This window comes from Poecilia mexicana, unplaced genomic scaffold (genome assembly GCF_051168715.1).
Source record: "Poecilia mexicana isolate PSO_F unplaced genomic scaffold, ASM5116871v1 scaffold_14, whole genome shotgun sequence".
Lineage (NCBI taxonomy): Eukaryota > Metazoa > Chordata > Actinopteri > Cyprinodontiformes > Poeciliidae > Poecilia > Poecilia mexicana.
Genome location: NW_028263383.1, coordinates 24,523,204 through 24,584,081, shown reverse-complemented (window position 1 = coordinate 24,584,081; position 60,878 = coordinate 24,523,204). Strand labels below are relative to the sequence as shown.

Below are 60,878 nucleotides of genomic sequence, written 5' to 3'. Positions count from 1 at the left end.
GGAGTAGCTTCACATCAGATAAACAATTTCCCCTGATGGATTAATTATGCATATTCTATTCTATTCTATCTTCAGCTATTTCTGCTCCACTCTCACTACATCTTGATTCCAAACCTTCTTTTTTATCACTAGCTTTATACCCATTTGGCTTGGATATTAGTTACGCTTCCATCTTTATCTACATTATGTTTGGTGTGTTCAACTTTTAAAACAAAAAAAAAGCTACGATGTTCAAACATCGTATCAGTATGGCTAAAACTGTCTGTTAGAAGTGAAGCATGATGCCCACTTTAATGAGCAGATGATTAATTACGAAATCCTCCGAGCTTCAAATCAATGGTTCAAAGTTATAATAGTCCTTAGTTTTTATTTGATATTGCCAATATTTCCTTAATTCCAAGGGCTCTTCATTTATGGCTGACGATCATCCCAAGTTCAGCAGATTCTTCTGTACTTACATTGGTTGGGCAGTAGGAGGCACTTTATGACGTGACACCATAGACTCCACTTAAATGAATCTTTCTCAAATCATTTATTGTCATTTTTAAAATCATTGTTTCTCTGTTTATAGAATCTCATGGCCTTAAGTCTCAATGTTAGAGACAAACTCTTCTTGCAACATGCTGGTTACCCTTTGGGCTCTAAATGTAGCAGAAACTCAGAGAAAAAGAAATGTCAGTTTCTGTAATATTTTCACATTTGTTTTTTGTGTTTTTTAATGCACTGAGACATATCAGCTCTTTTTATCATGTTTTGCTTTCTCCTTGCCAGACAACAATTTAACATGAAGTTTGAATAGCTCTACAGTAATACAATAAGAAAATATAACAGTGCAATTTATGCATACAGTAAAGCTGTTTAAATAACTCAATATCAAAGTTATAATCCTAATTCCATCACACCTAAAATTGTGATACATGATGCAATGTCAGAAATCAACTTTATGTAACACTTTACAGATCAAACAACAAATGTAAGTTAGAGTTAATGCCAGATATATATATATATATATATATATATATATATATATATATATATATATATATATATATATATATATATATATATATATATATATATAGCTGACTGTATGTATAGCTCAATGGGTAAGTCACCAGTCTTCCACCCGGGTTCGAAACCAGGCTGGGGCAAACAGTTACAACAGTGAAATTGAGCTATGCAGTGTGGGTCCTTAGGCAAGACCCTTGGAGCTATATAGCCTACCTCATACCATGAGAGACATTGATATGCATAACATGCCGGCTCAGACGTCACCCGGTCAAACAAGGTCTGCATCAGGTGCTGGGGAACCAGAGCACCTTGATGACAAATGGGCTACTGGAACAAGACGGAAATGGGCGAGAGATGAAAACATGGATCTGTTGGAATGCTACTACTCAAGTAACCCTAGTCAGAGGGGCTACATGCAAAGACTGAGGGTGGAATGGTTACTTCGACATCCCCAGTCAACACTAACTGCCAAACAACTAGTAGCTCAGTGTTCCAACATCCACAAACGGCAACTGCAGTCACAACTTGAGATTGACGAGGTACAACACAAAGGGGAGGAGCCAGGACGCCAGGTCAGAAGGGAGTTAACTACAACTACCCGCCCAGAGACTGGGTATGTAGCCCCAGTAATGAACGAACCATCTGAGCTGAACGAGGCAGCAACTGACCTGAGAGAGAGAATCATGGCCCGAATGAACACCAGACAACCCCGATGCCAATTACAATGGCTGAGTGAAGTACCATCATAAAGTCTCATTGAAGATGTGAATGCAGCACTGAGAACGATCCCTACCAACACCATAACAGAAACCAATGAACTGATATACAACTCAGCATCAGTGATCCTTGAGATGCTTGGCTATAAGAGCAACCATTCTTGAGTCCACAGCCCCATCAAGTTTGCAATGAAGGCTCTTAGAGTTCTATTGATGTTGTACATCTCTAAGCATTCAATGATCCAAGTGTGTGGCATCGAGTCATAGGCTTTCTTGTAATCAATCCAAGCGGTGCACAGGTTGGTGTGTCGGGTTTTGCAGTCTCGGGCGACTGTGTGGTCTACAAGGGGTTGGTGTTTGGCTCCTCTGCTATTTAAGCCGATGCCCTTCTGTGCCGTGCTCATGTATTTATCCATGTGCCCGCTTAAGAAATCATTACTGTTTAAACTTTACCTTTAATAACATAAAGTTACCTAATTTTTAAAGTGCAATCAGTAATACTTTTATAACAAATTTATATCAGTAATGATGTTTTGGTTAATGTCAAGTTGTCATAACAAAGACATTTTGAATAATGTCAACTTTGTATTAAAAGTGTCATAATTTACCGAATGACGCTTTATGACAACAGTCATAAATATTCATGAAGGCTTATTCATGTTCATGACAGGAGTTATGTCATGTTTATGACAGATGTTTATGACAGTGTCATGTCAGTCTTATTCAACCCCCTTCAAATACAGTGTTACCAAAGGATGTTATCTGTAAGACGTCAACAATTCAACAGGTACTTTAACAAGTTTCAATGATTCTCTGAAGGTATATATTTTTTCAATTATATGTTTTTAAAAAAAGTATATTGTCAATTATATTTTAGGCTGAAAAGATACTGCATTTGTCTTTGTGACCAGGGGGCCAGGTTGTTCTCAGCTCTGCAGAACTGGACTGGCGGGTTTTTCAACTGCATCAGCTGCGGGTTCTGGTGTGCAGACCTTTGTGTTTTCAAGCTGCTCAGACGATGTGAATCTTTTGTCAGCTGAAACATGAAGCTGGCTGTTTTTCAAAATCTGTTGCTCCACAGGAACATACCGCCTGCTGAAGTGTCTCCACAGCTGCTTCCAAACAATGTAAAGGAGTTCTGACAAGTTGAGAGCGATACACAAGATGGAGGTGCAGGCCATGATGTAGAGGAAGATCTTCTTCTCCATGGCTCGGGCTATGTAGCAGTCCACAGTGTTGGGGCAGGGTTCCTCTGTGCACCGCATCAGGATGGGCACCCCAAAACCATTGTACAAGTAGTAAAAAGCCAGCAAGAACCCCACTTCAAAGCCCGTCTTAAAGATCAAGCTGATGACATAGGTGCAGAAAAGACCACCATCAATGCTGCCTTTGTCCTTGTAGAACTTTCTCTTGTGCTTGGCCTCCCGGTGCTCCCTGTAGCCCACATGAAGGGCCACCATTAGGGATGGTGTAGACACCATGATGAGCTGTAGAGCCCAAAGACGGATCTGAGATATGGGGAAGAAGTGGTCGAAGCAGGCATTCTTGCACCCGGGCTGCAGTGTGTTGCACACAAAGTCCTTTTGCTCGTCCTTCCAGACCTGCTCAGCCGCGGCCACATATACCAGAATCCTGAACAGGAAGACCACAGAGAGCCAAATCCGACCAATCGAAGTGGAGTACTTGTTCACTCCACTCAGAATCTTCTCCAAAAATCCCCAATTCATTGTTCACTTGTCTCCTGTCAGGACATAAACAATCGAGTTAGAGTCTAAATAACACAAAGCAGCCATAAAGTATTAATATTGTTGAATCATAAATGCAATCATGATAAAAGTAGTACACCCTTTTAAATTTTTGGATTTCATGAATCAGGACTTAAAAAAAACAAAACAAAGATTAACCTAAAAATGAACCTGTACTGCTAGTCACATTCAATGATCAGTTGATTACATATTCTAGAATAGTGGGAGCATCTTGGGGTAGCTTGCAATAAAATTTTTTGGCCAAGGCATTGGATATTTGATCTGTTATTTCCTCTGGTTTTGGATGCTGTCCAGTCAAAAATTATGTTTTTTGTCTCACTTTGTTACTTTTGCACAGTTATCATGATGCACAACCATGACAATAAGGTACTTTTACAACTGGAAGCACCTGATTAGTAACTAAAAAATTCAAATAATAGCATGATGCCTTTGAAAAGGAGGCATCATGAATTAGCGCAGGACCAAGGAGCAAAGGCTCAAATCCCCTACTCCAACATCTCTCTTTAGCTCTCTACAACCAGACAGAGATTCGAAGTGGAGCAGCAAAAGTAAACCAGGTGGATTAGCAGTGCTAACAACTGATGGTGGACATGTCAGTGTAAAATATTGTCTCCACTGCTTGACAACTGAGCTGTTAGCATCCCATCACTGTCATAAAACTGTTAGGCAGGAAAAGTCTTCACTTAGATGCTTTTTCAGAACTATTAAAAATATGGGCAAATATTTTTGCCCATATTTTTTCATATGGGCAAAAATATGAAAATGTTTGCAAGACAAACTATGAAAAATACAGCAGGACTAGTGAGGTACAGCAATCATCATTTCATGTCTATACCAATACAAGATGTGTTTGTTGTGTGGCAAAATTCCTTCTTCTAAGGAAGTTTAATATTTGAAAACAGAACAAATCTGTTAAACCCTTTAGAAAGGGGGATGTTTACGTCTCATTTCCTCATAACAATGTTGTGACCGTGAAGAGTTCACCTCAATGCCTCTCGTTTTGGTTAAATCATGTCATCTTGATTTGTGATTCACAAAAGAATCAGAAGAGGAGCTTGTCTTTCTGGGTGCAAATGTATGCAGATCTTTATGAATTGAAGCAGATTAGAGAGATGATAGAGATAGTTTTATCTTGCTGGATGAGGGTATACATTGTTTTTACCTCATCAAAAAAAGGTTAAAAAAAATTTAAAAAAAAAAGCTTATCAACCGTAAGCTCCAGGTGATAAAATCTCCACACCTAGACATCCCTCTTGCTATTCTCTTGGTCTTCTGTTCCACACAGAAAATTATGAACATATTTTTTAATTAACAGTTTGATGTTGATCACCCACTGAAACTTTGAGTCGTGAAACATCCAAAGTCTGAGTCTTTGAAAAAACATAATCATGAATTGATAACCAAACTGGTGGATTTCACAATTATAGGTAAGGTAATTTTATTTATATAGCACATTTTCAGCAACAAAGCAATTCAAAGTGCTTTACATGAATAAAAAGGAAATACAAAGAAAATGACAAACCAAGGGCAAGAAAAAGAGGAAAGAGAGCAAAAGAAAACTAATCTAATGTTGATCTAAAGCAGTGGTCCCCAAACTTTTTCCTGCGAGGGCCACATAACTTTTCCCTTCTCTGGTGGGGGGCCGGAAAATGTTGACGGTGGGGGGGAGGGGGCACTGTTTACAGGACACACTTCCTGCTAAAGAGCCCCCTGGTGGTTGAAGAAAAATCCACATATAAACTGGAAAATAAAATAAATGAAAAAAAATCTGAATGCTCTCTGGAATTGTTCAGGGGGCCGGACCACATGTGGAGGCGGGCCGGATCCGGCCCGCGGGCCGTAGTTTGGGGACCCCTGATCTAAAGTACGTAAACTAAGTGCTCCTGTTCAGGGTTACTAAGGGTGCGTTCACACTGCAGCCTGAAGTGACCCAATTCCGATTTTTTGACATAATGTGACCTGTATCCGATCTTTTCATGGCAGTGTGAACAGCACAGGTCGGATTCTTTTTCGAATCTGACCCATATCCGATACATATCCGATTCAAATGCGACCTAACGTCCAGGTCTCATTCATCCGAACTGATCGTCACTGATTCTCAACAAATCTCACTTTTTTGTGTCCTGATACGCGCAAGGGGGGAGAAAAACAACAACCATGATGGATTATATAAGGATTAAGTTGTTAATATGCTGCTCTGGCCAGACAACTTCAAATATGTAAGCTATGCTCCACCGTTAGCCTCCATGTTTACTTCCGCAAACACTGAGCACTTCTTCTTTTTATGGCGGTTGGCAGAACACTGAGAACGCTGACGCTATTGTGCCCTCTAGTGGGCATGCAGGACACTTTCAGGTCGTTTGCCCGTTTACACTGCAGAACACATACAGGTCGCATTTACTGGCAGTGTGAACGGCCCCGGCAAAAAAAAATCTGAATTGCCCAAAAAAATCGGAATTGGGTCACTTCAGGCTGCAGTGTGAACGCACCGTAAGGATTCTCTGGTCTAATTCCATTTCTAGGTAAGCTGAGCAGTAGAATCATGCAGTTGTTCTTGTCATGTGTGCAGCACTGTTTCAATGGAAATTATGTAAGTTTCCGGGATCCATATCATTTCAAAGAATAATCAACCATTTATTTTAGCTCCCAAACACCGTCCAATGAATGCAGCTCTTTCAGTCTCTTATTGTGCTGTTGCCTTTTCAAAGGTAAAAGGTCATTTGTGCTCCACCCATCAGGCTGAACAATATAAATGAAAGAATTCAAAAATAAAAAAAAGGCAAATGAAAGCAGCCTGACATTAGAAGAAATAAAACACAGTATATTGTTTAGAACTTTGCTTCCAGTCTCAACATGTTTAGTTTCAATTTATTTAGTTTTGAACATAAATATAAATAAATTGGGGTCCTCTCTTAACTCCACTGAAAACTACCTGATCTCATTGAACAGAGTAAAGCCTATGTATTTATGTTATTTAGTTTTTACTCCAACTTAGTGACTACATCATACATAAGTTATGTGAGTTTGGGGAAACTGATCTCTGTGGAATTAAATTTGCAAATAATCAAATGGTTTGACTTGCTGATCTGGTTATTCAGCCTAAGGCCAGATTTCAAGCACACAGGTCACACAGATACAGACAGAAAAACAACTTTATTCAGTCAAGAGATGCCCAGTGAGAAAAACTATAAAGTTACAGAAATTAAAATGTTTGGGAAGTAATTTTGCTACGTCACATGATTTTCTGGTGCGTTGGAATTTCAGAATATTCTACAAAATTAAAAACAAACCAGATTTCTTGTTGCTATTTCTGCATCAATCTAAAAGTCTAGAGCCATGTTATAAAGCAGAGAGAGACTAAATCTTACCAGTTATGTCCAAAGAGAGAGGTTTATCCTTGGACCCAGATGGTTTGGGTTTCTTCTGCGAGTCACACTTGATCCGATCAGACTCCTGCATGCAGCAGCTTTATATCAGACTCACATCAGTCTGCTTCTTGTTCTGTTTTCTTTACAGCACTCTGCCTTTCCTGTAACATGTGGCCAGCAGTCGCCTCGGAGCACATCACCTGCTGGAAACTCAGTGGGTGTGAACAAAGACAACATCAGTAATGCAAATAAAATTCATTCATGGCCACACCAGACCAGGTGGGCTGTGCTTTCATTCCTCCTTCACCTGCCTGCTACTGGTTGATGACACAGGGATTGTGTTACTCTGCCAATGAGTAAATAATACATGTCACCTCCTCAGGTCAGAGTCGTCAAGTTGCTCATCTGTTGGAGTTTGGCTGGTAGCCAATAAAAATTATGGACATCACATCTGATGCAATAATGCACTGGCCATGGGTCCTCTATGGGGCTGTTTTGTTTTTTATTTTGCTTCTTTTAACGGAGCTATGTGTGCTGTGTATTGTATAGTAAGGTGTTGTGTTTTTGGCCATTGCTAAAGAAGATGGCTGTAAAAGGGACAATACTTAATAAAATATACCTTTTTGAGCTTCAAATCATCCTATAATGTTATTCCCACCTCACAGAGCACTCTACCCCTGTAACTCCTTCACTCGGCTCCTTCAGACTAGCCAGCCACAATTAGAAAACACCTGGTGGTGTATACTTCTCAGTGTAATGCTGGTAAAAACTTTGTTAAAGGGTTAATAGAGCAGGGATGTTGTAATGACTTCATTAGGGGAGAGTTCCAGAAAGAGCAGGAGATTTTAAACAGATAGAGGCCCAATTTCAAACATTAATTTACAAAGTCAAAATTTTTAAAAGTCATTTCTGATATATGCAGCATTTTATAATAATCGGTGGAAACATAGTTACTTGATTATGCTCTAAAATGGCACTACATGCCTGGAAAATATGTAATACTTCCCCTAATAAAACTGTTACGACTGAATTGCACATCATTTATTTTTCCATTCAAGTCTTTTATTTGGCAGGAGATATTTCTCCCTATCCTGAAAAAAAAGAAAATGTGAAATATGTTTTCTTGTTCAGTTTTTCAACATTAAGCTAAATCTGATTTAGTTCCTTCCTCTGAGCACCTGCAGTTTTACTCCCCTCATTTCTAGATTCTGGTTGTATGCTTTATGAATGTTTAGCCCACTTTTCTATTTCAGCTCAATTTATCTTTTGCGTGCTTCCCTCCTTTAGTTTGGCTTTTGTTGGCAGAAGTATATTAAATCCTCCAGGTGTTGGAGGATTACCCTTTTTTGCCTTTTTTTTGACACTATTGAATCTTGAATCTTGAAAACCCATATTTAGACCCGAGAGCAGTTGAGAGTGTTCTCGAGTTTAAAAGCAAACCTTTTAAGGCAGGTGTTTAAGTTCTGTTACTAACACTGTTTATACAAAAATGACTTCATGCAAAATAAATAAATAAATAAATAAATAAATAAAAACAGCTCCAAGAAACAGTCCTATTTGGTCTCGATGTGAAATGGAGATGAATCACCTACGCCCTCTTGTGGCATGAGTCCATAAAATGGTAAATATGAAAATCTAATTAAAAAACATCCAAAAAGCTCCAAAATATTCTCTTTAGGTTGTCATTAAGATACTCAGACAGCATATCTTGCTCAAAAATCTCTGCTGGACCATCACAGAAATGAAAATTAACTTTGCAGAAGACATTGCTAACACCATCAATAATCATTGATGGCCTTGTTGCCTCTTTCCCTTCCAGCTTCAGTTTTGTTGAGAGATGCTGGATACTCAGTCATTTGACCACATCTATGTCCATCTGTCATGCCTCAGAGCCTAAAGAATTGGACAGTGGTCAGCATTTGGCTTCTTGTTTGCACACAAAGACTTGAAGCAGCAAGATTCTCATAGAAATTCTTGATCTATATCCATCCGCAGGTGAGTGGATTTTATTTCCTCAACTGGTTTAATGATATTCTGGGCTGCTGAGGGATAACTATGCAAATGCATTGATAATTACAAGCTAGTAAAAATGTACAACTGAACTCAGGCTTTGATTTCAAGCAGTCTATATTTACACTTCAGAAAAAAAAAACAGAATCAGGTGCAGAAAACTACTTTTTGCAGATCTGTCATCAAAAACAGCAAAATGAGGTTAAGAAAATGTTTGTGACAGTGTTCTTCAATGCTAAACGCAAATCAATCAAATTTTACATTTTACCTTGCACCTGGGTAGCCAGGGGACACAGAGGAGGAAAAGCACACATAAAAATACTTAAATATGTCCAACCAAGCCTCTCAGAAACTCAAAGTATGAAGTCAGAGCAGAATTGAATGTACATTGGTTAGCTGAAACAACAAAATCTTCTGCTAATTAAAGACATTAGTGCAACTGCATAGGAAATGTTTTTAATTTTAAACAATGAAAATGATCGATGGGTAAAAACAAGAATAAAACAAAAAGATAAGCCAGCATTCTCTTAGCTTACATACATATGGTATGATGGTCCATGAAAAAAAACAACTACATAACTTTTTTAAATGTAACATTTTGTTCCAGTAATCAGCAGTTTTGTAAACCAACAACAATGCAGCATGTCAATCAAACTGCAGTAGCAGCTACATGACTAGGCAGAGTTCACTGGGGAGGCAGCCTTTGCTACGATTAATAGTGCATTCCAGTTGGACTCCAGTTATAAGTTATAAATACAGAAAAAAGATCAACTGGAGTACTCTCTAAAGTCAAACTACTAACTTGGACAGTTGGAGGTTCATCACCAGCGAAGTTGACTGCTTATATTCAACATTAGTTGTATTTGCACTTTTGATGATCTGTCGTGTTTCTACATAGGTTAAATGGGAAAAATACAAGAAAATATATTGTATAATAGTTAGCAAAATCTCCCATTTGTAACTGAAGGTGACAGTTATTATTCCAATTATAAACTTCTGAGGTTAACGGTATGCACTCTATTTGCATGCTGTTCTTTTGCATTTGGAAAACCATTTACAGACCAAACATTTAAGTAATGTCATTTATTAAAACTTATACATGCTTACATTGGTGATACCCGAATTTTATGGAAGAGACTGTTGATTCAATCAAGACGAAGTAGTTAAAATAAACAAAGGAACCACAAAGCAAATGTGATCAATGATAAATATTATTTCTAATTTAACTTATTTTTTCATTGTAACACATGTAGCATTAAATGAGATGCAGACTCTTAACCTGACCTGTTAGGAACCACTGTGCTACAGGGTCTGAATATAAAAGATGGCACATCAGTGATGGCGGTCCTACGTTCATGTTTGCACAACAGCATGAAAAGTTCTAAATAAGGAGGTTAGGGCCAGCTGCTTGGTCTGCTGATACTTTGAATTAGCAGCACAAAGTTAATCTGTTTCATATAATAAATTAAATATCAGCCAGACTTAACAGATCTTTAATCTCCTTAGTCCAATAATGGTGAAGTCTTTATTAAAGGAAAACCATCTCCAGCCATACTTTTATTGGTTTCTATTCACAGTATGGTAGTCGACCACCATATTGTGACCAATATGACCATCTTAAATTGACCATCTTGTTTCTACTAAGTAACAAAAGAATCATCAGTGGTATACACTATGAGATGCTTCAAAAAAATGTACCAGTCAGATACTGGTGAAAGTACTGGGGGGTGGGTTTCAAGGACTCCAGTGAAAAACTCAGTCATTTTGTATTTCAGTGTAAAACTAATCTGTACCAGAGATATGTAAAGATGTATTTTTAGGATAAAATGGCAGTTACTCAAGAAAATGGCTACTTTCTCAGAAGAATTGTGTGCTTGCCTTGAGTTTGAGCCTCACTTTGCAGTCCGGTTTAGTAGACATGCTGTTTAAAGTTCAAGGAGCTCCATGCAGGTTTTTACTGTCGGTTTGCATGGCAACAAGAAAACAATGAGCTGCATTAGCTGCCATGCTGTTACATAAATGGTTTTTTTCTTTCTCTTGTAACAAAGCAACTTCCGAGAAAAGCTTTACACATTCCACATGCATACACAGTAGGTGAAAGTACAACTGGGTGGCTCTTCACAGTAAAAAATAGCCATGCATAGGTTAACAGAAGTTTTAGTTTCCAGCGAAAAGCTCCAATAGTTATTGTGATTTCTACAAAGAAAAGCAGAGGAATGCTGTGAATGCACACACATGAACAAAAAGGTGTGAACAGCAGATTTGCTAAATGCTTAGGAACAGATCTCAGAGACAGAAGCCTGGACAGTTTAAACTGGTCTAAAGTTAAGAGTCAGATGTTTTTATACCTTAGTTCCCGTGCAGTAAATGTGACACTTCACTGTTCTTTTCTCTAAAGGACTGGGAACTTTCACATTTACACACCATTGCAGCTTCATCTCTAGGCAATCTAATAAGCTTACAAATTAGGAAACTGTGACCTTAAACACACAATTCGTTGTGCCAATGAGTGCTGGCTTACTGGCTAAAATGATCTTAAAGAATGTATGAAATACTAATCCAATTTTGATGAAAAGCTAAACTTACTATGGCTGTAGTAAGCTTAAAGAAAGCAAGCAGGAAGCCTGAACATCTGCAGACATCCAAAAGTCTATTCAGCATTAAATAAAATCTTGTGCTATTTAGAGCCATTGTTTGGCTTTTAACTTAATTTTTTTATACCATCAGTGTAATACACTTTGTACACACTAAGGCCCAAAATAATCATGCATAAATGAAATTTGTGCATTTTCTGTAAAACAACCCTTTTTGAAACTTAAAGTCCCTTTTTCTTTGAATAGCCAAGAACCAGCTACTTTCCTCCCTGGTATTCTAGCTAATAAGCTGCAAGAAAAAATAACTGCAAGCACTTTGTTACAGGATTGTAAAACTGGTACATTTTAAATGTATATTAAAAGACTCCTGCATGGTGCAGGAGTCTTCCTTCCTACCCAGTCTGATAACCTCCTACTCCATGTTTAGACAACAAATGTAACCCAAGAAACAAAGAGATGGATGCCACAAGAGATTTGCGTAGTAAGATATTTTTGGGTGTAGCTGCTTTATGTTCTGGATGCTACCATGACACAGATAAAGATGTTATTTTAGTATAACTTAAGTTTGGTCTTTTACCAATCAGTAGATGGTTGCACTGGATAGAGCAGTGTGAATATTGTGCATTCACTGCATAAAGCAGAGATCTGTATGCTCTTCACTTCCCCCTGGATTAGTCCTCTGAGCTGGGCAGGAGCAACACACATCTGAGTTGTGCACCAAGTCGATTGTGCTAGTTGAAAGTCGGAAGTTCGTTTTTTGGCATTCCTTTTACTGCAAAACATAATTGTCTCGCTGTCCAATATAAATGCTATGGCAGTATGTTAACTCATAAGACAGTGGAGGACCATCGACAGTCTGGGATTCCAAGAACAGAAGCATCTTGCTGAGTTCCACAGGTTTTTTTCTAAACTGACTTTTTGGAGACTGTATGCCAACATCACTTAGGTGTTAAAACAGCTTTAAGACCAAAGCCATTAAAAATCCAGCTAGACTCAAACTTAGGTTTTGTTAAATTACTTTCAATTGTTTACAGACTTTTTTGAAATTAAGTATTTTTAATTCTTAGTGATTTTTACCTTTTGCAATTGAACAATGATTTGCCACATCACCTAAAAATGTGTAATTTACGTCGGTTATTCTGCTTTACCATATATGGCTGGCAAACCTCCTCAGCGGGCCGTTCCATTTGTTTGCCAGGGGATGGGGAAATTTGGTTTTCTTTCATTTAATTTGACCATTTCTTTAATGTTTCTTCTATTTGGTAGTTTCAGTCTAATGTTTGTTTAATTTAAAGATTTGGTATTGTATTTGTTTAAGTTTTTGTATGTTTAAATTACCCTTGTGTGTCAGCAGTGGTCTGATCAGCCACTATTTAAGTTCCCCTCATGTCTTGTTTGTTAGGTCAGTTTTGTGCTCGAGTTCTTTGTGTTAACACTGAGTTGTAGTTTGTTATGTTGACAACAAATGTTTTGTCAGTTTTGGGCCCAATTCTTCATTGTTTGATTATTTTTGAACTTTTTTGTAATAAATTAAGATTATTTTTTAATTCCATTCAGCGTCTCTCTGGCTGGTTACTGTGAGAACCCTCACACTACATATAAGTGCTAGTGCCAGTTTTTGTCATTTCACCCCAGTGTTTTTTTGTGTGATCGTCATTTAATATCAACATAGGGCACTCTTTAAAGAAAAGCAGCAAATATGAAGTTGACATGCGTCCATCCTCACTCGTCATGCATGTTTCAGTCAGTGCTCCTGCACCGCTTCCGCTGTGCAGTTCATGGCACTGAACCCAGGCAGCGTGACGCGCCCATGGTTGTAGATGTCCCGATCGGAGCCCTGGTTCATGCGCTTGACCAGGTTCTTCTCGTACAACAGCGGGTGGTAAGCCCCGAATGTGCAGGCGGCGTCATAGAAACGCTGATAGTAGTGGCAGAGTGGGGTCTTCCTGCGAGACGGCAGAAACTCATAGACGTGCACCACCTCACACAGTGACATCATCAGGATGGTGCCTGCACAGACAAAAGGAGATTTCTCTTAGAACTGGAGAAAAATGTACATCAAAAGTGGCACAAAGAAGGGTCAAAGGGACTTAGGTGACAAAGGTGTTTATGAGGGATGAAATGCTGATCACTGTGGTGCTGATTTGACTACCAACTTTCCCAGATCTCAAGCCAATAGAGCTTCAACAAATTTGATCCATAGTAGATGCACCTCACATCTGCAGGCATAAAGAATCTCCTGCCATCATGTTGGTACCAGATACACCACAGCTCCAGGGGTCCAGTGCAGTCCATAAAAGCTTAACGTGATGATTGATTGGTAAATGTTTGTAACGCAAGCAAATGTGACCGAAATCTGATATTTTTTTTTTGGCTCAAAGGCAACTCCGCCTTTCCACCCCATGAGACATGCATCATAGTTCTGCATCAGAAGAAGCCAGACCAGATGTAAACAGTGGCAGTTGTAAAATTATTAATGAGGTCTGCTCAACTGAGGTGCATTACATGACAATGCCACCACTCTTGGTTCTGGCTACACATCCCAACAGACCTCTTTACAGAAGTTGGACACAATGCTCCTCAAAACACCAAAGCCATTAGTTGTGCTCTTTTTATTAGTTTCCCTCATTAATTCTGTTGGCTCCCATTGCAAAATAAACTATATTTTATATATATATATGTGCATAAATTACAAATTTGGGGATCAAGACATGCTGTGTGAAAATAGCCTACGCTATCTAGTAGCAAAATGTCCTTTTAGCTAAGAATTTATTTATAGTTTATTACAGTGTTTTAACACAGAACAATACCTTCCTAAAGGACTGAGGCCATTATTTTAAGAAGTTGACAATTAACATAACCACTGACCCATCACAACCGAACTAGAACTGAAAGTTACTATTGTGATTCCTGACCTTGTTTTTGCCTTTACACAAACCGCAAGAAATGAAATTAAAATAGATTCCAGAATTGTTTGCTCTGTAGTAACCAATTTAATAATGATACAAATATCGAAAAGGTCATTAGGCCAGACTTGGACTATCAAAAATGGTCATTTTTAGAGCTGTTGATTCTGTTCCCATGTTGAGATTTCATACTAAATGTATTTGTGGTGAGGAAGTTATTTTTATCTAATATGTCAGAATCAAAGTGGACAGAATATAAGCAGGAAGTGGTGAGACAGCTGGTGGTTCCCATACCGAGCAGGCCAGAGGAGGGCGGGTTCTTCTGTATGGGTTCAGCCATGTTGTCCTGAATCCGCTGCCACAGCTGCCACTCCAAGCGAGGATGCAGGATGTAGAAGGGCTGCTGCGGGTGAAGCCTCCTATATCTCTGATACTGATTGAAGATGGGATAGTCTGTGTGGTTGTACCACTGGAGGACGGAGAAATAGCACATGGAGAAAAGTTTCAGATAGATTATGCCAGATTTTCTTATTCAAACCACTCCTTTTTATTCAAAATGTTGTTTATGTCAGCATGTGACACATTTAATTTATCTGTTAATCATGAAATAAACAAATAATAAAAAGTCAAACTGTCAGAGGAAACAACCACAGGCAGGTTGTCAAGAAGGGTTAAATGAAAAGTATAATGAAGAGGAAACTGACAAAAAAAAAAAAAAAAAATCACCTGAGTGAGGTTGGAGAAAAAGGGGGCGGGGTCCCAGGCCACCAGAACACCTGAGCTGTACAGAGAACTGGACAGGAAGCGATGGTCATCAGATGCCATCACCTGGAAGACAAAAACTTTGTTTAAATCCTCTTCACTTCCTGCTGAGGGCAGATGCTTTTTCTACCACAAGACAAGTCAACTTGATTGCACTTTGCATAACAAACTTCACCTAAATGAGTAATACCAGCATGTTGCAATATGATACTAAAACTACACTGAGACCTGCAGAGGAGTAAGAAAAGATTAGCCTTTTTCCAGCTAAAAAAAATTATAAAGACATCCACATACTACACTGAAAACAATTGTGAAATCAAATAAAAATTTTAAAAAGTGAGGGATGAATCAGGAATTAAATATTTTTATTAAACTGGCTTATTTGGAGTGTTTTAAGATTTCATAACATTGTTAACCTGAATACTGACATTGTAGCATTTGTAGTTCTACACTTTACCTTTGAAGTTCTTGTTGCAACTACAAAGGTAAATTATTTCATTGGGATATATTTCATAGACCAACAGAAAGCAATTAACAGTTTTGATGTCGAAGGGCGACGATGTCAGTCTTCGTTCCACTCCTTTGTGAGCTACATGAGTTTCTTCTTTATCTCTAAACACTGAGGTTTATAAAAAGGAACTGGATATATATATATATATATATATATATATATATATATATATATATATATATATATATATATATATTATTTATTTTTTCTTTGTTCCTTTTTTACCCAGTAAGGAGTACAACATGCATTTTTCTTTTAAATAGCTTGCAATCTCTCTGGACTAACTTTTTTTTTTGGTTTATGCAAGTTTATTTTATGATTATTCAGTTTTTAAAGAAAGTTATTGGCGTAATTATCAAAATGTTCTTGTGGTTATTTTTGTTGTGCATTTACAATTTCTGTCCTTTCACAAAAAGTTAGCGTTTCTCGATTGATTTTTTACCCATAAAGCACATGGGCAAAAACCATGAGTGAAACGGTCACTGGGACTGACTAGTATATATTCCATTGAGGGAATGTAACTATAATATGTTAATTTATCATATGTTAACATAAAGGCTCGTTTTGAAGTATAAGTTGCTACTTACAGGCATCGCTTCTGGAATGCAGAGTTCATAACAGACACGTGTTCATCTGCTCACATAGCAATGTGCCATGCAAAACAAAACAAAACATCCACAGTTTACAGGACACACTTCCTGGCTAAAGAGCCCCCTGGTGGTTGAAGAAAAATCCACATATAAACCGGAAAATCCAATAAATGAAAAAAAAAATCTGAATGCTTTCTGGTATAGATCCTTTTCACATGACGTCACACAACTTCCGTTTTGGCTCGAAGCTGTGTATCCTTAGTTCCGGTGTACATAGTAAGTAATGATAAAGTTGTTTATTTCATATATATATATATATATATATATATATATATATATATATATATATATATATATATATATATATATATCTGACAGCATATGTTGATCAGACAGAACACCGGAGCATGGAGTTTACACAGTCTCTAAAACATTTATCTAAAATAAGATTTGAAGATAGATCACGATTTGCAAACCAATTTTCTCTGACAACAAAATCTAAATTAGACAAAGGCTAGAAATTCTTCACCGAACAAAACCTGTTTTACTATGAAGGTAGGTATTTTTGTTTTGCGTAACCGTTAGCTTAGCATTAGTGAATTTTGTTAGCTAGCTAACTACGTGACATAACTGTTCCTTAACCAGAACTTTTTACTGTTTTTGAACTATAACGTTTTAGGCTCTAATCTTGATCAGGTTCTTAAATTATAGACTGGAGTTGCCACTCATCCCATAAAATAGGGGTTTGTTTGTTATAAGCAGAGATGTCCGGTGCCGCCGCTGCTTTGTAATGCCTTCCTCTAATCGGACCACTTTTTCCGGTAACGAATAATCTAACGAGCTCGTATTTCAAATCCAGTAATCAGATTAAAGTTATTTATCCAAATCACTGCACATTAATATTTTCTTTTGTATTTATTTTTATTCCTTCTGTGCGTCTTTGGGAGAGACTCTGTGACAGTTAGCAGCTACAGAAACATGAACAGTGCATGGAGATGCGCATTTTGTTGCTGGAAAAACACAAATGTCGTCAAGCCCAACTGTTATTTGTGGCTTTTGTCTTGTTTTTACTAAACTCAAAAAATAATGATTCACCGGTCGCGTTTTTTGGGGGACTTGTGTTTGAACGTAAAGTTGCTCATTTGAGCTTGGAAATGAGCAGAGATACATAATCAGCCCCAGAATATTTAAAATACTATTCTAAACAATGTTGTTGGAAGCTGTCCTTTATTTTCCATTAATACAGAAAATGAACCTCTAAACGTTACATCACTGACAGGCGGCGGTGTATATGTTTCCTAACTGTGGCTAAAGCTGCTGCTAGCTGGTTTACTCATGATCGGAGGCTGGTTGGAGAATGGTAAATTGACAATGACTAATAACGGTTATCTAACACGTAAACACTGTTTTATAAAATACAGAAAGTGAACCTCTAAACGTTACATCACTGACAGAGAGTATATTTTTTCCTAAATGTGGCTAAAGCTGCTGCTAGGTGGTTTACTCTCCGATCGGAGGCTGTTTATTTTATACACAGTTAGAGAATGGTGAATTTACAATGATTAATAACAGCTATCTAACACTTAAATGCTGTTATTATTAAACTTACCTTAAGTTTAATAATCTTAAATTACCTTAAGTTCTCATAATCCTTAAGATTATGAGAATGTGGGAATTTTTCAGCTTGGTTCCCAAGGCAAAATCACACCGGAAGTAAAGATACCCAGGTTTGAGTTATGGCGGCCATTGTCTGACGTCACTGTGAAAAGGGTCTATTGTTCAGGGGGCCGGACCAAATGTGGAGGCGGGACGGATCCGGCCTGCGGGCCGTAGTTTGGGGACCCCTGTCCTATATGAACCAGTTAGATTTGTGAGTTGTGATATTATCTGACATCTTCTGTGACTAACATACAGAAAGAGGAACAATTAGGGCAATACTTTTGTTTTTGGAGATAAAGTTTTAGGAAAATAGGGATTTTATTACTTCTTTTTTCAGGTAATTGTATGGCTGTGACTTTATGCCAGAGCATTAATATTTCCACAAACAAATACTTCTCTTGAAAAACAACCATTTGTAATACAATTCTTTAGGGCACCAATCATATAAAGAAATGTGATCTGTTTAACTAAATTGCACACATATTTTCACATGTATTGATACTCAAGAAGTGCATAAAATAGTAAACTTAACAATCCAGACACTTTTGGGGTGTTTTAAATGTCAGTTGGAATTTATTATGACAATGACAACTCTAAATTATTTTAAGAAATTTATCTCGATAAATTAATCAATCAATTAAGGTGGAGTCTTTTACAGCTTTACCTTGAATCATGACTCAATGTGGGCAACAAAAATTATTTGCATTCACTCTGCATCTAATCTGAAACTGAAGATACAAAGGTTGAAACATATCTGCATAAATATTTTGGCTATGACCAGTTTTTTCTCTGAGTGTGGATACATTCAGCTGCAGATGTACCATGACTGAAAGTAATGAAGTGGTAAACATGGGCACATCTTCCGTGTACTGGCCACCATTTGGAGGTTTACCTGTGAGTTAATGAGACGGACAGTTGTTTTGGAGCCAACATCTTTCTCAAAGCCACTGGTTGGAGCGGCGTTGAACCGTAGCACCGCGTCATGAGTGTCTGGGGTTTAATCAAAACACACAGTTTCAGAGGAAGCAAACTTCAGGAGTTACTGATGCAACACATTCATTATGTGTTCAGAAATAGCAAAAACAGGAACCACGATGTGGTTTCATGTCACACAATGTCTTGTGATTCTTCAGAAAGAGTCAACATGTAACCATTTTGTCTGAACAAACATATTTATGCAGCTGGTTTGGATTTCACAGCTGCAGGTTCATGATTTCACACACAAGCAATGTTTTAACATTAAATATGCAACCTGTTAAGTTTGGAGGCAGATAACATTTATAATTCTGTTAACATGTTAACAGAATTATAAAGGCAGCTTTTAGCTTGGACCAAAAGGTTTTCCCATCAACATAGACTGGAGTGAAGGTCATTAAAGTTGGGGTTATAATGATAAATTTGAGTTGTTTTTAATAGCTGGAATTACTGTTTAGCTGCGTTGGGTATGGGTGCACACATTTAAAAATGCAGGGAAATATATAATATACAATTTATATTTTTAAGCAAGTTGTCCATACGGATTAATAAAGTTTTCACAATCATGTGAATCAACTAGTTTCAGTCGATCTTGATCATGTATGCTCTGGAAAAGGGATTTTTTTCTCTGGGAAAGTTGATTTTAATGGGCGGTATTTTCCAAACAGAGTGATGTTTTGTAACACAATCAACTATGTTACCTGCAGTAATGAAAATGCTGTAAATATCAAAAACAGCTTAAAAGACATTTGACTTTGCATCATAGCCATATCCAGCGCCTTGAAATTGGCCTCCGTCTCTTTCAGAACCTCCTGCCCTTTCAGACTCTTTCAATTCAATAATACTTTATTAATAGAATTTAAATGTTGTTGCAACTCCATAAAGATTCTTCAGTGTTATTGCAGATGAAATTCAAGGATTCTTAAAACATGCATGAAAGAATGAAAGGAACACTTTTGATGAGAGAATAATATAATATATACCTTAAAGTAGGTTTAGCATAACAGTCCCATTCTAAAGTCACTTTAATGAAAACTGCAACGATGGTGATCATATAGTTTCTAGTTCAGAATCAATCCTTGGTGGTCTCTGAGTTGCTCAGCAACACAAACTTTGTTCATCTGAGCGGAACTGTTTTGGTAGGTGAATTGAACTTTGACACAACGGTTCATCAAACAAGACAAAAACTCAAAACATGCTTCAAAAATCCCAACAGAGACCAACTGGAAACCATGTCAATGTATACACTGGATATAATGTAGACATTTTTCTCAGTAGGTTTTATAGGTCTGAATATTCAAGCCTTAGAAAATGGACCAGAACTCTACTCAGTGTAATTTTTTGACTCAATAGTTTTAAATGCACTGGGTTCATTCTTCTTTCACCAGTGGAACACCTGGTTCAGCTGCTGCCTAGACATGTCGATAATCCTGATTTCAGGTTAGAATTTTCATTTTGTTACAATGAGACAGCTCACCAATTTCCTTGCCTAGTCCCGAGTTGCGGAGTGACCCTGCAGACGACACCACTGCACAGCTTTTGTATGGCCCGAGGTCAGAGGTCAGCTGTTGTGGCGGTAGCAGCAGGGGAGCCCAGGCCAATGCAGAGAAAGGCTGATGATCAGAAGTCAAAGTGGTGACCTCTACCTTCTCCTTGAGCTGGCAGAGCAGCTCCCTGCCACTCAGTTTCAGCCGGTTGGAGGTGCCACCAGGTCCAGACACCTTTACGCCGTATTTATTCATCGCCTGGTAGAACGTCCACGAATTATTGCAAGCAATCGCAAAGAAATAAGTTCATCTGATGAGTGAAGAGGCAGCATTAACTCACCTGATAGTTCTGCACCACCTTCTTCAGCCTGTTTCCCAGCATGCTGCTGGACATCTCATCATTCCACACATCTCCTAAAATCCCTTTAGACCCGAAGAACTCAGAGTCGCCCGATTTGCCGCTTAGCTCTCCTTTACGTCGGCCTACAAATAGAGTCTCTAGTGCCCGTGTGAAAGGGCCTGGCAGCAGGTGAGAAAAAAAGCCTGAGGACTCTTTTGCTTTTGTTGCTCGTTTCGGTGGAGACTCCCAGTCCTCGTTGGTGTGGTTGGGTGAAGACAAGACGGGGATTGGGCGGTGAGGGTCACCTGCAATTATACCCGGGTGCTTCTGAGGGTCTGCGTAGATTGATTTTGCTCCCCCTCGCAGCACCTGAGCAGGTCACAGTAATGAGGACATACTTCAAGCTTGTTTCTTTATTATTCAGAGGAAATAAAGGTAGTTTATCCAATAATATCCCATTATTTGTAAGTTTTTTGTCCGAGTTTTTATTAGTTTGTCCTGAATCAGTACAGCACACATGCTGTACTGACATGGGGACATGGAGCTTTAATATCGGCGAGAATGAAGAATGGCAACAAACCTTGATGACTGAGTGTGTACGAGGCTGAGCCCTGGTACGTGCCCTCACACCAAAGATGGCGTCTGTGACAGGCACACTGTTTTCAGCACACAGGGCATAAAGAAGAGCCATGGAGATGCAGAAGAAGGTCATGCAGATGGCTCCACGGCGAGCGCGACGCCTCAGACGCCACAGCAGGCTGACCCTGTCCATCGCTGCTCCGGGAATCTAAACAACAAATATCGCATAACAGAAAGTAAATTGCATGAAGACAAACTACATTTTTTTTGTAGGAGAATTTTTCATAAAAGATATGCCCATAAAAACAACAAAGAAATCTCTTTTACATCACATTTGAATAACATCAACACCAACTGACAACATCTCTTGTTTCAGGTAATTTTTTCCCAATTCCAATTGTGCTAGAAATTGGTTAAAAAGACTTTAGAGACTTCAAAAACAAAATTGAACCATTACATAAATAAAATGAATCTTGCAGTTTTGAATAACCATTAAAAATTGCAAATTGTGGCACAGGAGCTAGCTCAGTGTTTCTCAACCCTGGTCCTCACCGCCCCCCGTCCTGCATGTTTTAGGTATTTCCCTTCTGCCACACACCTGAATTGTATCTCTGGGTGATTAACAGGCTTCTGCAGCACTTGATGGTCATGTATTCATTTGAATCAGCTGTTCTGGAATAGAGGCACATCTAAAACATGCAGAGCAGGGGGGCGGAGAGGACCAGGGTTGAGAAACACTGAGCTAGCTGATGGGTGGGGAGAAGGCGGCACAGGGAAGCTAAGAAGATATACTGGGGAAGACAAAGGGGAGGAAACACCACGGAGCTGAAAATACTTCTAATACTAAAGAAACACTAAGACTAAAGAAAACCTGATAAGCTGCAAGAGAAAAAGACCTGAGTGAAAAAATAAACAGAAACAAGGCTAATCTAACAATAAGAACTAAGGAACGTAGAACTAGAGTATCTAGAAGGACTAAACAAAGAAATAACCTAACTAGAATCACTAAAGATTGACATAGAATCAGTCAAAGTACTAACTAAACCTAAAGTGACAAAATAAGAAAACTAGAAATACTATGGGGGGAGCTAGAAGGACTTAAGAAATAACCCAACTAGGATGCTGAAGGAAGATGGGCATGAAGCAGACATAACAATAACCAGATAAGAAATGCTTAAACCACTATGGGGGAAGCTACAAGGACCGACTAAGAAATAACTTAACTGGAACCACTAAAGGAAGGTATACATAGACTGAGACATATAAGAATAACAGAACCTAGAGTAACTAAAAAACAAACACTATGAAGGACTGGAAATGAGGAAAGCAATAACAAGACAAGACAATTCTAACCACAATAAATAACCTCAAATAATAAAACTAAAATGACCATGAAGGGCTCACCTACAGTCAACTAAGACATGCTGCTAAAAAGATGAAAAGCAAAACCAATCCCAAAAACACAGAGTCCTGACAGTCCCAACTAATTTTTCCTTTTTGTTTTGCTTGAAGATTTATTGCACAATGAGAAAACTGGTTTAAAATTAAAAAAATGAAGCCCATTTGAAAATGAAAACTTCAATTAACGTCTATGAAACCTAAGAAATCCAGAAGCAGACATAAATTTTAAAGCTGAAATGGAAAAGATAAAACTTTCCAAATGCCTTAAAGCTAAAGAATATTTTAAAAGCGACTCATTTGAGTGTTAAATGGAACTAATCTTATTTTTAATACACAAAGCATAAGTCTGACGTGCAAAAAATGTAAGTATGCAAAGCAAGGTTTTATTTTCAGTAATTAACACATCAATAAAATCAGTTAACACTGCAGAAATGTCCAACAGCATATTTAACTGTATCACTAAAAGCTACTTTTACCCACCTTGCTGTCAAGACAGAGCCATCAGTGGTAGAATGATCATCGGACAGTAAATACAGACACTGATAAACTGCCTTCTTTCTGCTCAGTTTCAGTTCGGCGGCCCTCCTGAGGTGATCTTCATGGTTTATTCACACTTGAGTAATCTTCAGCTGCTGTTGTATTGTAGTGACGGAATGCTAACCAACAGTTTCAACATGGCTGACCACAATAACAGTCTGCTTAATTCTGTTTCCCACCTGTCAGTCTATTGAAAACAAATTAACAGCAATGGCTTTTTAGATAACATCTTAATGCATTATGAATCAATGCTCCAAGGTACAAAGCAAACAGAAAAAAAATACACTCAGTAACGTACTGACGAACAGTGTGAACAGCTTAACATATACAACTCTGCTGTCCGAAATTCAAGAAATTAATATTTTGCCAAAATAATTAACAGTAACAAAAACAATAAAGTTTTGTTTTCCACCATTGATAATCTGATTAATCCTAAATTTACTGACTATTCACAGACTACAACTGACTCTCTTTGTGAACAGTTTGCAAATCACTTCAGAGGAAAAATCGAGTGAATTAGCACTAGCATTTTATCTGAGCAAAATACTGGTTTTAAATCTACTGAATGTTTTTTTTACCTCTGGAAACACTGGGCAATTTTGCTGTGGTTGATGCAAGAGATGCTCAGGAAAGTTTTCTCTCAAATCAAACCAACCACCTGCGTCTTGGACCCAATTCCCTCATTACTTTGTCATTCATTTTATATTTGTTTTCAGTATGAAATTTTTAAGTATTGTAAATTGCTCTCTTCAGATGGGTGTCTTCACCATGTCCTTTACAATGTCAGTGGTAAAGCCCCTTCTGAAGAAGAGTAATCTGGATTGTAGTGATTTTAATAATTACAAACCTGTATCCAGCTTACCATTTTTAAGGAAAATTTTAGAAAAGCTTGTTTTTATCCAATTAATTTTTTTTTAAATGACACTGGCATCTTAGAAAAGTATCAATCTGGTTTTAGGATAAACCACAGTACAGAGACATCCTGGGTCTGAGTACCACCTTTGATAAAGTGGATCACCAAATTCTTTTAAACAGATTACAGCATATGGTGAAACATCTAGTGAGCTTTCAGAGTCTTTTGCCAACTGCCATAAAAAAGAAGTAGTGCTCAATGTTTGCGGAAGTAAAAGTGGACGCTAACGGTGGAGCATATATTACGATTTTGAAGTTGTTGTCCGACCGAAGCCTTCTGGTCTGCTCTGCATCCCCAGAACCAGAACCAAGCGAGGAGAAGCAGCATTCAGTTTCTATGCACCACATATTTGGAACAAACTTTCAGAAAACTGTAAAACAGCTGAAACACTGGGTGCCCCTTTAAATCTCAACTTAAAACCCACCTGTTTAGAGTTGTTTATGGCTAAGTTAGGGTTAGAGTGTGGGTTTTGATGTCTTCGATGTTTTTACTGTTTTTATCTTTAGTTTTTATCTATTTATTAATTTCTCTTTCTCACTGTATACGTTTTAATGATGTAAAGCCCCCCGGAAAAAGTCCTTGTCAAACGGTGTTTTTGACTAAAGTCCCAGAAGGTTAGAGCCCCAGTTAAACGACAGTTAAACGATATTTAACTGAAGTCCTAAAAGGGGTGCGGGTTTTCATGTTTTTATCTTTTTAAAAAAAATCTTTTTCAAAATGTCTCTCTCTTTCTCACTGTTTTTTTTTCAATGTCACATACTCTTTTTATTTTAATTATGTGAAGCACTTTGAAATGCCTTGCTGCTGAAATGTGCTATACAAATAAAATTTGATTGATTGATTGTATATTAACAACTTAATCCTTATTATAGTCCGCCATGGTTGTTGTTTTTCTTCCCACTTGCGTGTATCAGGGCGTAGAATAGGGACATTTGTTGAGTATCAATGATGTTAAGGTCTGATGAATATGACCTGGATGTTAAGTCACATTTGAATCAGATATGTGTCAGATATCTAAGGGGCCTGGGTCACTTTTGAAAAAAATCTGACCTATATTGTTCAGACTGTCATCAGATACAAGTCACATTAAAGGCAAAATAATAGGAATTGGGTCACTTCAAGCTGCTGTGTGAACTGACGCAAAACAGTGTCAGAATTTGTTTGATTTGAATTTGGCTCGTTTTTCACAAATTATGTCGCCATGGTTGCTCGAAATACCAACAAAAGTAATAGCATCCCTCATAGGATCAAGCCGCACATTTTGATATATGTATATTGTGGGGGTGCACACTGTGGTTTGGGCTGCATTAACGGTGAAAGGAAGGGGCATTTATTTTGAGGTGAAGGATAATAGGTCTCTTCCATGCATTCCTATGCAATGCTATGGCCCCAATACGTAAAGAATAGAATAGACTTTATTGATCCCCAAGGGGACATTGCTTATTTGTTGAAAGACACTCCATCTCAGGTAACAAATAAAACGTTTGTAAAATATATACATACCTATACTGTAAAAAAAAAGTCAGTAAATTTACGGTAAAAAAAATGGCAAAAGACCAACAGTTACTGACCGTCATATCTACAAACATTTAATTACTGTAGAAAATACATGCAATTATCATAACTCAATAAACATATGTCCTAAGTAATTTTGACAGTCATGAATGTAGAAAATACAGAAATATATTGTAAAAATATAATTGTAAAATTCATAGAAAAATATTGTAATATTAGCAGCAGTTAATTACCCTAAACTTAACACTAATCAGCCAAAATTACAAATTTTGCTGATATTTATATTTACATTGTAAAACCGTAAACGAGACTGCAAAAGGAATTTTTACAAAGAACAGAATGCTGGTGTGATATTTTGGTTTCTTTTTTAACAATGCCTTTAATACACCAAACTGAAATCTCAACAGTAGACCAGGCATCAATCTGGCAACCCACCGATTGCAAAGCAAACTCCTACAGCCAACGCCACCATCATTTATGAGAGTATTTGATTAAATGATGCATTTGAGATTAATTTTATGCCGACCACAGATGTCTTATATATTAAGAGAACTGTATGTTAGCCCCTCTTGCTTGGATGAAGCTGAAGTTGGTTTCCAATTGCTGCTTCCAATTTGGGAAATGGCTAAAGGGCAATTCCACCTAATTTTTCACTACCATCAGCATCTTTAATTTACTCTAGCTAAAACACTACAACACCTAGACTCTTCAAATCTGGACTAGATTATTCTCAACTCGTATCCGAATATTTAAAACCAAGTGTGGGATTTGTGAAACCTTTATCTGATTTGTGAAACTTCAATAAAGAACAATTCTAGTGTTATCCAAAATCATAAAAGTTGTGAAGTCGCCCTTCATTGAAGTTTCACAAATCCCACACTTGTGTAACCCAGTGTTAAAAACACAAGAAATCAATAGATGTTGATTTAATCTTATTCTACAACAAGATTAAAAAAAGTAATAAAGTAAAAAAAGGAATATGTTTGTAAATATGTTCATAAATATTGATATAAACAGTGCTAAAAATCTTTAAAACCTGTGAAATATCCCTTTAGTGATTGCTTTTAGTGACAGATTAAATAACCAATAACTGGCACAGTCTGATTTCACATCAGCCAATCAGGTTGATTGTCCCGCCCCTTTAACTGCAGCGCTGAGATTTAGCTCAGATTGCGTCTAACTCCCTTGAGAGCTGACGGTTGTCCCGTACATAGACATAATATAAGGATAGACGCCTCATGCCCCGCTGTCGCCTATTGTCGCTGACGAGATTTAGGGCGGCCATCTTGGAGCGGTATACCACTCCACTCGGTCCTATGTGTTTAACAGGCACAGTGACGGATCAGCGCATTTAATCGATCATAACACGCTTTTTTGTTACTGGAAACCATATTCAAACATCTATCAAAGCAACATTTATAAACAATTGTATTATTTAAGTATGTTATTTAAGTATTTAAATATGCTTAGTGGCTAAAATAATAGAATAGGAATGGAATATTCTGATATTGATGTATAAAGAGCATATTACGAAGCACACAGCCGTTCATAATTTATTTAATAAATTATTTAGTAATATCAATACATATTTAAATAACTATACAACACAAATAAAGATTCATAATGGCACAAATAAATAATTTATATATATATATATGTTTATGTATATATATATGTTTATGTATATATGTTTATATATATATGTTTTTATATATATATATATATATATATATATGTTTATGTATATATGTTTATATATATATGTTTATATATATATGTATATATATGTATATATATATATATATATATAGGCAGTTCTAGGCACAGCCAAGATACTGCGCAGAACCCTCAAGCTCCCAGGCCTCTGGTAGAGGACCCGAGCTCAGAGGATGAAAGAGACCACCCACGGAGGGTGAGAGGGGAATTTTATATATATATATATATATATATATATATATATATATATATATATATATATATATATATAGGGTGAGAGGGGAATTTTATATATATATATATTTTTTTTTTTTTTTTTTTTTTTGCCGACTTCTAGCTTCAGAGATTCAGCAGCTGAGATTAAGTCCAAAATCCGATGTGAGATTCATCCGTGCTGCAGTGAATCCGTCTCTCTTTATAGATTTCTCCCTCTTCTTCCTCACATCGTGTCTTTATGAAACTTTCAAAACAAAAACGGAAGATTTGGGATGTATCTTACTAGTGAAAGAATTACATATAAATAATAGTCTTTACCACCTGTGTAAACTTTGCTGGTGAATGTTATAACACATAAGTTTTATAATGTGTGTTATATTGTTTCATTTCTAATGCTCTTGTGTCATATAATCTAAGTCAATGTTGGAGAATAATTAATATTTTTAGATGTACAGAATCTCAGTTAGCCTTCATAGCGGGGCTGAACCCGTATTACACCAAGCACTGTAGCTAATATTAGCTGGTATCTCGCCGGTGGACATAAATACAGTAAAGTAATATTCTAATATATAATATAATCACAATATATACACAATAATATGTCCATCTTACTTGTGAAATGCTGTCTGTGGAGCCCTCACATCAATAATCCATAGATCCGAACAATAATATCCCTCAGAGCTGAGGCATCGTCTATTGTTTTGATTGAGGAAAGTAGGAGTTTATACCGCTCTAAGATGGCCGCCGTATTTCCTGCGCCGGAGCAGCCAATGCGGCGTCTACCCTTATATTATGTCTATGGTCCCGTAAACTGCCTAGAAGATTACGTTAAATTCTTTGAAGAATCCTGGAAATTGGTAAGACAATGTTAAATTATTATCGCAGAATTCATTATTCAAAATAGTGAATCTGTTTTTTGTTTTTTTTAAATTAGATCTCCAAAAGCGCTGTTCTAACATCTAACCTCCGAAAAAATCCCTGGTTGTATAGCATTGAAGCATCGGTGAGTAATTGCACGCGCTCAGTCATTGGCCAGTAAATTCGCTAAAAAATGGCTAAAATACCTAATAACTGTTCAAATTTAATAAAAAATTTAATTGTATTGTAAACTTTATATCATTATTATTGTGTATGTTGTATTTGTCCTATGTAAATTTACTTCTTTTCCCATTAGTACATGTTTTAATATTTCGACATTAATGTCATGGTGCTGTAATGCGGGTTTCTAATCCACATTTTGAATGTTAGATTTAGTGTTATAAATGTACTTTGGCATTTTTAGATTGAGATTTGAATTGTTGCTTTGTTGATATTAGCATCCTAAATTTTAAGATGCTTTACTTTGACCTTCTTCCAGGTCAGGTTTTTTTCTTATGGTGCACTTTTGAAATATTGTGCCAGAGACATCAAGATCACCCTTACAAAGAACTTGGATGGCGAGCCCCAGCCCAGAGGACCGAGTGAACTGGTAGACCGTAACCCGACTGGTCACCAGCCGTGAAACATAAAAAATATTTCACAGACGCATTGAAAAGACTAAACAAACCTTGAAAGAACATTTGACAGACATCCAAAAGACTGGGTTATTTTTTTTTTATTTAATTTTTTTTTAAAGCGCGCAATTTTTGTTTATTTGTACAATGTGGATCCCCAAATGTTGTTTATATTAAATTATACTTTTTTATATACATTGTGTGCTCTCCTCTGTTGTTCACACCTAGGCTCCCCCGAATTTAGAATCTCCTGATCAGGCCCAAATTCCTTATACTTTGGTAGTGTTGGTTTTAGTAAAGTAAATTAACTTAACTTTCCATCTACTATTAAAGGTATTTAAAGTAACCCTTCTTGTGGGTTACACTTGGTTTTAAATATTGTGCTATTAGTAGAGAATAGTCTAGAAAAATTTTTATTTTGTTATTGTGATAAATAGCAGGGTTTACAGTAAATGGAGACTGTTATTTGTCATGTAAACAAATAATTATCTAGTTTGTATTACTGCTTGATCCTTCAGCATCAGCAGCAAGATTCTTTTATGAACTCTGTTCCTGTAGTTGAGCGTGGCTCAGGATACTGTGGTGTCCTGAACTCAACAAAGTAAAGTCACAGTGCGCTAGCTAAGGCTGCTAACTAGCAGGTGCTAGCCCAGGGTGCTGAGAGCCCAGTAGGCCTGGTCCTTGTCAGGATGCGGCTACTGTCTTTGAATTCAAGTTTCTGCTATTTTTGCGCGTTCAGGAGGAGAAGGAGGAAACATCTCTGCATCACAGGTGAGTCCCTTTCACGGTTTTAACTGAAGTTAGCTAACTTTAACCAACTGATAAAGAAATGTGTAATTTCTGAGCCATGCTGTGTATGTACATGCACTGCAGCTAGATATTTTTTACTACATTTAATTTTCCCAGACGCAACACTTCCATTACGACTGCATAGATTATATTTCTGGTCTACTTTAGACTGCATGTGCTTAAAGTTATTTTTAATGGCAGAAGCAACTTTTTCAAGTTTGGTTCAGTAATTAATTTGAATTACTTTGAGTGTGAAATGTTCATGCATGCAAGTTAAATCTGTGAAGAACACCTTAGCTTTTGTTTCAATACTTTGGTAATACTTGGTTGGCATCAGAGCTAATATTTAATATTTTCCTTTGACCTCTTGACTCTCACCCCCAAAATACTTGCACTAAAGTCACTGGGTCCATGACAGTTGAAGGGTTTTCAGATAAAGAAATTTAAATATTAATATTTTACAGTTTTTCTCAGTTTGGGTCCATTTCTCAGAATAGAATTGAAATTCTTAAAACTACCTATTCAATCTTCAAATTACTGTGTCACTTCTGCACATCAAAAAATGAGTTTATCATTGCTTTTGCAAGCTTTGCTTTTGTAGATCATGCAATTGATTATCTGCACTTCTCTGCTTTTCCCCCGTTGTAATTTGCTTTAATTGTGTTGATCAAAATATGTTAAACGTGTCTGTGTTGAATTCTCAACTTCCAAAACAGCATAAGTTCATTGTGTAAGTCTTAACATGCATAAGTCTTAAAGTTGTCATAATGTCAATCATATTTTAATTAATTTATATTCGATTCTTTTCTAAAACTGTCCTGAATTGGTAAATTGCTCCCAAGCAGGGGCGCAACTACACATTATTCAGGTGGATGCAAAAACATAAATCGCCAACCCCCCCACCCCCCGAAAGAAGGTACGGAAGGGTTAAGGAGCGTAGAAAACATACGGTCGCTCTAGCCCCCACTCCACCCGGCCCAAGACGAAGACACGTGTTTACATGTGCGCGAGGTGAAGGAGCGTAAGGGCGCGGTGAAGTGTATGCGAAGGCATCATCGGCGCGGCACCCCTCCAGACGGGGTTTTGACGCCCCTTCTGGTGCAGCGCCCCTATGCGTGGCATGCGCTGCATAACCCACTTTTTGCGCCACTGCTCCCAAGTGAGTCCTGAGTTTCTCTAACAGGTCAATGTATGAACAATTAGCTCAACCAACGATCAACCAGTTTTCTGAAAACAGATTGAAGGTGCATCTTGTGAACCATCAGTTGGCAACAATATGGTCTATATAGCCAGAACACAACACAATGTTACATTTCTGAGAACTGATGAACTTAAACTTGCCCTACTTAAACACCCCTCAGCCTCTGCTTCCTTGCCAGATTATCGACAGCCACGAGCCAGTAGAGAGCCAGCGTTTCCTTCCAAGCCTTCAGTGTTTCTTTGACCCCCCCTTCTGACCACGGATTTACCCCTCCTGCCAAGCCCCTCACGGATCCCTTCTATTCTGGATTTCTGGACCCTGACCCAAGCTCTGCCTCACGACCACCGATTACTGCCTGCCCCTCAAAGCTAAGTTTGCTCTTTCTGACCTCCTGTGTATGACCTCTGCCTTATCATCGACAAAGTCCCTGGGTGTTGCGTTTTGGATCTCCTCGTGGAGATCTTCATTGCATCCACAGAAGCCTGTTCCACTGGTTTCCTGCAAACCCTTGTCGTCTGACCCTCTGTTCCTCTGCTCCACCCGTCCACTGCTCTACAGGTCAGTTAAGCCGAACATTTCTAAGATACCCCTCCTTTATCCGTGCATCACCAGCCTTCTCCCCTCTCTCCTCAGTGCTGTGTTTGATGACCTCTCCCTGAGCAGAAACCAGTATCTGAAAATAAACTTTTTTTTCCCTTTTGTACACTCCTGTGTGTGGTTGAATTTCCGGGTCCCCTCTGAGTGCCCTAACAAAAACTTATTATTTTAAGTCACTGATATGTTAATAGACAGAGTTCTGAGAGCTGAACTAAGGATTTTTCAAGCAAACAAATGTTATTTTTGCCGTTTCTACAAATTGTTTTGAGAAATGCGCTTACTGTTTTGTAAATGCCAACAATGACTTGAGAAATGCACCAAAAGTGACTGAGAAAAACTAACATAGCATAAATTGTCTCAGGTGTATCTATTTGTTTGCCTGTATGAAACGTGTACACGTTTACAGCTTTGTTTCTGCTAGCTTGCAGGAATTGTAACTTACATAAATGGTTGAAGACAACTTATTGGCCTTCATGAGACTCAGATAAATGGTGAGCATCTATTCCATAAATTGCCTAAAACAGTTATTTAACTTTTAAAGTCAATTTGTGTATTGAAAATTGGACGTAAGATTGTTTAACATGTTACAAGGGTTCGCTCTTGTTTGGGTACATACATTTGAAAAAAAAAGAAAAGGATTGCTGCTCCAAGACGGAGCTTTGTATAAATGGGTGGCGCGTTGCATGAGGAAGCATTGAAGCACTACCGAATGGTTGCCATGGAGATCTGAGGTTGTCGCAAACATGTTTTCATGAGGAAATGACTCCTCATGAACATGGAATTATAACAAGATATAAAGCTCAAATCTAAACAGTTGATGGTGATATACACACCAAATAAGGGATGTTCACTTTAATTTATCAACCCTTTGTTTTTGAATTTTCGGGGATTTTTTCTCTTCGACTTTCTGCATTGAGTTGTTGTTCTTGTGTCATCTATCCTGAATTACTGATCAAAAAGTAAAACATTGTAAAGAGAAAAATGTTTCTCTCAAAAGGAAGGATGGAGATAGACAATTCCCTGAAACAACAGGTCTTGTTTTTATTTATGTTTTTGTTTGTGTATTTTGTCTGGTTCCAGAGAGGATCACACCTGTCAACAACAAACAAAAGTTTAAGAACTACTGACTTTTCAGTCAGAAATGATCACACCTCCTGGTTGAAGTACCAGTCTCCATACGCAAGTCAACAAAGGTGAAACAAACATTTAAGCGAATGGTGCATTTATATGATGTTCATGTAGTGCATCTTTCTAACTTTTGCTTTCTTTGTTTTCCAGCAGAGAGGAAACATCTGATTGACAACATGTGAGTCTCAATTTCAACCTGTGACTGGGAAGACTCCAACCATCCTGAGCAAAGTCTGAACTCAGTGACTTTCAACCCAGAACAAGAATCGTTTTATCACCGGTTTTTCTTCTACAACAGGTTCTCTTATGTGGACACATGCTGTTTTTTAGTTTGTTTGTTTTGTTTTCCAGATCTCAGTAATACCGTGAGGAAACTGGACAGAAAATAGAATCGGTTCTTTTTTTAACTGAATTTTTAAAATAGAAATTGTTTCTTTAAGTGGATTACTCGTAATCTGTATTTTTGTTTAATTTGAATTAATTTTCTTTATAACTTTCTGTATAGATATGCTGACAAGTTGCACTTCATTGTGTGTTGCACTGTAATTTTTATGGTAAAATTCTGGTAAGAACAGTGACCAGTAATTTACCATAAAGTTTTTGGGTTTTTTTACAATAAAATGTCAATATGTCATACAGTCTGGCCGTGTTTTTCACTTGTGTAGATATTATGCCTCAGGCAGTATGACCGTATTTCCTACGGCAAAACAACATTTTAATTTTTTATTTAACCATATTTTAGGAAATACTTTTACCGTATGGTAAAATACCGGCAGTTCTGGTTGCCAGAATTTTACCGTATTCTTAAAAAACGGTAAAATACTGCACTTTAAAAATACGGTAAGTTTTGGTTGCCAGAATTTTACCGTATAAAGACGGTAAAATTCTGGCAACCACAGCTGCCAGTGTTTTAGCGTAAATTGAGGCCATCTTTTTTTTTTACAGTGCATGTATCCCATATAGTTGTCAATCTATTGGAAAAATGTAGTTGTTTACTTTCTTACATTTATTACGCTCCTGCACTGGACTTTCTTTTTTCTCTCGAGTTGAATGTCTGAATGTTTTAGTTCTTTGAATTCTCTCATTACTGAAATCAGTACAGACAAAGTTTCAAAAAGGAACATTTATCATTTTCATATTGTTTTCTTGTAAGTTAACAAGTGAACCATTCTTTATAATAAACCCCTTTAGTGAATATGTCACCACCAACGGTTTACTTCATTAGGATGAAAAGGTGATTGGGCAGTTTAGCTGAAATGTTAATTTAGTAGATTTTTTTTTATTACCTCAGAAGCAGGACTTTGATTAGACCCTAACCTGCTAATGACCACACAGCAAACTTCCTTCTGCTTCATCTAATGTAAGTTTTTGCATCGGTGAAATAAGAACATGTTTAGTTTATGGTCAAGGATGTACTTACAGCCAGACCCGAGCCATACAGGACACAAACTTTCATCTGTTACCTTCTCCCTTTTGCAAGTAACAAGTTATTTTTAAAAAAGTAGTTGACAGTCTCTTTTATTTTGCTTGTCAATATGTGATCGCGGTAAAGTCAGAAAAACAAGCAATTTGCTAAAAGTTTTTTTTTCTCCCTACTAAAATTTATGAACTTTCAAATTCATCCATGTTGTGAATTTGTAATGTTAAATTCTGTGCTGTGTAATCGAAAAGATAGTGACCAATAAAACAAACAAACAAAAAAAACTGTAAGATATGTTTTTGACAACCTTGATTTGAGTTTTAACTCTGTCTGCTAGGAAGGGTCCAGTGAACATTTTAGTTTACTTTCCACAAAAAAATGTTTTGTAGTCCTCAACTTGATGAAGTGTGGAATGAGTTAAACATGGAAATCAAGGAATGCTCAAATATCAAACAGTTTAAATCATGATTTCAGCAAATGGTCTTCACTGCACATCAATATGAAAAATAATCCATAGTTGAGAATCTCACTTTAGTCAAACTGCAGTTTGCTCTCCTGTCAGATAAAAATATGAAACTGCTTCTGGTTCCTCTAAAGTTTACACACAATCAGTCTTTAGCAGATTAACTTTTCCTTTTCCATGTCTGACACCTACTGTAAAGTCCTGTTACAATGCAGGACCTTGTGTGAAAAACTTTTGTTAGTTTTTGCAATTTGGTGCATTTTATTTGGTTTTATTTTAATGATGAACACAAAACAGCACATTTTAGTGAAGTGAAAGTTTTTTGGTTAATTCTTTAATCTAATAATGTTTCCTAAAAGCAAAGGTGATCTATTACACCAGGCACCAGAGATGATCTTAAATGTGAATCTGTTATAGTTATACAAAATCATGTTTGCCATGTGAACATCTGTTTAAGGCTGAAGACTTACACTTTTATACAGAATGGTGATAATCTTGTAATGTAGAATTCTCTATTCTGTTCAAAACAAATTTGATCTTTTAAGGAAATTTGCAGCACTTTTTATTCACATTTTTATTAGCTATAGATACTTAAAATGGCCTTTTTGTGTCATTCCTCAGAAATAAATCATTCAGGTCAGACTTAAGAAAACCAGTATGGTAGTAAAATTCTTTCTGGTTCATGTCTCGTAATCTCCTTCCCCCCTTCTCTTAACCTCTTCTTCCACCACCAATACAAACATTTATTCAGTTCAGCATAGATAAATTAAAATAAATCTCAGTACCTTCATCACAAAATGGTTTTGATGTAGTTTGTGTCCCATACTGCTAGAGGTGCAGACTATTGTTCCCCCGCAGTTCTTAAGTGACACATGGGACCCTGCTGCCACTGAAAAATGGGTGTTCCTCCATTAGGACCAGCTACTTACTACCACTAGGGAGAAAACTAAAACATGCAGGATGCCGGTCCTCCAGGACCGACTTTGGACAGCCCTGTATTAGGGCATTAGGGCATGAATAGACATGCTTTAAGGGCATGTCTATTCACTGATACCTGGTGTAGAATTCTTTTCAATATTGGGACCAATACAGATCAGTGATTCTTGAGAATAGGGACAAAAAGGGTTTTCATTTTCCCATAATTTTTTTTTGTTATTTCTCAACCTTATGTATGCAAATATGACAAATAATGTTTAGGAAATGTAAAGGTGCTAAGGTACAGGCTCCCAGTTGCAACATTTTTTTTTAAATATTACATTTTTAATCAACCTGACCTTGAACGTTGTCATCACCATCTGACAAAAATAAATATAAAATAATTTTTTAATGACCCCATTAGTGATACTTTTACTCATTTTACAGACAAATGCTTCTCAAGAAACAAAAGAAATATTATTTAAAACCAAAAACAACAAAAAGGCCATCTGACGGAGTTGACACAGAACTGAAGGTGGTGACAAACTAGTGAATAAAATGAAAAACTTGATACATATGAAGTAATGCAATTCATGTGAAATACATTAAAATGAATTAACTGCACATTTAAGTGATATTTGACAACAATTTCACTGAAAGAATCACAAAAACTCTGACGGGGTTGAAAAAAAGCCAAACTACCTCAATTTATATGATGTTATTCTGAAGGAGGCCATATTGTAGCTCGTCAGGTCCATTAAGTCTTTACATTATATCAAAATGAAGCTTTTATTTCACAAAATTTCATCATTTCATCAAAGTTTTGTAAATTGTCAGTTATGGAGTTGATACATCATGGTTGTGACAAGCAACTTAGGAATAAAACAGAAGAAAAAACTAAAGAATAAAATAAGCTAACCAGAGCTAACTAGCAATGTTAGCAAAGGAAGAGAAAAGACGACGTCATGGGGTCCTCAGAAGTTCTGGTGCCCCCCAATAATGCCTGATTTTTTTTTACATTCTTTTCATTTCTGACAGTGTTGACAAAAACTAGGGACAAATTTCAACGGAGTTGGAAAATATATAGAAATGATTTTTAATTCAATTTATTGATACCTCTATAATTATTTATATGACTACTTATACTTAATTGTCATAATATATAATTTTTGTATTTCTTTAATTGTTTTAAACTATTATAATGTGTTGAGTTCTACTCCTGGACAAGGGCTTTTACAGGCATCATCCACCGACTACAATGTTTAAAATAAAAAAATATTTACCAAATACCTGGAAAATATCCATTGTTGTGCTCACATGACCCAGGTTAGTTTAGTCAGATATTTGAAAAAATTATATTTTGTGTATATTTTATTGAAATTTTGTGCTTTATCCATAGAACCTGTTTTGTCCCTATTCTCAAGAATCACTGAGATATTAATATCGGATTGGTAGATCCCTATTAAAAAATTACGAAAATGTGCTGAAACAGATGTAAATGTTAATATATTCTCCATAAATATATGCATATTATATGCATATAAACATGTAAAAACCCTCATTATTTGTCTGCTTGTAGCTACCTGATTTAAAAAGAGGTTGGTAACAGACCACCATGCCAACCTATTCAGAAGTTTCTTTTGCATGTTGTTCCAGTGAAGGGTCTGTTTGAAAGTGGAAAATGTGGTTTATATGCTGTGCAGTCTCTAAAGTCTCATAGGGAATCTTGCTGGGTTGTGGACAGCATTTTAAAAAAAGAAAGACTCGACTTGTTCCTCTTGGCTGTTTAACTCTATTCTCCGTTTCTGTGGTTACACTATTGGTTCTTGGCTATACTACAAAGATTTGGTTAGCCACTCTTAGTCTCGTCTTTGACTGAGCTGCCTCATGATTAATTGTTTTCTATTCAGAACACTATTCACTGAAAACACAATCAGGCTACTATTACAGCGACACCTCCCTATACAGACTCTCCAGTAATGCCTATTAGGGAGGGAACCATGGGACACAGGAACAACATGCTGAAGGTATTATATAACTCATCTGACCTGAAGACACCCTAAATGCCATGAGAGGTACTGAGGAAAATAAGGATAGAAAAAAAATATAAAATACTCCACAATTAATCAAACAACATTTATGAAAATGTATTTGTTTATTGTGTTGCTGTGGATTAGTTTGGATATATACAGATTTCAGATGATCAGGCAACAGCTAGGACACACAACATATATAAGCAAATGGGTTCTAAACATGGTCAAATTATGAAACCAAGAGTCACCCCCCACTTTTATTTTGAAACATTGTCTGTAGCTAAGCTTTAGTGATGTAGCAGCTTGTACAACGTAATCCTAACAGTGATTTTCCAAGATCCATGTTGGTGTCTTGAGACTTGAAAACACAAAACCAAATTTTGGGAAAATGTAAACTAGGTTGAATCTTACCAGAGTGTCAATGCCGGGATGCATGGAACTTGGGCTCCTGACAAATCGATATTGACTCACTAACACAAAACTTTTTAATTTATCACAGATCCATTGGGCTCACTCTGAATAGCACTTTTGTCAACAATAGTGAGGAATGTTTGAAGTTCTACAGTCTACCAAACCTTACTACTACTTGCTTGCATCTTCTTCTTTTTCTTTCACATGTCTGCGTGAAATGAGACGATGTGAAACAAAAGCCCTCTGGTGTTTATGTCTTGTGCTTGTGGCAAGCAGTGACGTTCTTCTGTCCCCCAATCAATGAACTGTGTTGTATGACAGCAGTAGTTCCGCCTAACTGTACCATACCATTGCTATATGGGCTTAGAACTGAACGGGGTCAAGGAATGGTGCGGTCGGTTTCATGGGCCATGTTCAAATTGTAAACAGACAAAATAAGATAGTGAACTGCAGTCACTCAGGAAAGAAAAGAATTATGAAGCTTTGCTCTGAGACCAACAGCTATGGCAGAAAGGCACTCCATAATGGTGGACAATGCAGGGATTCCCACAGAAAACCTGCTGAGCCAGGTGGTCAGGCGCCATGTTTTTGTATTAAACAATGTTAAGTTGACAGGAAACATAAAATACTACCTGGTAATTATGTTACTGGAAGACATTGCCAACAATATTTACACCCACAATTTTAGTTTTAAAAGGTCAAATAAAATAAAAAAAACACAAAATAAATATTAATTATTTACATTTCTGTTAAATCCAAATCAAGTCTTTAGTTAGTGGATCTAAAAACATGATGTAACGCTGATCACATTTAAAACCGGCCCAAGGCATAAATTAACTAAGAGAATATCAATGCTGTTTAATTTGATTTAAAAGTTTCAGGGGGCTGCACAGTGGTGCAGTTGGTAGAGCTGTTGCCTTGCAGCAAGAAGGTTCTGGGTTCAATTCCCAGCCCCGGTCCTTCTGCGTGGAGTTTGCATGTTCTCCCTGTGCATGGTGGGTTTTCTCCAGGTACTCCAGTTTCCTCCCACAGTCCAAAAACATGACTGTCAGGTTAATTGGTCTCTCTAAATTCTCCCTAGGTGTGAGTGTGTGTGCATGGTTGTGTGTCCTATCTGTCTCTGTGTTGCCCTGCGACAGACTGGTGACCTCTCCAGGGTGACCCCGCCTCTCGCCCAGAACGTTAGCTGGAGATGGGCACCAACAACCCTCCTGACCCCACTAAGGGACAAGGGTGTAAGAAAATGGATGGTTTCAGCACAGCTCAATTAAAAGATTATAAATTGTTTAACATTTAAATTTAAGATTTTAAGGAGCTGGTAAGTTTACATTGTAAAAGTTCAATGAACAATCTTCATTGTTAGATTATTTTGTTACCATAGCTACAATATGATGCTCTCAGTTTAATCTTTGAGTTTTAGCTGTTCATTAATGCATCTTAGTAAACTAAAATTACATTTGACTGGTTGGCCATTTACACTATCCGCCCTCTCCCATGGTGAAATGCTGTTAGTGATGCTGATGTTTGTTTTATTCTTTAAACGATAGCAATATACTCACTGAGACCCAAAACAGGCTCTATATTAATCCTTTGGGGATTTTCTCTCAGGGAAATTGTAAGTAATACATTCTTTATTTGGTTGTAATACATCTAAGCTAGGAAATTAAATTGCAATTTAAGTAACTCCCTAAGTAGTACTGAAGAGAGGAAACTGACTGTATTTTGTCAGCTTTCAGTCTACTTTTCATATTGGACTCACTATAGGTGTAAATCACCGTCAAACACAGCTGTTGTGAAACAAAAGACTGTGTGTAAGATTTGGAACAATGTCAGAGACAGGTGGTGATTTTAACTGGTATCTACCAACAGATCTCACTCTAAGTCCCTGACTTACACTAACATTTGTATTTTTCTCTCTACAGAGGACACTCACATTAATCTCCCAGAGGTTATTCTGGATTTTGAGTCTTTGAAGTGACTGAACAGATTATCTGTTTTTATTCTGAGGGAAAACACAGAAAGTCCCCACAAAGGACCTCACTAAAGCACACATTTATGTAGGGCTGCAACTAATGATTACTTAATCAAACAATTAATCTATTGATTATTCTGACAATTAATTGATGAATTGGATATTTAAAATGGTACATTCTCATTTAACCAAATAAGTAGTAAATCTGAAGCTAAAACTGCCACTTGAGGAGTTTTGGCTCAAACATATTTACAGACAAAGCTGTTTTTATCTTAATGCTAAACTTAATTACTGCTCTGAGTCAGGGGTTTTTCCGCAAATTGTCTTCTTTTGAGTCTGTGTACTCCAATTAGCAATTAATCAACTACTAAACTAGTTGAGGATTATTTCAATAATCGATTGATCATGATTATGATTAATCATTTCAGCCCTACATTTATGTAGCCCTCTTTAACACGTCTGAAAGATGAGGCCTAAAAAAATCCTGCAGATGTTTGTGTATGATTGCATGAAGCAGAGTAAAAGCTATGAATTGCAACAGTCTGAGTGTTTGTTACAGCAGTGTGCAATTTAATCTTGACAGACTGACACAGCGCCAGACTGCTGTGACTGGAGGTATCAACGAAGCATCAAATCACACAGAACCTGATTGGTCGCCAGCAGCATGACATGTCTACCTAATCCTGATGATGAACTCAATCCAGCTAGCAATGATTCAAATAACATTAATATAAGATGTGCAACTGGAGTTCAGCAGAATACAGGAAGACGATTTCAATGAGCCAGGATAATAATGTGTGAACATTTCCAACACAGAATTTCATGAAGTTAAATATTTCAACAGTTACTTTAACTATGATCTCAAGTGAATGTAACAAGTACTACTTGAACATAGACAATAACATCAGTAGTCTACAGGTTACTTGTTAAGAAACTTAATCTGATGTATTGATGTTAGCTAGTCATCTTTTAGCTAACATTAGCTAGTCATCTTTTAGCTAACATTACCTGCATCCAGCAGCTTTACTCAACTCAGTCGGTTAGTTTGGAGGGAAAAACTGTGAAAAGTTCTTTGCGTTTTTGCTGGTTTGCTGCCGTGATTCTAACACACCTGTAGCTCCGCCCAGCAGCAGCAGGTCTCCTTCACAGGTGGAAACCCAGCGTCGTAGCGCTCATGTTGCGTTTAAAGGCGGCTCGGAAAAACAGGTTACCACATGTTAACAACGGATTAAACAGTTTTAACTGCTGATAAAAGTGACAGAGGACACAGATATGGGAAGTGTGGAAGCCTCTACTGTATCAAATTGACATAGGAATAACAGAGAGTTGGCCATTCTAAGGTAAAAACAACAAACAGTTTCCAGTCCAGGGGGGCACGGCTGATTCTGTGGGCGGGCAAAGTCCCCCGATTCCCCCCAGTGCCCGTATTTCAAAAATATTTTGAAATGCCACGCATCGTTGCATTTACATATAATAAAGTTTTCCTCCCTTTTTGTAATCTTATCATTACAAATAATCTCTTTAATTTATCTGGTTTTAAAGAGATGAAATTAAAATGTTGATTGTGGCTTACAGTAAGAGAAAAATTAGAAATCAGTTTCTTGGAAAATGACAATATTGCTTAGCCCTTGTGCGTGCGAGGACTGTGGCAAATGATAGAGGTTTTACGTGTGCGGGGTCGGTTGGACCCCATTTCTAAACACAAGGGTTAAGACCAATAAAATGTAGGAAAAGGCTGAATCATTGCAGAATTGTTGGCTCAAGTGTTGCTCATGTTCCTATTAACAATACTCCATAGGGTCTTTATTAGATTTAAGTCAGACCCATTTGCTGGTCATTCAGTCACATTGACACCATTGTCACAACAGTATGGTCAGGTACCAAGTCCTGCTGGAAAATATCACTTTAATTTCCATAAACTTATCAACAGGCGGAAGCATCAAGTGTTCAGAAGCTGCCTTGTTCCTGACCTGATAAAACCCAGAGGACTCAGACGCACAAATTGTCAATGTGTGAGGAAAGTTCCCAATAGAGTTCTACCAAAATAGATTCTGTGCCTCTCCACTCTTCCTCCAGACTCTGGAACTTTGATTTCCAAATGAAATTTAACATTTACTTTATTAAGAAACAAAATCCTGAAACTTTTACTCTTAGAGAGGAACATAAAAAGCCTTGTTGATCCAGACCTAGACATGATAATAAAGTAAGTAATCAAAATAAAGGGTCTATTCTTCAGCACCTCTTGACTTCTGTAATATACTGTACATCAATTGAAATAATTCCTCTATGTTCTGCACTCTTCCAGATTATTCTGGTTAAACCTGAGTGATTCATGCAACCCCAGATATGCAGAACAAAGAAACAAGTGTGACATCTGTAGCATCTGCTGCTGCAGTGAATCAGCCAGATCTTCATCCACACTGAGCCAGCTAAACTTTCACAAAATCCATGAATGAAGAGTGTCTTCATCTTAAACACTAGTGTGATTATTTTTAAATGTTCAAAGAGGTAAAGCTTTTACCTTGTAGCCCATGGTGTGTTTGAGCGAACGCTGTATTGTTGTTGCTTAGAAACACACTGCAGCCTTCAGGTCTCGTCTCATCTTCTCTGCAGATGGAGAAAAGCACAAAACATCAGTTTTGTTATACCAATGTTTTTTGGGTTTTTTTGTAAATAACAAGGCTATTTATGCAGAGAAAATGGGATTGGTGAATCTCTGTCCCAACCTCCTAAAAATAAATTAAAGTTTTACTTAGCGTTGCAGGATATTTAAAGAAAATCTTGTGATGGTGATATCTGGTGCAATAAATCCTTATTTACGTTTTTCTTCTCTTCCACGTTTCGGTCACTCTGTGACCTTTATCATTTTGGGCAAAGACATTTGTGTCCATTGTGAGCATCTGCTGTTGTGAGACTCTGTCCGTCTAAATAGTACACTAGCACATAAAATACAAGTTTATAATATATTAGCCAACAATTACTGCACCACAAAACAGTCATTTTGAGATACAAATGTTGCATACTCTAGTATTGCGATGGTGATAAATGTGTAGTTTACTGTATTACAGCTATTAAAGATGACCTATTACGCTCAATTGAACATGTTAAGATGGGTCTATGATTTGTACAAAACATGCACATTACATTTTTTTTCACAAAATCGTTCTCACATAATGAAATTTTAGTCTGCTCAGTTTTGCCTATTTTTATCTCTTTTCAGAAAGACCTGTTTTAAGTCCTTTTGTCACTTTAAATCCAAATAAGCTGCTGTTGGACACCTCAACCCCCACTCAACGTTTACACTCGCACATGAAATGGCTGCAAACAGATGTGCAATTAATTATACAACCGTACATCTTCAAAAAGCAGCATTCGAGCCTTCTGCACAACCAACAAAAATGGAGTAAGTAGTTTCTGGATAGCAAGTCAACAATAAAATTCTCATCTTTTTCTGCAGTCATTGTATCGCGCATGCAGTGGTAAAACCAGCCCAAATGTGCTGGTACACTAGCACATAAAATACAAGTTTATAATATATTAGCCAACGATATTAGCTAAGCGAAGGCTGCATTGTTGTTGCTTAAAACAACAATACAGTTGCTAGGTGACGAGTTGCTAGGTGATGGACTGAGGTTTGCTGGGGTTGCTATGTGAGGGACATTGCCTACTGATTTGTGATGTTACATTTGGGCGGCTTTTGAAACTGCTCATTATCCAGACACCAAAAAACAGAAATTTATTGCCAAAAACAGGCTGTAGTTTTTTTTGTTGTTGTTGTTTTTTGTTTTTTTGTAAGACCTGTGGTTGTTTTCAGAAGCAGTAGAAACCCAAATGGAAGTGTAAAAATGTGCAAAATGTGAATCTTGCATAATAGGTTCAAAAGTTACAAAAGTAATTTCTGTGACATGATGCCACCCTCTTCATTCAAAATTCCAGATTCCCTCTCACTAATTAATACTTCCGCTGGGACCTCTGTTCCGAACTCTACACCAAAATCAATCCACTTCCTTCAATACAGGACTCTTGTTTTGGAACCAGTAAACTACCTTTCCTCATATTAACCTGTACTTTGCATTACCTCAACTCCTCACCATACTTGGCTCTTCCTTTTTCCCTATCAGACACTCAGACCCAGTTACCCTTTCCACATTTAGACTTGTAGATATTGTAAATACAAGTCTCTCTTTTAAATGATTTTCTTCCGTGTCTGATTCTTAATGTGGGTCTGGTTGAATCTTTCATGAAATAACATAAGCAGTTCAAATGCATCAGATTGTCAATGTGGTTTACATTATCAGTTCTGTTCAATCTCCACTCTTTACCTTTAAACATCCAGCTAGAACTGCAATGAAAGGGTTTAGATGGAAGACCATTCATTTATTGGAATAGTCCAGGACTTTGTTTAAATCTCAGTCTAACTGAGAGTCTGTAGCTAAACTTGAAAATTGATAACAGTCAATAGTATTTATCGTATGGTTCATGATTTATTGTGAAAAATGTCTTACTATGATGAGAATTTTGATTGATTGTTGTCTAGATGAATTTTGAGACAATATTTAATGATGTTAAATACAAAATAAAACTGACTGTATTAAAATTAAATAAATTTTATTTTGACTGTTTTCCCTGTTATTTTTTTCCACAAGAGCATCAATAAATTTTAGTAAATCTGAAAACATAATTACTTGTAGTTTTATATGGGTAAACTGTGTGCAGTTTACCCATATAAATCTCACTTCTTTAAGTAAGTGGCGCCCTGAAGAAGCCTGAATGAAAAATATTCAGGTCTGTGGTTGAAACAAAACGAAATAAGAAAAGGCTTAAAACAGCAATAATACAAACTTATGCAAACCGCTGTAGGAGACATAAATCCCTGACAACCAGTACTCGTGTGTGATGCAAAAAGGATTCCTCTAAAATATATCAGTTTAATATGATTGCTGAAGTATCTACAAGAATGGATATGAAGTTTTAATGCCCATTTTCTCCAGAGAGTGAAAACTGCGCATCAATGTATAATTATAAGTTGTCAATAATACTGATGATGGAGCTAATTAAATTAGGAAAGCGAGCAAATCAGATAACTGCTCACTGTTCAGTTTATGTTTCACAAACCTGGAGGTAAAGGAAATACTATCTTATCATTGGGCTTCATAATAATATATTCAGAGTAGGTAGTTTCCTTTCATCTATTTTTTCTATGCAAAATATGACATACTTCAAGGTTAAGGGTTCTTGCGGCAATTTCATCCACAAAGATGTGAAGATGAGGACACAATAAAGGATTTACTGAGGAAGTAGGATGGATAAGAAGAAGAAAAAACACACACACACACATATATATATATATATATATATACATATATATATATATATATATATATACATATATATATATATATATATATATATATATATATATATATATATATATATATATATATATATATATATATACTGTAAGATAAGCTTTAGATATTAAATCTAATGCACAGGGAGACAGACCAATAATGAGTACCAAATCTATCATTCTATTATAGGTTGTGTTATTTTTCGCTGACCTGGGTTAAGTGATGCTCGTCCGTTATGTCGTGCGGTCCCTTTGATTTATTGACGCCACGGGACCGAGCAGGTCGTTGTTCTTGTTGTCGCCGCCGCCATGTTCCCGCTGAGTGTCCCGGCCTGCCGCCCCGCTGTCGGGGCGTGCTATCCGAGTTCTCCCTCGGTGTCCGGTGTTGGCATTTGGAAGAACGAGGCCGAGGGAACTTCGGGTCCTTATTCTCCAAGCTTTCTGTATTACCGCACTGCCTACTGCTACTGCAGGACAGAGTGACAAGCAGGAGCAAGGAGTGAATCTGTTTTCCAGGGGATTTTCAGAATAAAATTATTTTGCGCAATTACTCTCAGTTGACACCCCTGTCTGTCCCTCTTCTTCCTCATCCATGTTTTTAGGCATAGAATGTATTTGTTCTACATACAGCCTGACATCCATCCATCCATCCATTATCTCCTGATGCAACATTGGTTTTTGAGAGGGCCAGAAAAACCATTGCTGGTGGTCAAAGACAAACGCAGTTGCACAAACAACCCAAACAAAAACTGACCTAACAAACAAGACATGAGGGGAACTTAAATAGTGGCTGATCAGACCACTGCTGATACACAAGGGAATTAATTAGCAAACAAATATTGGTCTAAACAAACCTAAGTAATTATTAAATTAAACAAATACTATTAGAACCGAATTGCCAAAAAGAAGAAAACTAAAGAAATAGAAATTAAACTAAAAAAATAACCAAACTCTCCCTGCCCCTGGCAAACAAATGGTATAACCCTCTGAGGAAGTTTGCCAGCCACATAGGGAAAAGCAGCTGGAGCTCTTCTGTGTGGCCCTCCAGCAGCAGCTCCAAAGGAAACTGGTACCTCAAAACAAGAAGAAATTAATTTATTGCATATTACCAAAATATAGCAAACCAGAAGACTTCCAATGAGTGGTGACGTCCAGATTAAAGGATTTTTAAGATTGAGTTCAGTAACTCTATAAATCAAACTCAGCTAACTTAATCTTGTCCTTGGCTGTGGAGTGATACAGTTTTCAGCAGGAAGCACCTGGTTTTGAACATCTGCTGGTGTCTTTGTGAAGTTTGTCTCTCCCGCTATCCTCATCTACATTTTCTTTGAAAGAAAAATGCTAAGGATTCTGATTCTGAACACCACACTGTGAGGGGAAATGCATTTAATTAAGGATAAATTCCAGTCATGTATTGGCTATGTTTTTGTAGCTTAGCTTAGGTTCAGCCAATTAAATTTAAATTACAAAATATTTATGCTTCTGCACATGAATGCAAAAACTGGACTGAAATTAGAGGTGACAGTCTTGCAAATTTATACCATAAATAATTTTTTACCAATATATCCGATTTTATTTTATTTTGAAGGCACTGAGCAATCACATTACATCCGGCCTATTCTAAATCCCCCAGCTTGTCGGTCTTCCATGCTGTAGATCAAGACAAGCAATCTGCAGAACAGGGATGAGAATGGAGATACACGCAGAAACATCGGTCTTCTCACGTTTGGCATGTCTGTTATCGGTGTACAGATGCTTTTGCTTGAATTAATTCCCTCAAAACTTTTAATATTTTGGGATTGGTAAAATAAGATTTAAATAGCAGATTCTGATGTAGCTGTGGACCATTCATCAGCAGTTGCATAGCTATTGTTTGACGGTCAGTGAAATTAAGCATAAAATGCAGTTATACAATAAAGTAGTTATGGAAATATGGAGTTCGAAACATTATATTTGTAGATTACATTGTAGTCAAGGTCAATCGAATTGTCAAAATTAGTTCCCTGACCGGGAATCGAACCCGGGCCGCGGCGGTGAGAGCGCCGAATCCTAACCACTAGACCACCAGGGACTATCCGGTATTATCTATTTCAGATGTATAGATCTGAATGGTGTCTGTTCCACTGAGTAAGGATGTTTTCCTTAGACCTGAGGATGTCCTAAATGTACACTGCAGGACGGTTTACATGTTAAGCTAACACGTAACATGGCAGCGCATGTATTCACGACAAAATGTACCTGGTATTTTTTTCCGTTTAAGTAAAAAGTAACACTAGTAGGCATTTGTTGTTACTGTCTGTAAACCTTTATTCAATAATACTCGGACAGTTAGAATTCAGCTTTCCTTAAAATAACTAGTCTCTTTGACTTGCCAATGCTGATAGTTTTAAGATGCCTAAACCAGCGCACGGTTAAGTCGAATGTTATCTTCCAGCGTTTCAAATAGAGACGGAGTAATATTTACAATCGAAATATAAAGACATCTCAAGAAATGATCGTTTCACAAGATCTACTTTAATTCATTTATAGATGTATGAGGAGTATTTGGACAGGACCTCGTGGCGCAACGGTAGCGCGTCTGACTCCAGATCAGAAGGTTGCGTGTTCAAATCACGTCGGGGTCATTGCTTTTCTTCTGATCGGGATCTTTTTCACTTTTGATATTTTGAAAAAGACTAAGAAATGTATAACACAATGATAAATATTACATTAGTATACTTTATGATAAATGCTGAAAAGCCAAGCGCAAACATATTAGGGCTTTGAGCAGCTAGGATCATCAGTAAATGCAATGAATCTTGAGTCTCTGCTCTAATAGAAGCTCCAGTCTTGAGACATGCCAACAACTCGCTTTTCAAACTGCAGAGACAATATATATTCCTCAATAACGCCCTGGTTGACACCACGAGTTGTTGGCAAGCACTTCCAATCCACGTCATTTGCTTTTGTTGGTCCTCTTTAAATCTTTGTCTGGCTGTATGTTTAGATACCTCACATCCATGATGACTTCTGTTCACTTCATCTGGGATTTCTGGTCATAGTTCAGGTATTATTTGAGAATTTGAAAGGCAACTCGGCTGCTTCCAGTTGTAAAAACAATCACTTGCAGCCACGTTTAAATATCGTAGCTGTCCAAAAATAAAAAGAGTTAATATTCTTCCAGCTTGATAGCATCCAGCAGAGGGAATAATTGTCCAAGCATTAAATTCCTTTGCCAAAAAATAGAAAAATGAACAAAAGTCTAGAAACAGAAAAAATAAGAACTAACATAACAGAGCTACTCCAACATGTGTTTTTTGAGCAGCAACAATTCTAGAATTCTAGAATTATTTTCCCTATCCTTTTGTCAATTTAGGCTATAAACCACAAAAAAGAAACAACCAAAATTATAACAAGCTCTTTTAAGTTTTTAAGCAAAAGTTAAAATGCCTTTGTTCTGTTTATTATAAAGTTTCTGCAATTAATTATCTCATTCTTAATGCCAACATTCATTTGGCTTTTGAAAAAAAAAAAGAAAACTGAAAGAACTGAACACAATATTTTCCCCCTGCTTTACACTCTACAAATGTTCATTTGTTTCATTGTTTCAGAAATTTATTGAGCAAATAAATAAAAGCAGAGCTTACAAAAACACAAGATGAAGTAACATTTACTGGCCCACGTGTTTTCTTAGCGTATTTTTTTAGCTTTGAATAAAAGCAAATAAAGAAAAATGGAGTTAAAAGTATATCTGGGGAAAAAAAACTGAGCTCGTTTCTGTGTCAAAATGAGAGTAGGCCTAATTAAATCATGCAATCTAAAAATATATTTAGGCCACTTGAAATTAGAATGAGGTCTGTGGGATGCAGAACTAAATATAGTTTTGGGTGAGAAAAAAAGTACAGAGCAGTCAGTGCGAAGCTATAGTTTCTCTAAAAGTTTGCCTCTAAAAATGTGTTTGCTAGAAGCTACAAAATGAAAAGTCCAAAACATCAGAAGTGCTGTGATGAGAAGCAAACAGATCACCACATCTTGACTTTAAGCATTGAAGAGAAACATCTCCTCCCTGATAATCCTGGTGCTAGCAGGAAGAGCCGGAGCCCGACTTATGAACGCTCATCTTCTTGCGAGTGTTGTCGGTGCAGCGCTCCAGGATGAGCTCCGGACTGGGCCGCGGCGGGATGACTGGAGCTTCCTTCTTCAGCTCACTCTCTGAACTGGATTCAGACACTTCGGGAATGTTGTCTGTTGAATGAATACAGAAGACGGAGATTATGTGGTGCCATTCAGATTGAACCAGCTTCAAATATCAAAGCTTGTTCTTTATTACCCTCATTCTTCCTCTCCTTCAGTGGCACCTTCCCAGAGTTCCGTTTTGGAGGAGTGACACCTTTCTGCTGCAGGTAACGCCGACTGTTCCTGCGATAGGCGTCTTGGCTTAGCTTCTGCCGGGATTTGCTGTGAATGCTTTTGGCATTTCTGATGGTGGACCTAAGATAGAGACAGAAAATAGAAGGTAAGTCTAGATCAGGGGTGGTGAACCTGGGACTCGAGCCGCAAGCAGCTCTTCGACGGATCACGCGAGGCTCTTTGATACCGAAATTTCCCACACTCATTGAAGGCAGCAGTGAGTGCGAGTGCTGACAAAAGCAGAGTAATGTGCAAGTTTTAAGCTACCCTACAAGAGGCGGAGAGACTTTAGGTGAGAAGGATTTGAATCATTAAGGAATAAAATCTGTTTCCATGGTAGCAGCTGTAAGAGAATAAAAATCATGAAATTCTGGCTCGTTTTATTCTCTCGTCCTCCCGGATTCAGTGATGCCATGCGTGGAAATAAAAGCCACACAGATAATAATCAACACTCCACGCCATACATTTTCAGAGTTTATTCCAACATTTAAAAGTATAAAATCACATCGAGAACACAGACACTTTTTAACACACTAAGACAGACATTCATTTACCTGAGACAAATAGAAAAGTAGAAAAATAGAAAAACAGGAAAAAGGCAAAAAACGCGTTTTTTGGAGATTGTCATGCGGCTGCAAATAGCAAATCTGATTCGTTCCTCTGGGGCCCTTACTTTTATTCAAAAAGGTGGTTTTTTTTTTGTTTGTTTTAATTTATGCGATTAAGGCGTGTTGTTCTCTTTGTATGGATAGACCCAGTTTCAAATTAGTCAGTTTGGGCAATTTTATTACCTTCTGAGACCTGTTTAATTTCAGGGCTATGGCACTTCTCTATCTAGACAAGGGAGACCTATAGGGTCATTTAGAGCCAGCTCTTCTCATGCCAGTTTGAAATGTGATGTTTCTCCTAATTCCTGGTTGGAATAAAACCTCTAGTCTTCCACCAGAGTTCAACCAAAAGTTAACCTGTCTTAGACCTATTTTATTTCCCTGTCGTGTAATTCCTACAAATCCAGATCAGTGCAGTAATTTTAAATCGACATAAAGCCTGGTACGCAAAGTGGTTCAGAACTTCTACATCCTCTTAGATCAAACTGCAGATTTTAAGAATAAAACACTTATAGATATACCTGAGCATTTTCAATATAAACACATTCATTCTAGACATTTTCCAATTAATGTTATACTAGTTTTGATTATATGTTTAGCTCACTTAGTGTTACAAATTTAGCCTGATTTAGACACTACCAGTGTTGTTAATATAAAACTACAAATTAGACTAGTTCAAGTTATGTTAATTTTAACTAAATAGTATTCTACTAATTAAATTGCAATTATTAAAAGTATTATGTGTTGTTAGTTTGTTTTTCCTTAAGTTTAAGTGTTTTCTCCCTGTGGGAGATGACTTGAGAAGTCTCCTCTGCTGCCTGTGTGCCAGAGTTCATTTATGACGTGGTTCCTCCCTGATAACAGACATTCTTTTCTGCAGGGCTAACTTAAAGTCCTCTTACTCAAACTAATCCTGCTGAATCTACCTTTTTCACATGTGGTAAGATTAACTGTATTAAACATTAAGAATATTTATTTTCCTCAACAGGTCTCTGTATTTCTGTCGGCTGCATTATTTCATGTCGGTGCACTTTGCGCCGTTTCCAAGCTCAGAGAATTTTGGCGCAGAGGTGGGAGTGAAGCAGAGCAAGCTGCTGCTGCCCAAGTAATAAGATAGAAGCAAACATATCAGAGTTTGCGCAGCAGGTTCCAGTGCCGCTGAGGGGAAAAGCAAATTCTGATCACATGAACGCCCAGAGTGGCAGATTTGTGGGTTAGAGATATTTAGTGATTTTTCTACTGCGGAAAATAAACAGAACAAAAGTGAGAAAAATCAGAAAGAAACAGACTCCTACGAAAGATTAAATTAATTATGATATTTATTGTGGTGGGTCAGACCCGCTGTGTTTAACCTTTAAGCAGTGGCGCAACTACACATTATTCAGGTGGATGCGAACACATAAATCGGCGCCCCCACCTCCGCCCCCCCCAGGGAAGGAATGTCAGGTTTCCCACTAAAGCATTGGGGACCAAGAAAAAAGCAGTTTCAACTAGAAACATGCTGTAAAGCTAATCTTGAAATTGTTGTGTGGCTCTTTACAGTGATGAGCTTTATTTGGCTCTGAATGCTGAACTGGTTCACCACCTCTGATCTATATCATTTGATTTCAGGTAAAGGTTAATTTACCTGAAACATTTACCCGTTGCACCTAGACATTTAGCAAGTAAGTAATAATACTTGGGCAGATTTATTGCATTCTAATGTCTTTATAAGATCAATGGATGAAAAAGTTGTGTGGTGAAGTGAAAAAGGGAAGCAACTTCCCTTTATTCAGAAGTGGCACAAGAAAAGCCACAAATGACAACAGACGAATTATGAACAAACCTTCCACTTCCTGTTTTAATGAGTTGCAGCTTGATTCATTTATTTCTCAGAAAGGATTTCAAAGAAATGATTCTAATCTTACACCACGAAGTTCAGCTTAAAAACTCATGTCCAGTGGTGCAAAAAGTGGGTATGCAGCACATGCAACGCATAGGGGCGCTGCACCAGAGGGGGCGTCAAAACCCCGTCTGGAGGGGGCGGCGCCCCAATGATGCCTTCGCATACACTTCACCGCTCCCTTATGCTCCTTCACCTCGCGCACATGTAAATGTAAATGCAGCGAGTTTTACCTTTCACGTGTCTTCGTCTCGGGGGGTAAAAATATACGATCGCTCATACGGATAGATAGGGGTGGGGCGCCGATTTATGTTTTTGCATCCACCTGAATAATATGTAGTTGCGCCCCTGCTCATGTCCATCTGCATACCTGCGAGGTGGAGGTCTCTGTCCTCGCAGGTTTGTCCTGTCTGTTTCATTTTTCTTGTCAGACTTCTGCAGGAACATGGAAGGGTAATGACCAGTCTCTTCTCCTTTTCTGGCAAGTAAACAACGAAAAAATAATTTTAAAATGGGTAAACAAACAAAAATATTTTATGCAGGAATCTCTGCCCACTCAAATGCTGGTATACATTAACTGTCTGTTCCTAAGGAGTAAAAGTGGTATTTAATCAATTAGTTGTAAAAAGGTTTTTCTGCATCTGCAGCTGATTACATAAAGCTAAAAGATGTTTGATATACAAATCAGCAGCATCCTGACTGGTTTATTGAAGAAACCATGCCTAATGTTGAAAGGAAACCTTCAGAACTATATCAAAAAGTTTCTTAGCACACCAATAGAGAGAAGATGGTGAGGTCTGGGCTAAAACTGAATGAAAAAACTAAACGAGACAACTTGAACAGTTTACAAAAAATGCTTGCTCAGATTTTACCTGATGACCCACCACCCATCCAGCAGTTTGTGAATGACCTCCACGGTGTCTCCCACCTCCAGAGAAATCTCATCCTCCTGCTCCCCCTGGTATGCTTGGATGACGACATGCAGTTCTCCTGCACAGACGAACATCTCTGTCAGCAAACAGGCACTCGGAATGACCACCATCCTATTCGTGGCGGTAAATAATACATCTCTCACCTTCGTAATCCGGTTCAGGTTCCTCTGCCTCCTCTGGTCCATCGAGGGGTTCCAGGTAGGAAGCAGGGACCCAGCCTCGTTTGGATTCACACTGACAGAACCACCAACCTGAAAGCACCAGCAGCAACTTCATAACAACCCAAAAACACATTGAAACTACCTTAACACCTCATTGAAATGAAGTTGCAAATATATTCTTTGTAACTTGTAAAATGTGGTAAAAGAACATAAACAACATGTCGATTTAATATTTGAGTAAATTAAATAAGTTATTTTGGCAGTGCATTGCCAAAATAACTTGGTGTTTTGTTTTGGCTGAAAAAAGCAAATTGACTTTGTTGTCATGGCAAAGCTTCATAAATATACATGTGTTTATCACAAAAAAACACAATAAAATCATTTTAAAAAGGTTAAATTCAGATGATCAAACTTAAGACTTTTCATGGCTTTGAAATCCTGTTCACACAAAAATGAAAGCAGTAGTTGATCCAGTATACTTGCTGTTAATACTTTGTGTAACCGTCTCTTGCCAATAATACCTCACGTAATCTTTTCTTGCGATATTTCACAGAGCTAGAGCAAACAGAGTGGAGGATATTTGACTAGTCCCCTTTTCACATTTTCTATGTCAGGAATGTCCTCCAGTGTTCTGTAACTTTGATGCTTCTCTCACCATTCTGATTTTTCTCCACGATTTCCACAAAGTCTCCGGTGTAGAGGTTGAGCTCATGTTTGGACGTCTTTTCAAAGTCTGCAATGACTCTGTAGGTGTCCAGGATGATGGGTCCAGAAATTTCTGCAGGGTGAAAATTTATGGCTCCCTTTATTAGTTAGCTAACACTTGCAAAATCTGATTGACTTGAGACCAAAAAACATCTAGTCCCATGTGTTTTTTTATTTTCTTTCAAACTAAAAGACAATAAAAAATGACATAGGCTTTAATGATAAGCCTATATCATTAAACCAAAAAACTGTTGTCATCAAGAGATTGATCATAAATCAGTCAGTTTGTTTTCATGGGGTTTGACTTCATACGTTCAAAAATGGTCAGATTCACCCTTTAAAAACAACTGAGACTGCTTTGTCAGTAATAAAAGTGAATAAAAGTTGTAGTTAAGAAATATTTTAAAGATGTTCTGTTAAATCAGTTGAATCAAAACCTACCTGAAGCAGTGGCTCTGGCAAGTTCCCTGGACTCCACAAACAAGTCATTTCTTTTCATTCTGTAAGAAGAATACTCAGTTTTCGTTTTTTTTCTTTCCAAAATTAAAAAACAACAACAACAAAAAAACATTTTGTGGTGCTGATGTGTTTCTGTGAGTCATATATACTGACGTATTTGGTGCAGGAGGGTTTTCGTCCTCAGGTCGGACCTTGAAGAAGGAGGACAGATGTTTGCAGCGGGAGATGTGAGCCGGCAAGTTGATGAGAGACTCGCAATACTCAGCTAGGGTGATCTTCCTGATTTCTCTGGACTTCTGGCTTTCCACCCATCGTGGGGCTGAGGAGACAAACAAACCACTGTTTGGTGAGGTTTAAAGATGATCAGAGTTGTTCAGTTGTAATTGAACATATTAACAATATTCCTCAAAGAAATACTGGAATGGATTTGCACTTTAAGCCAGACAAGGAATCTGGAGAAATTTCAGGCAAGCTAGCTTCATAAGACAGACCTAAATTAAGATTTGTCATATTTGCCTCCTTATTATAAGCTTTGCAAGAAGCTCAGGGACATCTGAGTTAGACAGCCACACAGTTAAAATCTGGTATGTGTTCAGATGAATCAATGTTGCAGATATTTATAGGAAAATTTGAAGCAAAGAATCCCAAAGCGATTTGGATTGGGATAGGAGGGTATGGAGCTTTTTCAGTAACATGGCACCATTACACTTCTGTGATGACTCCTTTAATGAGAAAACTTCAGCGATGACTTTAAGTGAACACACGTTTGCTGGAAAAATTAGACAAAATAACACCTAAAACTATGCTTTTTATGACCAGAACCTTGCAAAAGCCTGAACAGCGTTTTCTATTAGAAAAAAAAATCATATTTAATTCTATAAAAATGGGCTGTTGCAACAAAAGAAACAAAGAGCCATTTGAAACATTGCTCTCCAGCTGCTTTAGGCTCTGAGTGATGAAAAGTTAGCAGCAAGCTGCAGTTTGCACCAGGACTGAGTTTTCTTTCTGCTTCTTCTTTTCCATTCTGCAACCACAAGTTTGGTAACATTTCACAAGGGGAAAGTGTAAAGCTTTAGTTCTGTTTTTTAAATCAGAACTAAAGCTGAATGTTTAAAGAGGAACTCAAAACCAAGACAACAGTGATAACCTGCACGTTCCTAGAGTGGCCAAAAACTGAAACTACAACACCTGAAACATGGGAAATGCCCTCAAATACTGAATAGAAATAACAGTCTGCATATTTTCTGTTAATGCTCAACAGTTAATTTCACTTCTTTTTTTTTTGTTCTGTCTGCTGTAAAAAGACAGAGATGGGGAAAGCTACAATTTAACTGCCACAGCATGAGATCTCTTTTCTATCAAATCTAGTATCATCCCTGCATTTATTCTCTCTCCTTTCTTTTATGTCTTTAAATTAAAATGTATCAAAAGAAGAAATATGATTTCAAAAAGAGCATCAATACAGGAGCAGTTTTCTCCATCTGGTTGTCAAGACTCACTATACTCTGCTTTTACCCTATTTTAGCAGTGCAATATATTTTGTACATGTAACATTTAACTTCTAATTTTCTTTCTAATATATACAAATGTTGTCTTTAATATTCATTATCAATCTAATTCTGATTCTGGTTCTGAGCCTTTGCAACAGACTCAGAATGACATTAAACTGCTTCAGTAAAATGCATTAAAAGTGGGATTTCAACATGTTGACGAGACATTTTGACATACTCTAAATCTTAATGGCTTATATAACTGAGTAACCTATTTGCTTTTCTTGTCATTTAAGATTAGATGCAGCAGTTATACATTTTAATTCATAACTGCAAATATGGTCAGCGCTCTTGATAATTATGGAATACACAAACAGCAAATTTGATATTTTAAGGAAATTGACAGCTTTGCTCTCTTTATTGGAAAGAAACACAACAAGATGGAGGAAGACAGGAGCCAAAGATATGCATTTCTGAGTAGATAATGACATAAATCTGTTTTCACTATGTCCCAAATGATTTTTAAGGACAGTTCAGATGCAAATGGAAAGCAGAAGTCCTGAGCTATGCCAATATAGTTGCCTGCAGCCATAAAGAGCTTCCTGTATGAAATGGATCAATTCACCAAACATCAGAGGCATCAATGTTCAGTCTGAATCAAATACAAGAAATATTACTAAAAAACACACCCAGATGTTCATTTAGCTTGTATCCTTTTTGTAACTCATAAGAAAGAGGTCTGGTTTCACAAGACTTGCTGAGTGATGGTCTAGTTTAGTTCTAGTGCCGAATAAATTTTGAACAACACATTTGAAACTCATTTAGTTCAGCATTTTCATCAAAGGTGAGGATTATTAATGAGGATAACTGCAGCAAAGCAGAGGGATGGACATTTATCATAATATTCATCATTACCGTGAAAAATGTCGTATTTCTAGCAATGGTAAATTCCAATTCATGTTTGAAAAACCCAAAACAAACAATATTATCAGATATTTTTTAATATTGAAACAGTATTTTCCTATGCTGTCCATTTGCCATCTTTATAGATTATGTTCTGCTTTGGTTTTTATATCGTTAGTTTTGTGTAAATTTACATGCTTCATCTCGCTTATGTCATTTTGTTGCTGGTTTGCAAGAATTTTCCCACAGATGATATAAAGGTCTATTCTATTCTATTCTATATTAGTCATTAATCAAAGTAGACATTTGTCAACACAAATGGCCTTATTCTGAGAAGATTATATGAGTCTCTATGAGTCATCTTAAACAGAAGAACTCATGAAGGACTGATCTGTAGGAGTTTAACAAACACAGTTACAGTTGCAAAAACAAAAAAATGAGAAGGAAAACTGTAAAATTTCAGTTCTCTGAATAAAACAAAAATCACCTGCTGCTCATTTCTAAGATAAACAGGCCCTTTAGATGATACTAAATATTATTTTTTATTTGTATGGTGACGTTGCTCATATAGTCAACTGCAGATGGTGAAACTAGAATCTCACATTCCTTCAGAAGAAAAGCTCACACCTACTGGCCCCTAAAACAAAATCAAGACTGAAACCAAACCAATATATATATTGAAGATATATGAAGTATTCAGTTCATTGTAACCTGACCTCAGAAAAGTTCAGCTTTATGCATGAACAACTCATGTAGAAACTAAAATTCCCTTGAGCTAAATTCTGAATTATTTTGTATCATCTCTGGGTGAATTTAAACATTAGTTCCAGCTCATCTGGTTCATCTCAGCTTTACATGAAAGAAAAAGGGAAGTGAATTCAGCCACATGTTTGTTAATGGCAGGTGCTTCCTGGAGGATGATTGCAGAATATGAAGGGGTTTTACATACAGTGAACTTATTTTGATATTCTCTAATAGTGGCTACACCAGAAGATGTATCATTTATAATAAGGGTATAATTTACAACTTTAAATGCTTAAATTATGTTTTGTTTGTTTTTTACCTGGAAGTGATGGGATTACTCTGTCCCTCTTGTCTATTTGTCCAGCTTCAATGGGAAACATTTCCTTCAGAGATTTCTGCAAGGAAAACCCAAAGGGAACATTTCAGAAGCTGTGCATGTTTTAAATTTGGCAGAGCTTTAGCAACAAACTACAGGGGAACTAACATGAAAAGTGTGGATCTCAGGATACGTCCTGTAGATCAGCTTCTCTGACTCATCGCTCCATTTCACCATCAGCCTGTATACCTGCACGACATTTTAAACACATGAACACTGAATGCCTTAGAAAAATGTTTGTTAAAGATCAACAAACATTTATTTTCTTAAACCCTGACTTCAAGATTTAAAAAAGTCTTTTTTGGCACATTTTGTGTTTTAGATTGACTCACGTAGTGCTGACTTGGAAAGAAGCGTTTCTCAAAGCCGAGCAGCTCCACATGCCTGACGTAGATCTCCTCCATGCTGTAGGGCTGAAAACTGAAGTCAAAAGAGTTGCAGGAACTTTGCTTAAATAGTCTGTGTGTCGTCACACCACAAGAGATCATTTCCTCTTTGTCTGTGTTTGGACGTGGCATAACTTAATATCCCTCAGAAAAAAAAAAAGATCATTCTACCGGCTAGTTAGAGAGAGACCAGGTATGCACACACTCATTCCTAGGGGAAATTAAGCTCAATTTAATAGTCGTTTTGGACTCTAAAAGGCAGCCAGAGAATGTACCAAAAAAAAGAGAAAAAAATCTGTACATATCACAGGCAGAAGATCCAAACCCAAGGCAAAGACTCCAGGCTGGGATTTAAACGTAGGACCGTCTTGTAAGGCAACAATGTTACCAAGTTAATTTTGCTTTTTCCAAGTAAAAAAAAAAAAGCTGATAAAAATGCTAATGTTATGATGACTTAACCTACCATGATGACTAACATTAAGTCCATTCAGTAAGTTAACTCCAACGGGAATGGATGATCATGAGCCTGGCTAATCATACTGACTAGACTTTGTCTTCCCCCCCAATCAGTGATCATTACTGTGCATAGGACTCACCTAAATATATCAGAATAAGGCTACAGCCTATCAAAATGTAAAGGGAGATTTGCAATGAACTGGTGTTTGAAGTGGGTTAGGGTTAGACATTTACATGAAATGGGCTGTAGCTGTCACATTTTCATCATTAATCCACTCCTGAACCAAATGGAATTGTCATGTTGGGTTGAATCTTTCTGACTCACATGCCAGAACACCAGACAGAAACCAAAAATCAGTAAAAGATATTTATTTTGAAAATAAACAATGATCTGAACTGCAGGTCCCAGGGAATGTGGCAGCTGGTGCGGGCTCACTGAAGTGGGGGAGAAATGGAGGCGAGTTTGAGGGCTGTAGGAAATTAGCAATATGAAAAGACCAGGAACGTTACGCGTTCTTACTTGGGCAGGTGGAGATTTTAGCCGAGGAGAGTACTGAGGTTATCCGGGTGGAGACCTTGACTGGGGGGGGGTTGCTGCTAGGCCAACAGAGGAATTGAGATGGAGGACGGTCGGGATTGGAGGGTGGACAGGTAAATTCTTCTTTTCACAGAGGATCGGAGCAAGGGAGATAGCGAACAAGGAGATCCAGGAAGGTTTGGTTACTGTGAGGGAGTAAGTGGAGCTCGGGCTACCAGAGGGTAACCTCCAACGGTGTCACAAGGAGAGAGTTTCACAGGGAACAGCCAGGGGCTCAGGCTTCCAGTTGGTAGAACCACGGCGTCACGAGAAGTCACCTGAAGAGGAGGCACACAAAGATTCACTAAGAGTTTCACAAGGAGAGACACGGGTACCCTATAGTACCATTACTGGCTAACACTCTGGCAAAGATATGTTGTCTGCTCCCTCCTCTTAAGCTCCTCCAGATGAGTTGATGACCTGCAGGTGTGCAGGTCTCCTGTTCCAGCCGGTAATTCCCACCAGGAGTCAACCATAGGTGGCCTATGGAGGAGAAAAGGAGGAAAAGCAGCAAACCCAACCACCCAGTATCCCAACAGTAATCTTTTCAAATTAAAGTAAATTTAGCACTTTAATTTGCCTGTTTTGTTTGAAGTGATAAAATAAATAACTGTTACTTCTCACCACTCCTTTCAGATTAAACATCTTCAAACAAAAAGAAAAAGCTCAAAAACAATCAGAAATGTCTCACAACATAAAATTTTTTCTCAATTAATAAACATTAAGGACACCCATTTGGTGTTGGAGTAGCTTTTGTTTTCTGTTTTCATGAATTTTAGCAATAATGCAAAGAATGCTGCAAGTGGGGCATTTTCCAACAAAAGTTGTCATTTGTCATGAACCCTTTAACACATTTCTTTCACAGCATCCTCTGGTTGTCTGTGCCACTTGTGAGGGCTCTAAACTAAACTTGTGTTTTCCACAATTTCTGCAACAGAAAGAGGAACAAAACATTGCAAAAACAAAAACAAACCCACACGTTCAATCTTGCTTTCAATCTTGTTTTTCTGCACCATAATACACATGTAAGGTAATACATAACACACACACACATATATATGTGTGTATATATATATATATATATATATATATATATATATATATATATATATATATATATATATATATATATATATAGCTGACTGTATAGCTCAATGGGTAAGTCACCAGTCTTCCACCCGGGTTCGAATCCAGGCTGGGGCAAACAGTTACAACAGTGAAATTGAGCTATGCAGTGTGGGTCCTTAGGCAAGACCCTTGGAGCTATATAGCCTACCTCATACCATGAGAGACACTGATATGCATGACATGCCGGCTCAGACGTCGCCCGGCCAAACAAGGTCTGCGTCAGGTGCTGGGGAACCAGAGCACCTTGATGACAAATGGGCTACTGGAACAAGACGGAAATGGGCGAGAGATGAAAACATGGATCTGTTGGAATGCTACTACTCAAGTAACCCTAGTCA

General features: G+C 37.4%; 3 protein-coding genes and 2 non-coding genes across 7 annotated transcripts; 1 reads left to right on the top strand and 4 right to left on the bottom strand.

The window, feature by feature from the left end:
• Positions 1–1,100: 1,100 nt before the first annotated feature.
• Positions 1,101–7,036, bottom strand: LOC106906093 (gap junction beta-7 protein-like). Its single transcript, XM_014971182.2, has 2 exons — positions 6,862–7,036; positions 1,101–3,468 (listed from the first exon to the last, which is right to left on the bottom strand). Exon 2 carries the CDS (start codon positions 3,452–3,454, stop codon positions 2,654–2,656), a length of 801 nt encoding a protein of 266 aa, XP_014826668.1. The 5' UTR covers positions 3,455–3,468; positions 6,862–7,036; the 3' UTR covers positions 1,101–2,653.
• Positions 7,037–8,970: 1,934 nt separating this feature from the next.
• st6gal1 (ST6 beta-galactosamide alpha-2,6-sialyltranferase 1) lies at positions 8,971–45,827 on the bottom strand. Of its 2 annotated transcripts, XM_014971184.2 has the most exons (9): positions 45,556–45,827; positions 42,516–42,601; positions 21,276–21,482; positions 20,696–21,064; positions 20,346–20,613; positions 18,786–18,883; positions 15,098–15,199; positions 14,666–14,840; positions 8,971–13,475 (listed from the first exon to the last, which is right to left on the bottom strand). In XM_014971184.2, the coding sequence occupies exons 2-9, from the start codon at positions 42,525–42,527 to the stop codon at positions 13,210–13,212; spliced, it is 1,497 nt and encodes a 498-aa protein (XP_014826670.2). In that variant the 5' UTR covers positions 42,528–42,601; positions 45,556–45,827; the 3' UTR covers positions 8,971–13,209. The 2 variants fall into 2 exon arrangements, with proteins under 2 accessions (XP_014826670.2, XP_087868535.1); XM_088012409.1 differs by lacking the exons at positions 42,516–42,601; positions 45,556–45,827 and adding an exon at positions 23,156–23,343.
• Positions 45,828–47,343: 1,516 nt separating this feature from the next.
• On the bottom strand, positions 47,344–47,415 carry trnae-cuc (transfer RNA glutamic acid (anticodon CUC)). The gene has a single exon. It is a non-coding gene; the product is annotated as a tRNA-Glu (tRNA).
• Positions 47,416–47,896: 481 nt separating this feature from the next.
• On the top strand, positions 47,897–47,968 carry trnaw-cca (transfer RNA tryptophan (anticodon CCA)). Its single transcript has one exon. It is a non-coding gene; the product is annotated as a tRNA-Trp (tRNA).
• Positions 47,969–48,916: 948 nt separating this feature from the next.
• On the bottom strand, positions 48,917–59,878 carry ncf1 (neutrophil cytosolic factor 1). 2 transcript variants are annotated; one of them, XM_088012410.1, is made up of 12 exons: positions 59,356–59,878; positions 58,326–58,406; positions 58,102–58,182; positions 57,937–58,012; positions 54,634–54,799; positions 54,463–54,521; positions 53,972–54,094; positions 53,299–53,406; positions 53,096–53,213; positions 52,594–52,701; positions 49,654–49,814; positions 48,917–49,568 (listed from the first exon to the last, which is right to left on the bottom strand). In XM_088012410.1, the coding sequence occupies exons 2-12, from the start codon at positions 58,395–58,397 to the stop codon at positions 49,405–49,407; spliced, it is 1,236 nt and encodes a 411-aa protein (XP_087868536.1). In that variant the 5' UTR covers positions 58,398–58,406; positions 59,356–59,878; the 3' UTR covers positions 48,917–49,404. The 2 variants fall into 2 exon arrangements, with proteins under 2 accessions (XP_087868536.1, XP_014826676.1); XM_014971190.2 differs by lacking the exon at positions 59,356–59,878 and having other exon boundaries at positions 58,326–58,413.
• Positions 59,879–60,878: the final 1,000 nt, after the last annotated feature.

Bases quoted from the DNA above. Each gene is read 5' to 3' on its own strand.
- st6gal1 (XM_014971184.2), bottom strand. The intron at 21,065-21,275 runs GTTTGTTGCCAT...TGACCTGCTCAG, and splicing joins GTACACACTCAGTCATCAAG to GTGCTGCGAGGGGGAGCAAA. The intron at 18,884-20,345 runs GTGAGCTGTCTC...ATTAAACCCCAG, and splicing joins GGGACTAGGCAAGGAAATTG to ACACTCATGACGCGGTGCTA.
- ncf1 (XM_088012410.1), bottom strand. From the start codon at position 58,397: ATGGAGGAGATCTACGTCAGGCATGTGGAGCTGCTCGGCTTTGAGAAA. The intron at 58,013-58,101 runs GTTAGTTCCCCT...TTTTCCTTGCAG, and splicing joins CTGAGATCCACACTTTTCAT to AAATCTCTGAAGGAAATGTT. The intron at 54,522-54,633 runs GTCAGTATATAT...TTCTTCTTACAG, and splicing joins AACCCTCCTGCACCAAATAC to AATGAAAAGAAATGACTTGT.
- LOC106906093 (XM_014971182.2), bottom strand. From the start codon at position 3,454: ATGAATTGGGGATTTTTGGAGAAGATTCTGAGTGGAGTGAACAAGTAC.